Source organism: Rhopalosiphum maidis, chromosome 3, assembly GCF_003676215.2.
Source record: "Rhopalosiphum maidis isolate BTI-1 chromosome 3, ASM367621v3, whole genome shotgun sequence".
In the NCBI taxonomy this organism is placed as follows: domain Eukaryota; kingdom Metazoa; phylum Arthropoda; class Insecta; order Hemiptera; family Aphididae; genus Rhopalosiphum; species Rhopalosiphum maidis.
The window spans coordinates 64,329,623-64,401,711 of record NC_040879.1 but is presented as its reverse complement, the minus strand read 5'-3'; the positions used below and the strand labels follow the sequence as shown (position 1 = coordinate 64,401,711).

Below are 72,089 nucleotides of genomic sequence, written 5' to 3'. Positions count from 1 at the left end.
GAATCTATTTAAATCGTATATTTATCCGTTGTATTATTTTAAAATCATATTGAACATCGAATGATATATTTTCTTATATCTTCACGTACAATATTGTTATTTTTAATGATACATAAGAGCTATAATTAGGGCTCGAAAGTTAATACATTTCGCATTTTTTTTTTTTTTTTGGAACTTTTTAGATTATGCTCTTTTGGCCATAAATGTGTTTCATTAGCATGTGAATCTGAACAACTAATTTTTTTGCAGTTTTTTGTGTTTATTGCTTTTTAAATCATTTATTAACATTTTTAGGTCATTTTTCCACATTTTTAGTCATTTTTATTGATTTCACATTTGTCACTATTCTTATCATTATGCCGATAACTTACTTAGAACTGAAATGACTACGGACTAAGTTTCGGACTTATCCAATTTAAAACAAAAAAAATAGAGTACAATTTAAAAAAAAATATATTTTTATTAATTTATAACAAATATTTGTAATTTTTTTAGGTCATTTTTTAATGTTTTTAAGGTCATCAACTTCCGAGCCCTAGATATAACCAAACGATTTCACAATAGTTTATTATAATATTAACAGCAGTGATAACGTTTAATTTAAAAAAAAAAGCTTTTATGTGACAATTTTGAAACCTTCCGGTCTATTCTGAACGACGGAATGTGTGGTAAATTACATGTATGCTTGTGTGTGCCTGCTGTACATCCTATTTCACAGTTTATATACTTTATCGTATTACACACTTAAAACGCGGTTAATGACAAAAACGACGATTCAATTACGTTTCTTGTGTCTCGACAACGCATACTGTGGTGTCGTACCTGCCTACCTATATATATATATATATATATGTGTGTATATATATATTACCTATACATCTACCCGAAGGACTCATAACGCGTGTTATGATGTTATCCTGCGCATCTGAGCCGCTATAATAGTATAGTATAATAACATTATATCGTCGAGTACCGTCGTCGTCGTTGGCGGCGGCGGAGTAGAAATCTATTGAATCCGATTACAAAATAATAATAATAATAATAATAATCAATAGCCACTTCTTAGCCTAAAACAATTACCTACGCGCGCGCTATAGCTGGCGTGCGACTACGGTAGAGTTACCTACACTTATAATAATAATATAATATTGCGGCGGCGAACCGTAATGTCTTAATTTGTTTTTCTTCGCTTGGTTCTTGTGTTGTTATTATTATTATTATTATGATTGTATTACCTATATTATTATTTCCCTCGGTCCCACACATCGCCACGCACACACACGCGCGCACTCGCACGTTTGCCATCACACGGACGCTGACCGTTGCCGCGCGAGCCAGCCAATCGCCGTGTTAAAATGTCACGATGAAAAGACCGAAATTTGCCATTTCATGATTTATGTGCGTGTCATGTATTGTGTGAAGGCGCTCGCAAACACACGTTATTATTATTACTGTTGCTATTATTAATGTTATTACACGATGATGTATAATACGCGCATAACCTATAGAAAGACGGTTCCACGATGATCACTAATTGAGACATACACCATACACCCAGCTATCATTCCACATTGTTGCAAATTTATATATATATATATACGTATAATAGGTATCTACCTTTTTTTTCATATATATATATATACACACGATAAACCGATCTAATGGGGATATATATATATCTATAAATATTACTCGTAATGTAATAATAATATTTCCTAATATTGCTTATATATTAATATACCTATAATAATTCCATCGTATCACATATTACGAGTATTATATACGGACGTCGGTGTGTATTTTGTGTAAATGTTAAAATAAGAATTACCGCAATTTTTCATCCTAGCGGAACGTATACAACGTCGACCGGGGTACCACATCTTGTGAGGTCTTTATAATAACAGGTTGGTCGACACAGGAACCAGCATGAGGCGTTGTGGGACGCCCTAAGGCCCACTATTTGGTACCTCCCCTTGACACCTTGGCTAATTCTCTATCATTACCAACACGAAACCGGCAACTGGTCATAGCCTCGTGTGTGTAGTATGCGTGTATGCATGCGTGTGTGTGCGCGCGTATATCATGACCAGCCGACGTTTTATAATACTTTCCGGATCGAACACACGAAATAAAATTAACACATACGCCGCAGCCGACGACGACGACGACGACGACGATCAACCTGCAACGGAGTAGCATCCAAGACGATCTGTACAATACAGGGTGTGTATGCGCCTGTATTTTACGCGTGTGTATTGCAGTGTGTTGCAGGCGGTCGCGTTGTAGACTTCTCTTTTAGATCATTACTCAGAGAAAATAACTGCGACGCGCGTCGTGCTATTCGAATCGATATACGACCTACGCTGCTGTCGCTGTTTGAAATGTCGTAACGTTTTTCGAATGTCTGTCGCTTTTGTATTGGGCCACAGACGAAGCGAATATATAGCGAGCTCGACAGTATATCGTTTATAGACGTTTACAAATGCGACTGCGCTTATCGACTATTAAGATATCCGTAATATCAATTTGAAGATCAGTCTTATTTAAGAGGACGCAATACCTGCATGTGTTGTCTCTGTCTTATACACGCGTAACTTAGTTACAAACTGTTTTGCGCGGGACATCTTTACTCCCTCGATATTTATATCAAAATTACCAACATTTTCAATCGCATTGAAAAGAACTTTACCCGTGTTGTAGCGTTTTTTTTTTTTTTTTGATAGTGGTAACCAATGATTTTTAATAATTAAATGAAAAAAAACTTAAAGTTCTCAAACCGATAACTTTAATTGCGTTAATGTCATCAAAAAAATTAAAACGCTACGTCACAGGTAAAGCTCTTCACAGTGGGATTTTTAATTTTGGTTGTTTTGATTAAAATATCGAGAGAGTAAAGTTGTCCCGCGCAAAACAGTTTTTGACTATGTTACGCGTCTATAAGACAGAGACAACACATGCGGGTATAGCGTCCTCTTAATAGATGAGATGTCATTACGCGTTCACATATTCGTATAAGTATGATATGAGACACCCTGTACAAGTTTACAAGTGGAATTTACAACGATACGGCTACACGAAATCGTTACATAACTGTCATAATAACCACACACGCTATCACGAATATAAAATATGCGTATACATAATATTATTATGAGGTAGATCTGTTTTTTCTTCAATTTTTTTTTTTTTTTTATTAGGTATTGTAATTATATTCAACTTGATGGCTAATACGATTGATGCGGCCGACCAAATATTTTATATTTTTATCTAATGGTGAAGTTATCGTAATTGATTTATTCAATGATTCACAACACTATATAATCGACCAAAAATGTACCTTTTAATTTAGTGATCGTGAAACGATTTTTATCATTGAGTTTCACATTGAATTATTAAGTAATTTATTGTTATTGTTTTTGTCGAATCGTGTTTAGTGGGTATCTTTAATTTTGTTCCAGTTAATTTCAAAGTAAACTTAATAAGTTATAAGTTATATGTAATAATATAGTGTACAGTAAATACTAAATGGAAATTATAAAAATGTGTTTAAAATATAAAAAAATAACCACCCGGGCCACCCATATAATGTTACAAAACCAGGTTCCAAATAACCTATTTCGTTATGTGCAAGTTCTTTAACTTTTTTTTGAATCTAAATTAATAAGCAACACTATTGATTTCCCTTGTATTTATTTAAACTACATTTTAAAATGAACTCTAGAAATGCTGATTAATTTATTACAAAACACTAGATTGTAGTGTTCTTAATGGTTTTATGAATATTTGTAAATCTAAATTTTGATAAATTCTATTTTATTTGATATATCATATAATATACATATAGTCTCTGTTATTGTGTATTTGCTTTCCTAGTACATGTCCAATCACTCCAACCTATATTATTTAATATTAATGTATATTTATTTTTACTTTCTAATTTGTTCAATCGTAGATAAAAAAATATTTTACGTTATACCTAATCGATATTTTGTTTGTAAAATAAATTTATATGTACTTCATATGATAGTAATAATGTACAAAATAACAGTGGAAGTATATATTTAATTTGTAATATTATTTGTAATTTGTATATTAATTAGGGCTCACATATTACATTTTTAAGAATTGTATAAAGTTGATTGATTTTCTCCTGTTTAAAAATGTAGAGCTTTAATAATTTCAAATTGGTCAGTATTTTAAATTTATTTTTATTAAAAATTGTTCTTTACATAAACACATAAAAAAAAAATTAATTATAAAAAATTAGTTTTATTTTTTAGGTAAATTTACCATTATAAGCTAATTCAATCGATAGTAAAAAATAGTACAAAGAATTTTGAATGATTTTTATTCTATGTTTGTAGTTTATTATTAATAGTATTATTATTGTTGTTTAGAGACTATCTTGTAAATAAAACTTTGCCAGAACAATGTCAAAGAATGTAGACTTTCACTAAAATATTTATATTTTTGAATATAGTTACTTATAAACTATTTTTTATTAAATTACATTACATTATTTTTATAACAAGTTGACATCTTGTTTAAAAAAGTTCTGACCCAGATAATTTACAAAATATTACCCAATGAATTAGTGTATTTTAAGCTTTATACTCTCTAAACTAAGAAAAATCTATTTTATTGTTTTTAGAGATAATGGTTTTTTTTACTATGCGATAATGTTGTATAAACTTCTTGTATTTCTAGATGAACACTTAAAAGTTTTAATTCTGAACCTTCTATTGACTTTGATTTGATATTTTTTTTTGATTTTTTAGTACATTATTTTGGTTTATTTCAGAATTTTTAAATAATTATCCATAACTCATCTACATAATAAGAGCCATTATTAAAATATTGATTGATAAAATGTATTATTTTAACTGGCAGCAAATTTACAAGTTTTACAATATGATATAATAGAACGAAACTTACCATCTAAACTGTTCATATATAAAATCCATTAACAATTAAAAAAAAAAATATTTTTATTTGTACGTTCCTATCGCTATTTACTAATTACATTCATTGATTACAAATCGTAAGATATAATAACATAATAATATTAATGATATAGTTAAATTTATGTATACAAGCTGTTTAGAATAAACAATTATTAATTTAAATTTGCATTTTAATTACATACTTTGATACTTACTGAGTGAACACATAAATAAACTGGTACTTTTAAAATAGGTTTCTGCGCTTTTCACATTATTAGTTAATATTTTGTACAGAGACATTGACTATCTAATGAAAGTCACAAAAATTTAGGTCAACCCAAATCATATTATGCTAAACTAATAATTTATTAGACTTAACTATAAAATGGGTCATGTAATACAATTATATTATCGAAGTGTAAAATAATAAAATAAGACAATTATATTTAACTTTAACCTTAATGAGAATATGACGTAAATAGTGTTTAGCATTTTATGTATTCTGTTTTTATTTAAGTATCACTCAATAATAACGTGCAATACATCTGAATATAAAAAATAAACCGTAGGTACTTCAAATTTTAAGTAACAATAGTAATAAATCATAAAAACCTCAGATATTTATAACTTTATATTAAGTTTATTAAACACTTGTACAATCAAGAAATTATTTTTATTTATTCCAATGGGCAATAACTGTCCTTGAATAATATTTCGTTACTCGTTAAATTATATTAATTTCCTATTGTAGTTCCAAACTAAGTTATAACGTACCTAACCTAACCTATTGGTAAGTATAATACAAGTATCGTGTGCACATTTATTTGATATACTATTTAAGTTTTGATGATATAGTTATAGTGAAACATTGTTTTTTCTCGAGCATAAGCAATGTGTTTTATAGCATTTAATAAAAGTTGTTACTGATGAGTATTAGCTGCTAAAATAATAATGCACCATATATTTGAAAATTTAGTTTAAATTGAGCATATATAAAATCTCTATACTCTAAAAATATGCCTACTACACTTCAAATTATATGTTCTTAAATACCTCCTAGTGGAGACTGCATGATTTTAAATCCATTGAACGATTTCATTTTATATTTTTATCCCATCGAGAAATTACTATTATACTATTGAACAACAAATAAAAAACTAAGCGTGTACTGTAAGACCTACCCATATTGTGTTAAAACTTAAAAAAAAAAAAAAATACGTATAAAAGCATTAATTGAAGTCGAGTGAATTCGGAAATGAATCGAATAAGTATGCCCATTACACATAAATAACACCATTATGTCGTTTTGTGGGCGAATAGTTTTCTTCCGGTGTCTATATTACACGGCGAACACTCTTATAATAAGTGTTGTCGCCATATGTGTCGTGGTTCACGTATTATTATTACACTAGTCCTCTCGAGATCGTGTACAATACGACTTGTGTTACGTGTATAATATACGAACGACGCGCGTGCCGTTCCATTTGTCGTCGTCGTCATCGTCGTCGTCGTCCTGCACATTTTGTAGTAAAACTCGGGCAACTAATAATTATTGTTGCGTCCTCTATATCCGCGGCTGTCGCTGTCCCTCTCTGTCTCCTCTCCGTCTTCAATTTCGGTGTTTATCTCTCCCTCCCCCTCACACCACGTCTCTTTCTCCGCGTCGGTCGTTTTCACACCACCTATATATAGCGTATAATATATAACGCGCATTCTCTCCTTCTGTGCGCCGCTGCTGCTGGTCCATCACGTATATTATGCACTACACTCAACGCGCGCGCACACGCGTATATACATTTAAATGTACACGTATTTATATCTGTAATGGCGTTTCCGTGTAAAAGCTAACGAATGGGGCCATTATCATCGGTGGATAGGTATAATATTATCGTGTTTTGCTGCCGCAGCCGCTGGAGAAATGCGGCGCTATTTCGGACCGAATCGCGTGATCCGGAGGTAGTGCGCGCATCGTGGGGTGTAAACGCCTTTCCCCCGAGTGTGGCGGGTTTCAACGATACTGTTTTCTTTTCCATATTATTGTTTGTTATTATTTATTTATACGCACAGACACACGCACGCGTACAGACGCTCACGCATGCGATAGTATCTGTGTATAAATATTAGTAAAATATAAAAATGATTTCCGAACCAGTTTTCTCTAATAACCGTGCGATTTTTTTTTTCCGTCTTCCGTCTGTCTAGGTAACCATGCCGAAAACTCGATTTATTTTTGACATGCTCGAGGTCGAAACGCGGTTCGTGATGGTATACATTATGCAGTTAGCCAGCTTACATTATACCTAGTTTTTTTTTTCACGTATTTCAAACCACGTCGTTGTACAATGCATTCCTACACTACATAGCTTTATATGGGCTTTAATGTTTTTTTATTTTATTTTTTATTTTTTTTTGATTCATTTTGTTTTTTTATTTAATTAACCGGGTCTTTTCGCACCGACCGATATTTTTAATTCGCTCTATCATGAGTAGGTATATATCGGGGGCTTATATAATAATATAAGACGTATATTGTTCATTAGGCAACACACGTGATGGTCAACTTTTCAAATCAGTAATATAGTATAAACTTTATTTCTTATTTTTTAGTGCATATAATAAAAATTATCTGTCTACAATATATTTTCGACGGAGTTTAAAATATCATGATAAATTTAATACCGAAATTGTTAAGTTCACAATACAAATTGTATGTCATATTTATCGTACATAATATGTATACATTTATTATACTGCCTAGTTGTACAATAAAATAATAAATAGCAAATAATTGTTTCAAACATTCATTAAAACACATAGGTACAACTCAATGCTGAAATTCGAATATTTTCAAGTGACATTGTCTACGTCCATACCAAAAATAAACAACTTTCAATTTTTTTGTATGCATTATTTGGTACTTAACTGAAATCATTTGTATAATAGGTATACAAAAAAATTATCGCGAGAATAACGATTTTGACCAACAATGTTGAAGTTCAATGGTATAAGGTATATTTTAATTAAACTGTTGATTTTAGAGAGAATATGAAAACAATAAAACATTTTTAAGGAATGATATCTACTCCTATGGTTTTTAAACTTCACCTTCAATTACACATAATACTTATGTTAAACAAATAATGTTATACATGTTTATATTTTAATAAATATGATATTAACAAACCGTAATTTTATTTTAACATATGTATAATGATTGTAATGTATAGTAAAATATAATGCTATACAGTAAAAACACTAAATTAAAATTATACACCAACATCTACGTGACTTGGTGACAATACAATATTATACGTCATGATGTATGATGTTATATTGTACTGTTTATTGTTATTATGGAATTCAATTAATAATCACTTTATAAACAATATTATAAAACACACTGACATTAAACAGTTAGTCGAATGATTTTAGAGAGATTTTGAAATTGATAAATTATTTCTGAAGAATTATATCAACTTACAGTGAGAAAAAACTAATTAGAATTTATATTAATGGAATCGGGTTGGCCTTTTGTGTACCTACTGAGTAGTGATGTGTTGTATTATTATGTATTGTTACGGTTGCGGAGGACCTTAATAAATTATCGTTATAGGTACCAACTGGGACGAATATTAATTAATATTGTAATATGAAAAAAATAACTATAATAATAGCTATTAAACATAATCATATGATATTATTATTTTATACTGTATAGGATGGAAAACGTTTTGATGGCTACATGTGCCATTGTAATATTGTCCATATTATTGAAGTATATACATACGCAGTGATGGATTTAAGGGGGGCAGAAAAGTCTACCCCCCTGGCCTATTAGCCTAACGCCTATAGATTAATGAACTAGACTATTTTTTAATTGTTGTGACGTAAACCTTATGACTCATTGAATTGTATGAGCAAATATATAAAATTTATTATTATTTAATTTAACTATTATAGAATCATAGTCGTTTTGATATGTAATTTATAACTATTTTATACCTACGGTGGACGCGAAGTCTTTATACTTTGTATTTATAAGTCAACTGCGGAAATTGTACAACGTCATCTTATCTCATCACTAACTTAATAGACCCAAGTGACGCGTGTAACTGATATAATTAAATGTTTTTTTAGAAATATATATTTAGGTAATACATTGGAAAACTAACCTCTTTTCTTAAATATCTATCCCACCGCACATGTAATTTAGCGTCACATTAAAATATATTGACTCGGAGAGGGTTGGACGTTGGTCAATGCAAATTTCAACCCTCGACTATATTTTTTATGCAACACTATAATATATTATGTAGTGATTTTAATCGATCGCTAAAATTATATGCATCTAAAATGGATTTTTCAAATATTATCAATATACCTACTATCTTTAGAAAACAGAAAATATTAATTTAATTATAATAATTTCTAATTTTTTTTTTTTAAATTGTGATAATTACTCTGTTTTAGAATATATTGTGTGCAGTATTTTCATCATTGAGTAGGTCATTAACCACTATAATGGATGTGTTAAATTTTAATTCAATAATAAACAATTATGTATGATAAAATATATTTGAACGACACAGCCTGAAACTTTTTTTAAATTTCATTGCGTATGAAAAATAATAATATGATATGTCATAGAAAAAAAGTTTAAGTCATTATGAATAATATATTTTGAATTATAAAATAATAGTTAATCTCGTTAATTTGCATTTAAATATTTATATTTATATTTCGTACAAATTTAAACTTGAAATTTCCATAAATATAAATTATACATACTATGTATTTTTTAAGTTTCTTAGAGAAAAACTTTTGAGGAATTTGTTTAAAATGTAGGTTAAGCAGCTAAGGCCTCTTGGTTTCCCACGGATTTTACTGCTTTATTAACTTCCTCAGCCCTGCGTTTCATTGCGTACACATTATACCTGTTTAGTTATGATCAGTTTTATTAGAAGTAAAAATATTATCTTGCGTGGTTTTATGATATGGTTTCTTCTTACCATATGTTCTTGCTCAGCCGGGACTCTATAGGTTTTAAAAAATTGAATTATTAAGTTATTATGGTAAAATAAGTGATAAAATAAACAAGTTTTTCACTAGATTGACTCACAAAATCTACTGTAAAATTATTTTTCCGTCTTGTTGTCAACTATTATAAACGAGTACGATAATTATTTACCCGTTCCGTAACAACTATATCATTGATATCAATTTTATCGCTAATCGATTATTTTATTCAATACTCATTTCGATTTGTAAGTTCAATTAATAAAAAATAGGATTTTAAAACTGGTGGTTGAAAGTGAAGAGTGGTAACATTTTTTTCATTATAATAAACAAAACGTATTTACTAAACTATTTACGTACTTCAGTGAAATAGAATAAGGCAATAAATTATACATGTCAGCACGATTATCTTGTGGATTAGTGTTAACCCACAGTACTTACAAGTTTACAAATTCATGTATTTTGGTGCACTGATACTCGATAAGGATTGATATTAAATAAATATTTAATATAAAATAATAATAATTATATATTATTCTAATAATCTGTATGATGTGTAAGAGCAAACGATCGTCAAACATTATACCACCAACGCACTAAGATTCGACAGGCTCTCGCAGGTGAATTTTATATATTCAATTTTTTTCACAATAGCATATAAGCACCTTTATATTATAATATAACCATTAATAACAATCATTGTGATACATTAAACTTATTATTGTATAGTATTTCATTGATTCGCGATTACGCAGCTATTTTTCCCCCGTTAAATTTCAAACCGACACGGTTCTTATTATATATGTTATAATATTATATTACAAATAACATGGGTACATCGTATGTATAATAATATAATATGTAAAACTGTGTTTTCAATTTTGTTATACTTGTAATTTTATGAATTACGTTTTATCTCATCTGCGCACAGCACGATGAAATCACAAAGAATGACAACAACACATATCATACCTACCTATAGGTAATAATGTAAAATATACATTATTTTAATAAAAGTATGTATATTTAAGACGTCTCGTTGTGCAAGTTTCAATTGATAAGTTGATTCTTCTTTAATGTTTTTAAATGCCAATGATTTATACAAATTATTTTACACACAGATATACATTAAGTACCAAAATCTTTCGAATTATTATAATTTATAGTTATTATGCCATTTTCATACTATATACTTTTATAGTAGTAGGTACACGAAAAATACACGTAGTAGTACACAACTAAAATGCTGTTTTCGTCTAAACTCACAATCTAAAATAGTTGACCAAAAGAGCTAGTTTGAGACGAAAGATTTAAATTGAATTACTAATTTGTACCATATATATATTTATACACATTTATGTATTATTAGATATTATATAACTATGTAGGTTTTCAAGCTTTAAGCGGGAATCGGATAGTTCTATCATTTATACTACTTAATATAAATGTAATGAGAAAACCTGTGTAAAACAATTATTAATTAATATAAAATAAAATACATTCAGTTTTGGATTTGATTAATATGTAAGATAAAGGGTAGTAATATATATATATACTATAGGATTAACCCACTCTGCTTGGTAATTAATCACCGCAACAATTACACTTTATTTAACAACTTTTTTAGATACTTTACTATTTCAATAAAAGTTAATCAACGTAAATGCACTTTCCATTTGTTCATTAATTACGACGGTGTTTAACAAGAAAAAATATAATACAGAAACGATCAACATATTATTTTACATTATCGTAGACGCGTTTGATTCAGCAAAACTTGATAATTTAAAAATATATAATATGTTTTTGTTTTGAGAAAATATTTAACTTTTTAATCAGGAATATCACAGTGAAAAATAATATTTTGGAAACATAAATTTGGGAAAGATTTTACAGAGATGTAAAAATCCATAAACTGTTTCATAAAAACAAATATATACATACATGTATAATGTATATAACATATATATATTTATAAGAAATATAAAATCTATACAATTAAGCACATTAAGTATAATGTAATATGCGATGAAGGGAACTAAAATTAACATTTCTTGGGTTGCGTGAATAATATAATAATAATATAATATAAAGCCATCCATTAGTAGCTCTCAGTTTGAAAAAATATATTTTAAAGAAAGATTTTCTTGTTAAACACACTGATTTTTTATCTTCTTGTTTCATACACTCTCCTACCGATTGTGGCGTGATAATAGTTTGTATTTATAAACCACGCATCTCCGAGCCACAGGACTAAATATAGGATAAATATAGCGAGACCAAGTCCTGCTGAACAGTTTTATTTTCATTTATTATACCGTACTAGTAAGTCCTACCTAATATTGCGTAAAAGCATAGTAGCCCTATTTTTTTTTTTTCAAAAAACTCGTAGATTCTTCACACTTTTTATTATACATTGTTCTAAATCGGATTGATAGTGTGCGACAAGTCATAAAAAGTTTTAACAAAAAGTTGAACATTTATTAGTATACATAATATAATATTACGATTACGTATGTTTTAAGTAATTTGTGTGTGTATCTATAACACGCATTTGCATTTTCACACATATGAGGACTGGTGGCGTGTAACAACATCTTAATGTGATATTTTGTTAATGATAAATACGTAGTTAATAATGTCATGGCTCATATTTTATATATTATGGAATTATTCAATAACTGAATTTTTGGATTTTTAAATAGATGCACTTAAAGGCTGCGTACTAGTTGATTCTCGGGTACTTGTTTACCTACACTGATACCGTTGAGTTGATTCCCGAGGCATTATACATTTTTTTCAATATTTAGTCAAATATTCAGAGTACTAGCGTAATCCAAGAGACACCACGAGGAGGTTGGCTGACAAGTTTCTCAAAAATGTCGTTCCTTTTTAATTTTTTTATATTTTGAAAATCATTTAATTTTTATTTATCAATTATTTATTGTATTATATTATAATTTATTATTTATTAAGAAAATTAGTTGTTAGTTGGGTAAAAATATTAAACACATTGTTTTTAAAAACTGGTATCTAGTAATGAGATAATTAGCATACCGTGACATCACTTCTCTCAGAAAACTTTGTTTTTCTCGGTTTTTCATAGACTTCCTAATCCCATTGATCCTGTTTTCGACTGCACTTTTAACAGCTCAATCTATTAATATACAACAATAGGGAATCAACTCGTACAGTCCTATTAATGACTCGGGAATAAACTAATATATAAAGTAGGTCTTTGAAATCAACTCACTTATTGCGCACTTTAAGACCACATTTTTGAATACTTTCGATTTTTGATATCACTTATGAGCGGTCCAATGGTGATAAAAACTTCTAATTTTCAAATGGGAATTCAGTTGTTTTTTTTTTTAATTTATAGGCATACATTTAAAAAAAATTATTGTATGTTCCTTTTTAAATCGAAATTCAAACGAGTGTTTTCCGCGAGTTATGTTGAGCATAGAAGATAATGGTCTATGTCTAGAACCCACGGGCCTCAACAATATTTGCATTGTTAATATTTACGAAATAGTTTATATAAGAGCGCTCTGACTAACTCTTCGAATTTTGATTTTGAAACATCAAAATAAAAAAAAAAAATAAAAAACAAAATACGCCAAACAATTCACAGTCAAAAGTGTGGGGTTCCATTTGAAAAAAAAAAAACAGAAGTTAGTATTGCCCCGCGGCGGAATAAAACAAACTCGAGTATTCGAAAACACGGTCTTTAAGCGTATTAAAAATTCGGGAAAATTAAATATTTATTATAACTCCATTATTATTAAAGAAAAACCTAGGGGGCGGGCGTCCTCAGTGAATCGCTCTGTATTGTATATAGTATTATTTTATATACAAATACCGGCGCATACCTACACCGCGGATCGATGAATGCAGACGTATACCTATGGGTATGTCAGCTAATAAGAATACACGCGTACATGTATATGTATAAGATAAATTCGTTACATATGTATATATATATGTATATACACTACTTACACACGTGCAAGTATACTTATATGTGTATCGCTAATTTCGACACAATAACAATGGACAAAGAGCGTCGTCGAGGAGGCGGAATGGGTGGTGTCGGAGTGAAAGGTATATAATATTGGTAATGGGCGTGCGGGGTGGAGCGGCGGAGGCTGCGGCTGCTGCGGAGAGAGAGAGAGAGCGCGCGAGATGAAAAAAAAAAGTGTGGACTAATGTTGGACAAAACGCCTTGCCCGCGGGGAAACCACACAAGATGATGTTCAGCAGGAGTCTGTGTTAACACCTGTTTTTAACAGTAGGAAACCATGTAGATCTAGATTTCTTTTCTGTGCGCGGTCGTCGCTGTACATAATGTGTTTATCCGTCGTTTATCGTCACCTCTTTTTTTTTTCCCTTCTTCTTCTTCCTTTTCTTGTAATTTTATTTCTCCTCCTCTCCTCCGGACGCGCTGCACACCGCGCGCGCATTACACGGTCGTCTCCCGGGCACAATGCGACACGGTCGTTCCGATCGCTCGTCCGGCGGCGGGCGCGTTCGGTCCAAAGGCGGTCCCGCGACGGCCGTCACATTATCGTCGCGGTAAAGGCGCGCGGCGGCGGTGACCGCGGTGCGCCACCGCGAAGGGCCGGTCGTCGACGGTGGCCCGGGCGGCGGCGAGGGTGGCGTGGGCGTTGTCGGCCGCGCGACGGAATAGGGGTGGTCGCGAAAAGGAAATCGTATTTCACACCGCGTTATTATATTATTATCGTCGTCGTCGTCGTCGACATCATCACCGTCGGCCCCCGGTCGGTTGTCGACAAATATGTTTTCGATTCGACTACGACATAATATAATATCATACAGAATACACCACAATTTGTATACCGTACAACACCCTACCTACCTACCGTTTTTCCATTCGAGACGATCGCTTATCCGGTGCAGCTGCGTAGTAGGTATAGGTATGTGTGAGGTACAACCACCCGTGTCGCGGGTTGGCCGCCGTGTTCTTCTGCTGTGTTTTCTGTGTCGGCTACACGCCGCCACACGTGGTGTGAGTCACGTGACCACATCAAAAGTTCCGAAACTCTTGCATTAAGATAACCGCGCGATACGTATACCTATAATTGTACACGTCCTGTGTATACAACACAAATAAATAACACGTACGAAACGCGAAATTGATTTGATTAATATAGTAGACCGTACAGGTGCAGCATCACAACCGCCGCAATACTGCGATCGATTCCATACAATATCATTTACACGGCCTAACGTACCCGTATGCGTATATGTGTTACGATGTACGCGCACGGTGGCATCGTTTCTACACAAAACTGCATCTGAACCCGCATCTCGTGTGAGGACTGTACTATTCGACCAACACGTCGCTTACACCCACATTTTTTGTTTTTTGCAATAATTGTTTTATTAAAATTCTGAACTATTGTACTCGAAGACCGCATTTTCAATTATACATAATTTGTATTGTTTCATCAGAAAGAACCAACCTTCTTAGCTGAAAAATGTCGAGCAGATAAATGTATGTTTAAATCTTATCCTTTATTATCCTTGATACAGAAAAAGCTAAATAATTTAAAAAAAAATTAGTATGATTGAGATGTATGAGAAAAAAAGGACGACCCTCATTCCAGAAAAACAAAAATTAGTATCGCCGCAGAGCACTCTTTCAATGGCAATAGCGTAATACTTATAAACACTTGAAAATATATTTTTTTTTTTTTAGCAGACTTGAAAATTAATTATTTTAAGGAAAATGTCAGTTAGCATGGAATCATTTCTAATATTATTTTAAAATATTTTGTTTTTTCATTATCTGTTATTATCTTTAAGTAAATGTGAATTTATGATTTATCATTTTGCAAGCGAAGCGATTGGTTATGGCATTCGTTCATCTCGCATCTAAAACTACAAAGCGATTCATTGACTGACTGACATATTTCTTAACATAATTCATTTTTAGGGGCGTCATTTGGCAAAGGAAGGGAGTTTCGTCTGCCTTTTTTTTTTTAATACTTATGCTTGGCTCATATCGTGTAAAATAGTTTCGTCAGTATTTTGAAATTGTTATTAATATAATAAAAACGATTTTATAGTAATGTGTCAGAACATTTCTAATAAATTGTTTCTATAATACCTACGTAATAAAATCTCAAATCCCAATTGTATAATATGAACAACATAATATCACACCAACGTTTGGCTACATTTTGATATTGTATTTCATTTTCGTTACCGCGCAGTCTTAATACGCCTGAAATATTTAAAACTGCTACCACACTAGCGCGAAATCGAGCTATCGATCATTACACGCGATCTTATAGTTATTATTATTTATTATTTATTAATGCGGAAAACACGATTGAATTCATACTATTTACTTTAAATAAAACAGTGCAAACTTTTTCAAAAATAATAGTTAAAAGAATTCCACATCATACTGTGAGTGATTCAGCGATTGTATTTATTATTTATTTTGTTTGAATTTTTTTAGTTTAGTATACTTGATGCGTTTATCAATAGTTTTTAATTCTTATAAAAAAAAGAAAAAAGTTAACAGTTATTTTTTAGAAAACAGAAAGCAAATAACATACAATACTTGTTTTATACGTCACCTACTCGTACGTATACTAAAATTATAATTTAAGTTGACCTATGGTTGAGATGAAAGTAAAAGCTAAAATGACGCCTGTAAAAATTGCATTTCTTTTAAGTATACAATAAGTAATGGTACGTAGGTAGGTAGGTAGTTGGGTACTAAAGCATTCAAGTAAATAAAAAGAATTACACAATTTTAAGATTACTACACTAGTCCGGATAATAATTTCAAAGTACAATAATTACCAGCCTTTGAAGTCAAAAACCAATAGAAAAGTATACTAAAAATAATAATAATAATAATAATAATAATAATATAAGTATAAATTATTTTTTTTTTACTCACGCGTGAGTTAAACGCGTTTAACGTTTATGGACTGTAGACCGATTTATTCGTATTCAAAGTATATTATTATTCTATTTCATCTTGTTTAATAATATTAAACTATCATTGTTACGGGTATTATATGACTTTTGTAGTTGTTAATATATTATCTACACAATACACGGGGTTTTTTTTTTTTACTGATATACCTTATAGATACTCATCAAATTTAAATTTAATAAGTTTTCCTATTATTATATTCTTTGAGTTAATGTTAAAAATACCTATTCAAACAATATGAACCGTAATGCGGTTTAAATTTGAGCGTTCTATGTCTAAAACCAATCAGCGAATACCGAATAGTCATATCAGGTATACCGTGTATACACGTACATATTTTCACGCAGAACTTTATAGTTTATTCGTAATGCTAAGACCTTGGTTTAGATATTACAAGATTTTGAAATAGGTTTTGTAATTTTAACTACTTTCGTTATATGTTATACGCTTTACGCCATTTTGTAGTCGTTCGAATGCTCATATAACACCATGTAAGGCTGACCGTCGGTTTTGTTTTTCATTTAAATAAATCGAAAAATAACAATAAAAATACACCCACGCATAATATATTATTATTTATTATACACACCTACCGCCATTGTGCGCGAACGATGGTATACATGCCCAATATGACGGTAAAAACGGGATGTGAATATTCTTTGTCACGCCATTGCTCCGCGTGTATAGTGTATAATGTGTATCATTGATATTTTATAATACAGTGGACACCCTTTTATTTCGACTGGTTATGTTTTTCGTCCCGGGTGTCGGAAAACTCGAAAACTCACGCCCCAAACCATTGCCGCCGCGCGTTCCAAAAACACAATTTATGGCCCCGGCGGCGGTGGCGGCGGCACGACCAAAAGCCACTGGGAATCGGTCCAGAAATTTTTTCACACCATCCATAATTACGAGGCAATGGGTATTTTGGGTGGTCCTAAAAAGAAAGAAGAAAAAAATCCACCTGTAGTATATATATCGATTTTAGAGTTGATTGGAGTCAAACCGTCAGACCGTAATCGTGACCCCGGCGCACACACATCGCATGGTAATTGTTGGTTGAGGTTCCTTTTTTCCTTTCTTTCTAGTATACACGCTCACACTATATAATAATATTATACCCGTGTGTATTATATAGATATATATATATATTAGTTTTTTACCCAATTTTATTTATGTATTTATTAACACCACCGCAACAACGTGTGGCGTTCACCGGAATCAAGCTCGGCCTCTTTATAATGTACATGACGTAGTGTGCTATAATACACGAGTATATTATAGGTATGTATTATATTATTATATTCTTTTTTTTTTCCATTCTTACCTATATGATATATTCCCTCTCCCATAATATACTCGTCACATTATCATCCCTCTTTCATGTATATTATATAATATATAACATTATATAACATTATATTATATTATACGCACGTATATAAGATGTGTATATATAATATATTGTACATAATATGCCCACGTTCAAGAATAAGAAAGAAGTGCCGTTCACGGACCCTTTCAAGTTTATTGCGCGGGACCGTTTACGACCCGTATTAGGCCGCGCGCCGACGGGGTACATTTTTCCCATTTAAAAAAATGTAAAATAGAAAAATCAACCGTGCAACTATATTGTGTACCTTTATATATTATAATAATAATAATATGCGTGTGCGGAGAGAAACGTTTATAATATATATAATATATAGTAGGCATACCTACGTCGGCGTCGACGGAGCTGGAACACAAGAGACGCGAACGACAACAAAAAACGAAACGAAAAAAAGGCGTTAATATACGCGCCGGCGTTCTTTTTACACCTTTCTCGGTGTGCAGACATACATTACACGAGTGTCCGTGTCCGTCTGTGTGTGTGTGTTTTATAATTCTATTAACGTGTATGTTTTTTGTGCAGGCGTGAAAAGGAAGCCTCTTTGCCGCCGTCGCTCGCGGTATACTTCTTGCGGCAGCCGTGTATAATATTATAATATACATCGGCTCGTGCGTTCACCTCTCCATTCACAAGAGACGATCGACAACCGCGGTGACGACGATAACCACTACCACCACCACCGTCGTCGTCGTGGTAGAACCATTAAGAGACCATCAATGCGACCCGCTGAAACGACCGAACGGACCGCCGCCGTCATGATGTTGTACAAGACGTCATTCATCCGTTTTCGCCGACAAATAGGTAATAATAATAATAATAATAATAATAATAATATGATCTTCACACACGGACGACGATAGGAAATGGCGCTAAAACGCGCCGGTATTTTGGGGAAAACGCATTATGTACGATATTATTATACATAAGTACATGCGTGTGTGGGTTTTTGTTGTTGCCGCCTAACAATGGCACTTTGTACGTCGCCGAGTTATTCGTCAAACATAAAAAAAGAAACGTCTTCATTCAAGAAAAAAAAAAAAAGAATGCACCCATATATAATAATATATCATATTATATCCCTGTACATATACAGATATAGGGCGCCGTGCATTGTAAACGGGGCATTATAATAATGTGTACAACTCGCCTATTTGTATTGTACGTATTATGTGTGCGTGTGCGTGCGTACCTTACCTGTATAACGCCGTCCGTCGTTCCGATCGGTTTTTTTTTCCATCACTTATGTACCAGAATGTTCGTTATGAATTTATAATAATATACTATTACAACCACGCAATATGACGCGCGTTCGTATTTTGATATCGATTTTGCTGCAGTAATATCGCACAAATGTTTACAATTTGACGTGGCCGGGGTAGTATATAGTATATGACCATATAAGTATTATGTGAGGGTGATTTTGCCCAAAATGTACGATACTTTTTTATTTTTTTTATTTTCAATACACATTATTATTATTATTGTTATTATTGAACATCGACGAAAGACTTTTTCGTGTATGAATACAGTCAGAACATAATATTATATAGATCGGCACGGAATCGATATACTCTCCGAGGCGGTACCGCGCAGCGGTGAAACGTTTCCCATCAAAATCTTCTCATCTTTCCGTAATCGACTATTTAATATTACATTATTATTGGCATTAAAACCATCGTAATTCGGCACCGTATTGATACGCAGCGATTGAAAACCGGTATTATATCGGACTTCTGCTGCGGATTCATAGTTGTTATAATATTTTGTAAATGCATTTTGTATCTTACTGCAGTATTCTTGTGCGTTACAAATTATATACGCACAATAATGTGTGTATTATTTTAAAACCGATTAAGACGCATCGTTGTATTATGACTGATGGCTATGATTTATGGCGAAATCTCATTAAAACAAAATAACTATTATGAAACTATGCGTATGATTAAAAAACAATAAATAATAGAGAGAGGTATTACACAGGAATAGAAATAAAAATTATAAAATATTCTAAAAAGGATGTTGAGAAGATGGTGGTTTTCTTTCATTTTTAGGCGATACGCTCCAACAAAATGTTAATAGACTTGTTCCATACTATAATTCATTATTATATCTAAAAATGAGTTATTATTAAAATCCATACGACTTAATCAAAAAGTTTATTTTAATTTATGGTTTGTGATTTTTAAATTTTAATCATACAAAAATAGTTATTTATTAAGGTCAGACATAATAATTTATTAAATTGTATAACTATTAAATAGGAAAACAATGTTTAGTTTAAAAATTAAAATTTTTTTTAACAAAATCAGATATCTGTTACAATTTAGATAACAGTAAAATAGCTAAGAAATAGATTTATTAATAAGTATATATATATTTAAAGACATGATACGATTAACAATGATTGCCAAACTAAATTGAATATGGTTTATTAATACTCTTAAGTTATTATATAGCTTATTACTAATTAGTTATTATTTATTAGTTATACAACAAGGTAGCTTAAATATGATATTAATAAAGTTTGATTTCAGATAATTGAAAAAATATCCACTTTTTCGAATTCAAGTTACCATTGTAGTCCAATTCTTATTGATGACATCGTTTAAATACAATTGTATTATTCACTGGAGGTATTTTATAACAATAAATACATTTAGAGACACCATTAAAAAACATTAAAACATTTGATTTTTAAAAAATGAGCTTTTTGTATACCTATCATATCATAATCAAAAACTTTAAATATTAAGAACAATGCATTATTATTATGATCGATGTGAATATATTTTCAAGTGATTATAAAAACTCAAAGTGATAATTCTGATAAAAAAAAATAAAAAAATAATTTTATTCAGGTAAAGAAGTTTGGTTCGATGATAACATATTTTATATGTCAGCGCGTTGTTATGGCAATAATTAGACATCAACACATGGCCTGTGGTTTACATACACCTATATATTTTAATGTTATAAAATAATACAAGACTATAGTACACGATATATTATGTATAATGTATGTACTGATACAACTATTCGAGGTTTACTGATAATTGAATTACGTGCAATTCAATTATAAATACATAGTCCAATCGATTATATAATCTTTATAATTGAAATCCGTTAATAATACCATGGATTATATGTCGTATCAGAGTATATTAATTCTATTTATGATTTATACTCAATCGCAACACTATATACTTGGACTAGTCGGACTAGGTATTTGATGCTTTTGTTTATTTAGGTTTCACCTATAAATATGCAAGACAATTATAAACACCACTACTTGTGTAAAAATCAAACGTATTATTATATGTTTGAGTAAAATAGATTATTACTATAACTTACAAGAAATCAAAATATGGTTATCATCAGTTGAACTAAAAATATAATGAAATAGTTAATAAAAAATATAAAATTATTGTCAAGCCTTATGGGCTTATACTATTATTATTACTCGTTATTCATTAGTTTTGTGCTGCTCTCTTTACGTCGTTTTATTATAACACGAGGTGCAGATGGTATGATACTAATTACTAAGATATTAAGTCAATAAAACTATTAAACTCGAGGAAGTTACTCTTCTATATTATGTTTATTGATTTCTTATGATAATAACTATGAAGCAGTAATTTTAATAGTATTTCTGAAGAATGAACACTATAGTTTTCTTGATGCTTTACAACATTGATTGTTGTTAGTGTCTAATTGATCTCAACTAGCAGTCAATCATCTGCCCATAATTTAATGACTCCGTGGTACAATAATTTTTATGATTACAATATTTTCAACTATATATTATTCGTTTATTATACAAGTCTCAGTACCTATGCTAAGTGGTAACTACACATTGACTATCATGTGTTATACTGATTTGTATTTAATTGATTAATAAGTTGGTATGTAGTTTAAAATTAACATGCGCAAAAAGCGAGAAATACTCCAAATCGTTTAAAGGTTATAATGCAGCAGTAGGTACTTGAGTACATGATGGCACCAGAAAATTATAATTAATAACCTCTTGATTTTTATACATTAGTTTATTATGTACGACAAAATATCCCATACCTACTAAGATAAAACTCAAACTAAATGATCTACGAACATATAAATTACCTAATAATATTTATTAGTATCTTGGATTGGTACGATAATAATAAAAATATATAAGTGGAATATTTTACGAGCCTTATTTTATTTTATATAATAATAGTTTTGATATTTAACCATACTTGTACGAATAATATATGACTATATGAGATGATTTCAGCCAGAAACAATATACGATTATAACTCAAATAATCGAATGGCTCGTAAATATGATCTTATTTCGTTCAATCATAAAATATATCGATGTCAAGTTGTAAGCAATTATAATAATTTAGTACTTTTATTTCACTAAAACAAAAAATACGTAAAAAATTACTAAAAATTGTTGAGACTTTCGAGACCTTCTCAAATGTAGTTAATTTTAAAATACTCAATTTGAATAAACAATGTTTTTATTTTGACAAAATAATATTATCCAAGTTACATGTCTAAGCTCCAAAAGTTCCAAGTTGTTCTCAATAATTTAAAACTATCTGTTAAATTGTTTAGTTTTATAATATATTAATATCAAAACTATTGTTGTGATCTATTCAATACAAAACTCATACGTTTATTTTTACTTTTTTAATAATACAATAATTTAGTACTTATTAAATACTTCAATTAAAACACATTCATAAAAGTGGTTTGTCTCTCACGGGAATCATTATCTAATTATAACAATTCTAAAGACTGAAATTATTTTAATGTGAAATAATAAATAGGAAAGTGTACAGTAATATTATAATTGATTACTATACAGCCTTGATATCTCTAAATAGGTATATATATATGTCAATAATTTATGAATAACCCATTCAAACTCACATTATAACAACTATTTTATTATTTTTCTTTAATTTGACTTTTATTCATTCCCCTTGGACTCCAAACTACGCAGAGTAAGTTACTATACCTATACTGTATTGACTTTCAATAATTTAAAAGTGAACAATATGACTTAATAACTTAATAACTAAAAAGGTAGGTAAGTGGGTACCATCCTGCTGTACATACGGTATTGAGTAGATCAGTGTATTACTATATTATGTGTTAAATTTTAATTTAATGATGTAATATCATTGAAGACGAAAAATGATTTTGAGCGGAAACGGTCTTTCAGCTTGTATCATTAAATATATTTCATGATATATATTTTTTGTATATATATATATATATATATATATAGCTATTACATTAATTAATTTAACTTTTAGTATTACGGTAAATTAGTATAATATTTTATTGCACAATACAATTTTTAATTATTATAATAATATACATTTATATCATACATATCGATTTATAAAAGTCAAATTTTATTTTATTTTGCTGTAAATACTGTAGGACAGAAATTTGAGAAATTCATAAAATAAATAAATGTCATATTAAAATAGACATGAAAATTTTCATACATTTCTAACTATGAAAAAGTTTGCAATTTTTCGCATTACACAAAAAGAACCAAATCCGTTTTTTTTTCTTAATTTTAATTTTTGTTTTTCCCGATTGTAAAAGTAAGTCCAAGATCACGGAAATTGTATGAATTTCTCATTAATTTATCTACTTACACATGTTTTGTGTATTTGCTAAGTAACGATAATATATTGTAATATTTTTGGAGCACCTACGAGAATCAATAATTTATTCGACAATGATGGTCGTGATATTATTACTATAGTTCAGTATAGAACTATAGTTTAGTTATGCGACAGCCGACAGTATAGGCTAGCCGTAGCAGTAGCACTTTAATAATACCGGTTTGGTGACTATGGTACTTGCCGGTTGCCATTGATAAAACATTGTAATATTGTCACAATAACGTAATTAATGTATAATACTGCAGATAGCGAATTTCATGAATTGATGTCACAACTCGATGCATTCTACCGCGGGTATAGTGGCCAGACACGACCGTGTATTAGGTACCTACAACTATAGCACTGGAGTATATATTTTGTTCAGAGAATAATATATTTAACATGCGATGGGATCATGACAGATTGCGAGTTTGTATTATAATATGTTATCCATAATTTAAATTCGTTTAAAAAAAACAAACATTTTTTGTTTTAAACTTCTCTTGAAGAAGATGTCAAAAACACATTTGTTGGCTCGAATTTGTGTAATGATAATTTAGCTGCAATAAAATAATCCTTAAATAGTCATAACACCCATAAACCGCAATGATTTGGAAGCTGCCGAGGTCAAAATAAAGATTTGTCCTCTCTTATATCATATTATATAGAAAACAAGTATTATTGGCATTGGTCAATCGCGATACTTTATGTAATCGAAGAGTACTTAAACTTAAATTGTCTAATCATTTACTTTTTAACAATAAATTAAAAATGTACCTACATCATAGATTTATAAATTCGAGTAAAGTAAATTCCATACAATTTAAGAAATCTGGTGTTTCTATACATTGCATTTTTGGAAAATATTTATAATCGTTTAAAATTTAAAATATTTATTATAATTAAATATTCATATTCGTTTTTATACAATTACATTATTAATAAAAATAATAAAATACGTAGTATAGTAATAACTACTATAATTTGTGTTATATATTTTTTGATAAAATAAAAATTGTACTTAGATAGTCACAAAATACACTTTATGAGATCCACGTACTAATAAAACTAAACTTCTAGTTTAAAACTTCAAATTGAACACGTAACATATACCGTTAGCTTATACAATTCACTTCTTTTATCGTCGCTTTTTCACTATATATTATAATTATTATTATCCTGTACATCGTTTGACTTTTCTCACTAATGAAGATCCCAGCTTTAAATTTGGTAATAGTTACGTTAAATATACTAAATGTGTTACTTATTAAGATGTTTAATTGTATTTTTTTTTTTTAATGATTTGTGTAACGAATACGTGTTATATACATATTATATTAAATTACTAGAGTATAAAATGACGTAAAATGATTTAATGTAAATCATATTATAACCATAGTTGAATTTTATTATAGTTATTGTTTTAATAATATTCTGTTATTAGTCCAATGAGGAGACATTTAGAGTAAACAAAAAATACAGGTATCGTTAATAATCTCTTAGACAATATAAATATATCGTGTGTATAAGAATATTATAATTATTTATAGTAAATATTTTAAAATCAAAACTATTGTACCTAACAATAATCTACGTAATAGACATTTTTCGTATTGTGTAACATTGGCTTATGCAATCTTAAATTACACATATGAAATAAATGTCATAGGAAGTAATTTATTATTATTGTATTGCACTCATTACATAAAAAATATTGTCCCGTACACGTTTCACGATTCACTTCGTACACAGTTAGTTTTGATTTTATTACTGAGCGGCGAGTGCACTTGTACACCTGTTTGTATTAAATCAGTAGATATCAAATGCTTAATTCTAAATAAATGAAGGTCGATTAAATACCACGGTCGATCGTGTATTGTGAACGGTAGATCACGATGAATATAAACAGTATAATGTGTACAGTAGATATAGCAATGTTATTAAGACAGCCACGGCAACGCTCATTCTCGGCGACGTTACCCACGACCAAAAGTTCCAAACGTTCAGTGCAATTTAACCGTTCCCGAATATTGAAATTTCTATGAGCGATGATAGGACTACTCGTAAATCATGAAAAATACAATACGTCGTGCGCGCTCATCGGCTTCTATTACGTCAAGCGCAACCGTATAAATAAACAATAAATAATTATCGTGGGCAATATAAAATGAGAGAATAATCGAATTCGCGTAATCGTCGTCGGGCTCGACAACGATAAAAAGACGACCCGGCGGTAAAAAAAAAAAAAAAAAATAACAAAATATAATACGCCGTGGATAGGATACGCTGCAGGTACCAATCTGCACCGACGACGACGTCTCCAACCCGCCGCAAAAGTTATGAAATTTATTTACCAATTGTGTTCGGAACGCGAACGCGCTGCAGTTCACCAACAACTATTTGTTTAATATATTATATATGATATTCTACACACAATTAATAGGAAATCGACAACAACAATGAATGCCCCGTCCGCGCACACACAGCGTATGTGCGCGCGCGTTTGTGTATATGAGGTAATATACGTACCTACGCACACACTCGATATAAAATATGTACGGCGACTTTTATACACACATATATATATATATATATATATAATATATTATAATGCGTACACATGTTGGCAAATCGCACGAGGACTTACGATTATAATATACAATCAAGTGTTAATACATTTGCTCATTGCTCGTGTTTTTATTTTGTTTTATTTATTTCTGTTTTTCATGCACACATTACGCATATTACTATACAGTTTTATACCGACGTAGTAACGTGTATAGGTATTATACTGCATAACGTGCGCACGTACATTATTTTCAATTTAATTGATCCGGTGTACGGGCACGTCAATTATTCAGTCTCCGGTCCGGTTTCGAACAATCACGAGCAGCGGCAGCGAGCACGACAGACGCGGATATACGGACGTCACAGAAAACGCATATTATGCGTTCGTAATACATAACAAACACCGGACCGTCGTGCGCGCGGGTATAGTATGTTGCGGGCGGGGGCACGTGTTATTATATTATTATATTATATCGGACGCGGCGGCTCCCGTTCTACCGCAGTGTGCGCGCCACTCGTATACTATTTTTCTTTGTCGCCGCGCGTTTCCGAGTCGTCCGCCGCGGTCGTTTATTATTATTATTATTATTGTTATTTTCAAACAAACGTTTCGTTTCGCTATCGCGTATGACACTCGTGTGCATAACAGTATACGCGGTGACGCGTACGGCGACGACGGGGCTGTGTGTCGCGGCGGCCGATCGTGTAATACCGCCCACGCGAGCCCGACCGGGTTCCCGAAAGAAGCGTTCGCGGCGACCGTGTCGAAGAGCAGATCGCCGCGGTCGCTTTCGAATATCGAGAGATGTGCGACGGCAAGAACAAAACGCGCACGTCTTGTGTACAGTGCGCGGAGGTTATGGCCCCGCAACCGCCTCGGTTTGCGGTAACCGGGCGAGCGCTTTACATACTATGAGACGTGTATTATTATCAGTTTGACAATGGTTGTCGTGTTCGGACGCACGGGACGGTTAGGTTAGGTTAGGTTAGGTTAGGATTAAGGACACGCGAATTGAGAGCGCCCCGGGCCCGGAGTCGGATATAATGTATGCTGCAGATACAGAATTATGTTAATGTGCGTGTGTATTACACGTCTTACTCGGGAGGCGCGAAATAATGATCTGCGGCGTAATTGATATTGGAAATGTCCGAGAAAGTTTCATTGCGAGAACGTCGATTCGTCCGGGCGCGTTTATTAAGTGGTGGTCCACGCGGCGGTACGCGTTGATAAAATAAATGATTATTGTTTTCAACCGCGGAATTTAAAAAACAGTTTCTTCCAAAAAAAAAAAAAAAAAAAATCCTCCATCAAAAATTCAAATAATAATAATAATAATAATAATATTCAATAATAGTCGTAGCGTGTACTAATAATATAATGCGTCTACCTATAGTTTAGGTTTTCTTTTTTACAAATATATTACATGAAAGGTCACACGAAACAATACGAATAAAATGTTACGAAATAGTAATAATTATCGACGACACAACGAATTTATTGCTTAACAGTTAATATATTAAAACCATTCAGGGTCTTCTCGTTAATTTAGAAGTTACTTAAAAAAAAAGAAACTCGTTAAGTTAGAAGTCACTCATGAAAATAAAAGTAACTCGTTAAGTAACTTAGTTAAAAATAACTTGACTTTTTAACTTTTAACTCGTTAATGTCTCGCCTATAATAGTCATTTATGGTCCGATTACGATTTGTATTTAATTGTGCTAAACATATTATTATAGTTGTCTATTTTATATCGGCAATCCGATACGAATTATGTATCTTATATAAATAAAATAATACAATTATGAAAAAAATAAAAACTGATACCTTTACAAATATCTCGGCAGACTCATGATGTGTCCGTAGAAATGTATATGTACATAATAAGATCATTAGAATAAAATGTCTGATTAACGATACATAATCTTCTCTAGTGTTACAATATTTTAAAAATATTATTCTTCTACTCATTTTTACCATGTCGGTTAAGACTTGCACGTATATTAAGTTAACTTTAAAGTAAATCATATTTTTTTTCTTTTACACTGCAAATAGTGCAAAATATAGTTTAAGCTCTTATAGTCACGACATTTAATTGAACAAGCTGATTTTCTTTGATCAAATAAACTTAAGCTGGTCAGGGTAATAAGTAGGTCTGTCAGCCTTGAATTGTATTTTGCACCGCCCATGAGAAAATAGAAGATAAATAAAATATAATAATATGCCTTTTTATCTGCGGCGATCTGATCTAACAGCATTCTTATACGTGTCTTTGTCTGGCGAATGTATCAAGAACGAGATCAACGACTATATATCATATGCATACACATTAAACGACATACGTGTACATAATACGACGTTACTCATTATACGAATATTCAGAATAGCTATATAAAACCATTCAATCTCTTGTCTGTCATTGTGAAGCACGCGTGCAATTTCGTAAGCAACTTGCCAGGTACACCAATAAAATCGTTTCGATACATGTCGAATCGTCCAAATAACTCAATCGATCTTTCCGCGAAATGAAAATGCAGTTCATAAAAACTACCGTAGACGTGTACTTGCTAGGTTTATAAGCACACAAAACGGATGCAATTTTTATCCGCTATTGTACTTGTAATGGATACGAATTGTTTACACACCTATAGAAAAATTACACTTTAAAAATATATATTAAATGTATCTGTATGGACTACTTTTCGCGCGAACTGTAATAACACATAGTATGAGTATAATGTATTACGTTTAACATAATTGTTTGCGTTGTTTTTATAATAATTAAGCAATGCATTAAACAATTATTGATAATTAATTTATAACTATTTAATGATGAAATATATTTTTATTTAATAGGTCTATTTTATTTTGACAGTAGAATTGTTTAATGACAATTTAATTTATCAATAGACTTAAATAAATTTACATAAATATAAATATAATATATATTTGATATAATCTGTATGGACCATTTTATATTGTGTATTAATGCCTAACCAAATTTATACAAGTCGATAACTTCATTCTAATAAAAAATTAAAAAATAAATATTAATCACAAATGAAATTAACAGAATAAAGTAAACTTCAAAACAATTTCTTGGATAACGTCTAAAAGCATATCGTAGATAATTAAAAGAATAATTTTCCGAAAATGTTCATCATTAAATGATTTAAATTAATATGACACCGACATGCCCAATAAACAAGCAATAAAAAAACTAAGTAAATAGGTTTGTAATAATATTACATTCTAATGAAATATATTTTTTTTTCGCTTAATAAGTTCAAAAACAAAAACTGCTTATAAAATTCATTACTTGTTATAAGGTATTTGTTTTTTCTATTATACGTGCACTATCGTCGTAAAATAATTTGACTGGCAGTCAACTAACCTGACAATAATTAATAAATGACCGGCTTGATTAATATCTAAGTCCTTTATTTCTTTGTAATATTTATAGTTATACTAAAATATAATAAATATTATATCATAAGTATATCACATAAGACCAATTATAAAGTGGTTTTAAGTATCTCAATGTACTGAAACCATTGTCATCACGTCATATCATCGTCCGATATCCCATCTTTGGCGCTACAACAACTCTCGGTGTTCGTCCATCACGATGTATCTCCAAAACGATTTGATTATAGGTAAAACCTTTACAGTATTGTGAAATCACGAAGAATGCCGGTGGAAATAGGCAAACATATACTAGAAGGGAGGAAATTCAATATTTTATAAATATAGATAAATCTGAATTGAAAAAAAAATGACATTCATAGAACAAAATTGCATTTTAATATAGGTCCATAAAAATAAAAAAAACCATTGCATTTTTTTTTTTTTTTTTGTCACCTCATCACCTCATCCGGCGATTGCTGGTGACGAATGCAGCAAATGAATTGTTTTATACATTCGAAAGGGGAACAATAAATTCAATCGTCCCCCACAAAATGCGTTTTGTACACAGAAAATGTCAATCGGACGCAGCGTGCGAGCGGCAGAACGAAATCGCCACGAGCTACGACGCGGTACCGCTGACCAGGCGGAACGGGACTTTACATAGTAATATTATACTGAGCAGTCGCCACTGCGGCCTCCGTAAGTTAATGTTAAAATATAGAGTTGTCCGCGCGAAAGCCGACTTCGGCACAAACGTCGCGAATGATATGGAATCTCTAAAATCAAACCTATTTATAGCTAGTCCTGCCGGCAGAATATATTAATTGCAATACGTTTCGGCGGTATCGAGATTCGCAGACGTCGTGGGGAGGCCGCGCGTTCGCGTATTGGTCGGAGCTATTTTATGATGTGGTCAAACGAGATACAAAGTATATATTATACGAGAACAGTGGACGGTCGTAAACGGCGCCGGCGGGCGACACTTGAAAATGTTTGAATATATGAAGGGATGGTGGTATATATATATATATATAAGTATATATCATACACGTATACAATGATTCTCCGGACGGCTACACGTTATATGTATATATTATGCGCAACGGGTCGCCATTATAAACGTTTTCGAAAAACAGAACCTAACCGTCACCGATATTTAAATGCCCTGCACTTTTTATTATCTATACAATCGCTGTAATGACAACGCGCGCGCGTATTACCGTTCAACGAAACGTATCGGCGATTGTCCGTCTCTCGAACGAAACTATTTCATTCAAATATGTTCCGATTGTACGGAAAATCGTTCTTTGTGCGTGCCTACTGTTTAGATTATAATACGCGTATAATATATATATATATAGTGTTATGTACATGTGTTTGGGTTTGCGAGGTATGTCGGGCATGCGCATTTTACACACAAGTCTACCTCAATATCGTCTTAACACCTACAGAGCTGAATTCACAGGCTTATCGTTATTATTTTGCAAGTAACATCGATGATAGAATATTATACTGCATTTGTGTAATAATACATCAAATTATAAATATTACATCCGTTTAAAGAGCAACGGCCAATGGAACACTACGGTATAAGGTTGAACAAACGAAAGAAACGCATAAAAAAGTATCTCGTTTAATAGATAAAAAATAACAACGATAGATATTATAATAATATTGCGTTAGATGGTCTAAAAATTCGCATGTTATTGAAATATTGTTAAACGAACTAAACATTTTTCATATATTGTTTAGAATACTAATACGTTTTAACACAATTTCTTAAAACTTTGATACTCCAAGATAATAATATAATAGCATCTAATAATGTTGCTACTGTATATAATAGTCGTGATACATTTGTTTCAAAAATGATATACTAACGTTCAGGTTTACAATGAATTTTAAAATTTTTTGTAAAGTGACTTAGCTACATAATTTTTATGATTATTTGCCAAACATGCTATCACCCAAACTATCCTTAAATAATGAATTTATTCAAATTATGATTTACGAGTTAAGTAGTTTTTGTGTTATTAAATTGTATAATAGAAATCTAAAATTGTGGGTTTGGTAGATATGAGGTTTGATGAATTAAAATGATTCTAATTAACAATAATGAGTTAAAAATTATGAGTTCAATAAATACTAAAAATGATATTTATTTTAATCTATTTTACATTTTTGTAAAACCGTTTTAACAAATTATTTTCCTCAGTAAATAATACCTATACATATATTAATACTCAAAAATCAATTGTTTGAATTTTAATAATAATAAAAAATAAAATGGATGTTTCTCATTTGCAGGTATACGTTTGTATTTTTACTGAGTACCGTTATATATATATATATATATATATATACTTAAATGGCATACAAAAATCAAACAATTTAAGATATAGTTCTTAGGTATACACTTAAAAATACTAAAAGTTAAAATTTAAGTAAATTTAAGTTATTAAAGAAAAAAATTAGCGGGAATATGCTAGGTGAATAACCTACATTATATTTATTATTATGCACATGTCATGTTTTTTCGGTATTACTTAAATGCCTCGTCTTAACGTTAAAATATTTTGTAGTTCACATGTAGCTATATATAGGCAATACCTGTTTTGAAATAAGGGATTATTCAGAAATATAGTCTTGTCCTTCAGAAATATACAAATACGTATATATATATATATACTATATAGAGAATTTAGTATATATATAGTGCATATAACGTATATAATATTATGTATACTGTGTATTTTACAAAACGATTTATTATGTTTAGGTAACGGGAAAACGGTCAAGTATCATAAACCCATTGATCATAATAAAAAGAATCACATGCAATGTCATCGTGTGTCGTAAAATATGATCATGGGTGTTATGTTATTAGTTATAGAATGAGTCAATACGCATACCTAACAGGATTTAAGAACAACGTTTTTCCGTGAAATAAACTGAAAATGTCTTTAGTGCATAATGTACACAGTGTGATATATTGTGTACATAATATTTAATATTTTGTATATTTAATCAACGACAATATAATAATATACATAATATCGTATTTATGTTATTTTCGGAGGAGAACCCTATGTAAACAAATAAAAGATACAGACATCATTCGTTATACACATAAAACTACCTACGCGTGTTGGTTCTAGTGGAAACCATAATGTAAATGGTTTTAAAATTAAAACTATACCGCATTATGATACCTAATGATACGCTCTGTAGTAGACTTCTTTCGTGTTGTGTAACACTAAATGATTTAATGAAGTTACGCATTTAATGTCATATTAGATTATACTCATATTACATCGTCTCATTATCCATTTAACAATTTTTTATTTTATTATTCTATTATTGGGCGTACGCAAACCTACTTTCATTAAATCAGAAACATCTTTTCAGCAATATTTTCTACAAAAGTCACAACAGTATATTTTAAAACAATTGGTGAAATGTTAATGTTCGTCTGTTGCGATTCCCAAGAGTTATGATTTATAAGCGATTATCATAACCGCGATAGTCATAAGACACGAATGATACAATAATAATAATATGACGTGTGATATTTTTCGAATTTTTCGAGTATATTTCAATTTCTACGTTGTTTTTTTATTCATTATTAATTCATGGTTGAATAGTTGTGAATCGCAACCCGTCACGGACGCTATATCCGAAAACGGAGTTTGTCGCACTTAAATCATAATATTATTGTGAGTTCTATAAGATTGGTTTTATCACAGCCTTTAGGGCACTAGGGAACAACGTTTTGAATTGAACTTGATGCTCAGATACTAAAACTTAACGGTATAAGCGCGTTTTTCATATACGAATAAAAACACTTATTGTTAAAGTCGAAAATCACAACATTTTATTGACAAAACATCGTTGCATCCTATGAATGCACTCACTACATTATTAAATAAGAAGAAACGCGAAATAACTCAACACGTCTTGTCCGCCGTCGTGCCATGGGTTTGAGTAAAGATCGTCAGTACTTACTATGTTTCGTAGTGTGCGTGGAATGGATTTTGTTTTATTTCTTTTGTTGACACATAACTCGGTCGAGAGAAGAAGGAAAAAAACCGAAAATCTGGTTGTGGTAGGCGCGGACGAGTGTGGTAAAGTGGTCAAGAAGGTTAGCCGTAGTCTCGAAGACATGTGAAATAGCATGCCAAACAAAATGAAAGCCAAAGACCGCCTAAGTCAACTACTAGTCATTCTGTGTTTACTTAAAAGATCAGTCTGGATTCAACGACAACAATATGAAGACAGAGAACACAGCCGTAGTCGGATAATGTTACCCGTGTTGGACCTATACTGTTGACAAATACCTTTCCAATATACAATGACAATAAGCTCACCGAATCGTTTTTGTTTCATCCGCTTGTAAAATGCATATACGTTAAAAATTATTATGATATCGATGAATACTTTACTATAAAACTTTTTAAAGCGCTATAAATACATCGCTTGCCAAAAAAAAAAAGTTCTACTTATTATTTTTTAGTATAAAATGTTATATATCTTATTATAAAATGGATTTATTAGACCATAATACTGATTTCGGCTGGGTAAAGCCTTTTTGTAGGAATTAGTCTTAAATTTAATATTTCAAAGGTGAACTAAAAACGATTTAGTAAAACAAATACATACAAGTTCAGAAAGCTTATGTGGTTTATTGAAATTGCTTAAAACAACACATTTTTGTTGTAATATATTATGTATATATACTTTATAAACAGTTTTTTCATTGTTTATAATCATTTTTAAGTAATAACAGAAGAAAATATCAAGTTTTCCGAATATACCAATAGTAACTAAATTACCAGTTGTATACTATGGTAAAATGAATTAAAAATTAATGTTTTGTACATCATAAGAATACAATAAAGTATTAATAATAATTCTACTCAGAATAAAAATGATACTGCGAATACGATTTTATGATTTATTTAGTAAATTATTGCGTTGATGATAATATAGACCTTACTATATGGCCAGTCGGTACTAACACTGTGATCTTTGTATATATAGTTACAAATAAATTATAATTTTTGTGGACTTGACGTAGTTTCGTGTGCAGATGTATTCTAATAAAAAACATTAAAAAAAAAAAAAATTATAATAATAATAAGATAATTATGGAATCGTTTTTAACATAATATCTTTTCATTATTGATTCTATAATACCTAACTGCTATACAGGGTGTCCCGCGAGCATTTACCCATTGCAACGTCTCCTGAAATAATGAAGATATCACAATTCTGGTTTTTTAATAAGATTCACAGGGACAAGAACTATAAATGTTTCATGTTTTCATTTATTTTTATGTTTTGTTAAAAAAGTTAAAAAATGTATTTTTTTATTTAATTATTTAAAAAAAAATTGAAGATAGCCATTTTGTAGAGTTTTTTCTTTCTGAAAATATTGACGTTTTAACATTTTAATTTCATCAATTTCCTGATTTTTAATATTTTTTCTAGTTTCGAAAAAACTACGAATTATTTAATACGATAATGCCATAGTGGTATCATTGTATCAAACATGTGGCCCGCATAAACGTCATATTTTATTTCTTCAACATTGTTAAATTTTTAAATAAAGTTAATAACTATTGTACAAACTATCAATATGTACATATTTGTTATACCTAGTTTTATTAAATACGGTTATATTATAATAATTATAATAAATAGATTAAACAAATGTATTTTGTTTACTTTGAAGTTAGTAAAAAAAGGTGTTTTGTCCGCCAACGTATAAATGCGTAATAGTTAATATTTTATGGCTTGTTGGTAATTTGAGTATGGCATAGTCCGCAATTTAAATACTTAATTTAATGTTTCGATATTATTATTTTGTCTCTTTTTTTGGCAAGACGTAAACACAATAAAAATTTCGCAGTTTTTTCGAAGCTAGAAAAAATATTGAAAACCAGGAAATTGATGAAATTAAAATGTTAAAGCGTTAATATTTTCAGAAAAAAAAACTCTACAAAAAGGCTATCTTAAATTTTTTTTTTTTAAATAATTAAATAAAAAATACATTTTTTTTACGTTTTTTACCAAAACATAAAAATAAATTTAAACATGAAATATCTGTAGTTCTCGTCCCTGCGAATGTCATTAAAAGACCAGAATTATGATATACCCGTTATTTCAGGAGATATCGCAATGGGTAAATCCTCGCGGCACACCCTAAATGTATTTAATACACGATAATCATATCATTTCAACGAAACGTACGTGTCCATCCACTCTGTACGTATGATATTGCGAAATTTCGTATTGCGTTTTTCTTTTGATCGGAGTTCTAATTTGCCCATACAATATAATAATTATTGTATTATACTTCGGCTGTTGTTAAAAATATTGTACTAAATTTTATGTCTAGAACTACAGTACTATGACGGTGGACGGCGGCGGTGTACAGTACACGGCGGCAATAATAGCTGTCCACATCAATATGACGTAGTATTACTGGGCGCGTCGGACTCGGTACGCGCGTTATTGGTCGTCGGCACACACCGGAACGGACGACGTTAAAATATTATAAATACCGCGGAGAGCTCTGCAAAGAAACGGATAGCACCTATGCTATGTATATATTGTAGCCCGTACCTATTACCCATAATGTATAGGCGCACCGCAAACGCACACGGTCTTACCGTGTAGCTATGCCATACATCCACACCGTAATATACCTGTACGTATAATATAATATATTGTATGGATAGGTGCACGGAGGGCGAGGAAAAGAGGAAAAAATAAAAGAAAACGAGAATAAAAAAAAACCACCGCGCGGTGCGGCGTTGTTATTCGGAACGCATATGCGCAGTGCTACACCCGTCGGACGTAATCGAATTATGTCAACGTCGGTGGAAACACTCGTACGGTTTCCGTGTATGTAATCCCTGTTTTTAAACCGTATAGCCGTGACACCGACGGACTCGGGCACCGTTCAGTCCGGCACGACCAGACGACGGCACATCTAACGCAATACCATCGTATCGTCGTCAGATACAATAACATAGTATTGTAATACAACTAAACATCGTGACAGTAGTCCGTCTGCCGCACACGGAACACACCGGGTCAGCTCCGAACGCGGTGTGGTCGTGTCTCGTGCGGTCCGCGCGCATAACATCATCTCATACATGATAATATTTATATTGTTATTGTAATTCGTCGGATTTCCGGTCGTGTCGCGCAGGCGATCGCCGCGGTCTTCGTAAAGGTTTTCGTCGAGTGACCGACGGAGGATATACGAGGCGACGGACCTGCTCAGAACCTATCACGCAGGATCTACGCAGAACCTCTCGCGCCATGGGACTCAGTACCGACCGACTTGACGTGAACAGCTTGCCGGAGGCCGGTAACCGTTTTGAGCTCGGCCAAGTCCTCGGCTCGGGAATATTCAGTAACGTTTACGCGGCCATCGACTGTGAATCGGGTTAGACGATTCGATCGGTTTTTTAATTCTTATCATTTATAGTTATTGATGTTATATTAATGGTCCGAATTATTCGGGAACGGCGAATCTATACATTTGCTGGTAACGTTATGAATTTGTCCTATAGCGGCACCGCAGAGTATCGTTTATATCATATTATTTTATTCCTGCAACGAGTCCTTATTATTATATGCTCACTCGATGAGAACAAACATCAAGTATCCTGCAATATGACTTTTAACTGTCCGTGGTCTAGATCTCGTTCGTTTTTTTTTCATTTTTATTTTTGATTATGACTTGTGATTTAATATGGCAACCGATCGATAAGTCGGTGTGACGCGGCTAGCATCCCTGTGCACTAACCGTGTCGCTCATCCACGCCAAGTGGTAGAAGGGTTTGGTTTTGGGTAGTTAAGTATGAATTCCGTGACAACTTAAGGGTGAAACGGTGGCTCAGAGTGTTGAATTCAACGTAGCGGCCCATTTTGAGCCCCGCGAGCCAACAACTATTGTAATCCAACCCACACACTCACACAATTCCCTCCAACGGTTCTATCGTCCACCGGTCACACGGGAAAATAAGCTGTATGAAATATCATTAATATTATAGCCGACAAATGTCGAAATATTCATCTTTCATGCAGTTTTGCTCGAAGCGTTATAAAAAGAAGAAAATGTAATTAATATAATTTAATATAATTATTAACATTATTACGTTAATAGTATAGCGTATAATGTACATTCTCTAAGCTATATTTTTATATTTAATAGACCTTAAAAGTCGAATTGTATTTATTTAATTTAATTTTTTTATTTATTTAGAATTTTCCAAAAAAAAAAGTTTAAAAATAAGACTGATATAAATGATTTAAGAGAAAAATACTAAATTAACCTAAGTATTTGTTATCTCACTCTAACCCACGCGCAACATAGACAATTTTACGTTCACAAAAATGACTATAACCATATTAATTTCTCAAATTTGAGCGTTATGAGTTTTTTAAATGTATAAACAGTTTACAATTTTAAAATACTCATAGCTCGCTTTAAAATAAAAATAAAATAAAATGCTTATGAGATTCCCTAGGTAATGTTCTTAACTTTAAATTTTATAAGAGGTCATTTCGCTCAGATTTGAGAAATTAATATGGTTATAGTCATTTTTGTGAACGTAAAATGTTCTATGTTACGCGTGGTTAGAGAGAGATAACAAATACTACGCTGGCATCCTCTTAACGATACGGAAGAAAAATCCTAAATTTTCACATTTTAATTTTATTGTCAACGAGTTTTTGATTTTATACTGTCCAACAATGCAATTCTCAATCGAACAATTATCATTCGTTACTCATTTCACATAGCTTCTAATGTCCTTGAATTATTGTTTAAGTTGTATATCATTATTAGCTGATGACACGGTGACTAATAAAAAGTTGTAGGTATTTTTTTTTAAATTATTAAACAATGAACCCTCATACAACGATAAACAAATTGACAATTGCACTGTTGTAGAGTACATAATATATTATATTATATTATATTATGTGTACTTACATTTCTAATTTAATATTTTCTTCTGTACCTCCATAATTATTTGAATCTGTTAATATTGTGCTGTGTTCTTTCTATAAAGTACAAACAACAATGTAATATATTTTAAAATATTTAGTTGAGAAAGATTTTTTCGTAAATATAAGTTATGTCACTTTTCGTCTATCACAATTGGTATGATATTGAAATGTCTTACGATTTAATTTAATAATTTAAAAATAGTTTAATATATTATGTATATTAGAATTATTAACATGCATTGTGTATTGAAAAGTATAACAAATACATTTCCTTAATAGACTCATAAAAACTTAATTAGTAATATTAGTGTTAAATAGTAAATAAAATTTCATACTTTTATTACATCATTGATGATATAAAATTTCAATACATTATTTGTTTGTATTTATATTGGCTCCATACATCATATACATCGTCATAATACATTAAACATATTATACTAATATAGGTAATTTCTTCTAGCTTTTAAAGTAATTATACGATGTATATATGATGATTAAAACGTGTTATTTTATAACAAACAATGAAATAGAAGATAAAAGAAAGTCAAAAAGATAATATTAAAAAAGTTAAGATCGTTTTGTTTAGGTAATCAATATTATAGAACTTGGTAATATTGTAACACTTTATTAATATTTAATACATTACACTAATTATAAAAATTAAATTATTCTAATTTAAGATTAACACGTAAGTCGCAGTCAATATTAGGAATTTGAACTTAAAAAATGCATTCCTACACGAGTTGTTCAAATTATTACAATGATGTTAATATTATTACGATCATTATGAATCGTCAGTAAACGTGTGTGTTGTATTTGTATTGCGGTTTGCCGGATCCATCATACCTGCAAATATGAATAAATCGATTTTATCGAAGAGCGTTTTTCACGTAGAGGTACTTCGTCGAAACCCTGTCCGTGCTATTTAATTTTATGGTCGCCACAAGCAATAATTCCGATTTGAATGGATACTAAAAGATCTACTAATGCGTATAAAATACAAATGAAAACACATGTATATCGATTGGGTTTATCGTGCTTTATATTTATACAATACATTTTTTTTTTATATATATATACAACCGTTTTATACACTTAGTGCTTATTTATTCCGTCATATTCGAAAGCGATAATATGATAAATTGCTCGGCTTAGCAGAATATATTGCGATTACTTGTGTTACAAACTTAATCGGTAAAATATAACGCGTGACGACTGTGTAATTATGTATGACATCAAAACTGGGGGATTGGTGAGAATATGAACTGGAGATGATTTTTTTTTTATATACATATAATTTGTGTAATAATATTGAGAACGATTGCGAGATTATGAAATTGCTTTAGTTTCCGGCAATTTATAGTAGTTGTTCGGTAATAATATTTTAACTTTTAAAGTTAACGAAAACCAGAAGTATACACTAGTCATACTAACATATAGTTAACACGTTAACATAAAAATGGTGACTAATTGAAAAAAAATTAACAAGTCGTTCTATTAAATTGGTAAAGTAAAGATTTTTTTTATTACGTATTTTTTTTTCCAGTATAATTTATTATACACATTGAAATTTCAGAACATGTGTTTTAATGATTTATGTTATGGAATAGGTTGAACTATAAACAGAGTGTAGTAATTAAATAATAAAATGTTTACTACTTAAAGTTATCTATTATGTCTATATGTTCCCTATTTTCTTGTTAAAAATAGAATTTTTTTTTTTTTTTGAAGGTACACACCAATGTAATAGTTTAAATAAAAACAACTTTACTGTCTTTACTTCTCTTTACCGTATACTATATTAACGTGTTAATTTTGTATTTTTACAAAGTTCTATGAGTCGTTTATGAGTGACATATTTAAACTTGATTATTATAGACTATAGTTAATATTATTACAGCAGGTAGGTCTTAGTCAAATTGTGTTTGAAAATAGATCACTATTTAAAAGTACACGCCATTATGATATTATAATGTTAATAATATATATTATGTGTACTGTTAAACAAAATATGTATCTTAATAAATTATTTTATTTCTTACAATATTGTACGACGTGTTTCTAACAGAACAATAATATCATAAATATTTAACCCTTATAATTCAGGAAAAAATGTCGCAATCAAAATTCAAAACCTCAACGAATGTTCGGACAACGAAATAGATATTAATGAAGAATATCGGATATTGAAAGATCTGTCGTCGCACCCGAACATGCCAGACTTTTACGGTGCTTACACCAATAATAGTGCTGCCGAATTGTGGTTTGTCATGGAGGTATAATATTCATAATTTGTATTATTAATATTCATAACAATACTTATAATTAGATAATAATATGTCCGTTTTATTATTTAAAATTTTTTTTATTCATGTCCATATTGGGAACATTCATATTCGCATTCATATACATCACATACATAGTTTTCGATTTTTTTAAAATTGAGAAATAATACCTACTAAAACTCTTATACTATATTATTATGAATAATATTTAAATACATTTTATAGTTTTGTTTTCTTTCACTTGAATTGTTTTATACATAATAACTAGAGCGCGGATTTATATGCGTTAAAAACCAACCAAATGTGCGCTAAAAATCTTAAATATGTAGAATTATATGCATTAAAATATGAAAGTATGCATATAAAATTAACAAAAAAAAAAAAATTGTTTTTTGAACATTTAATTAATACAATATATTTTAAAAAATTACGGAACCCTACTATGGATAGTCATCTACTTTTCTTCATATTTTTCGTCACTTTCATATCATTTTGGTATAGGTACGTATTTTGTTTCCCCGATTATTGATCTAAGGGTATATTGGTAAAAACTTTTATACCTACAAGTAAAACCATTAATTTGTTTTGATATTAATCGAAACTAAAAAAATATAATACTTTTTTCTTATATTATAATAGACATGCAGTAGTATATATTTCAAAAATGTCTAGAAAACAAAAAAAAACATCGAAATATGCAACTAAAACTGTAAAATAAACCCCCTTAAAATAGAAAAATGTAAAAATATGCACCAAAAAAGTTTCAATTACCTAATAAAAGTTTCGTCACTATATTGTTTACTTATAATTTATACGTTATATGCGTTTTATATTCAAGCATACCTACATTGTATTCGTTTTTCAATCGGTATTATTAAAACCCCGAGGTCTTCGAATAAAATAATGCGCTAGTAGATAATAATATATTATATCGCATATATGAGACTGTAGACTATAAATTTCGTTCCACCGCTGATGTTATTTACAGATGTGTGAAGGAGGAACTGTCGTGGACTTGGTCAATGGTCTTTTGTTACAGAACAAAAAAATGAAAGAAGAACACATCGGATATGTACTCAGAGAACTGGTCAAGGTATGTGTTCAATAACAATACACAAAACTAAGTACAAAAACCATGAACCGTTTATTTTTCAAAAAATCAATACAATTAACTATTATTTAATTATTGTCAATCCGTCTCGTATTTAATAACAATAAAATGCCGATATGGTAAAAAAAAAATGTTTCACTGTCTAAAAAAAATAACACACCACAAAAATGTTTCGTCCATTGCTTTGATTCAAATAAATTCAAATGTTCGGCGTTGATAGTTTCATAATATTATACGAAAATAACAAACATACACATTTATTACGATTATTTCACCGCTGAATGTACCGTTTTGTAATTTTTTTTATATCCGTAACGACGTCGCGTTTGTGGCGATAACAATTTACAATTGAGTATGATATTTTATTTAAAAAAATATGCAAACCTAGTTATTTTTATCGTTTACAATTTTTCAGTCCTTGTGTTTCTTACACGAAAATCACGTGATTCATAGAGACATCCGCGGCTCAAACGTGCTGTTAACGAAGAACGGGGAAGTGAAGTTGGTAGACTTCGGTCAGTCCAGGTAACGTTGCTACAAAATAATTAACTTATGTATATTTACTAAAATATTGTTTCCAAACGTCAAATATAACGCGATTGTTAAACGCTAAATCTAAAAAATTACGGCTTTGGCGGGAAGCGAATGTATAATATCTCCGCGGCCACGCAGACCCGGATTAAAACAATCGTAGGCTCTAGGCAAAGTCGCAACTGAAAGAGGGTCCAGGGATCCGGATCCCCAACAATTTGTTTAAAAATAGATACATTTTATAGTGGTGAATAAAGTTAATTGACTATAAATTTTCAGTATTTATATTTAAAAAAATGTGCTGGACTCCCCCTCTGAATTTTTTTTTCAGTTGCAGTATTTGTATTTTGTTTTACCCGGTTTTATTTTAATATTTTAAGTTCCATAATCTCGCCGATACGAATACAATATAACGATCGGCCTTAAATTTCTACTTTTTTTTACGTATATTTGTTATGTAAGTGAACGAAATACTCATATCCTACTATATTGCGTCATATCTTAGTCCAATTAAACCTACTTAGATAACTTTCATTTTGGATCCTGCTAGTCATACAAATATTGGTTAAGGTATGAAATTCAAATTATTGACATAAATATTGTATAAAATTAAATGTTTTAACTATCATTAACATGTATGTAAGTATTTTAGTCATTTATATAAAAATAAAATTGCTAAAAAGAAGTTTTAACATGATTTTTTAACAAAATGTCAAGATATCGTTAAAAAAATATATGTTTTAATTAATTTTAATTGACACAAGACAACCACGGCAACCACAATTTATTTTTCACTCAAATTCAACGTAAAATATAAGAAGACGTGTGTCTTGAGATAATATTACATTTTTACATTTAATTATAGTTAGGTAAGTAACGATTGTTAGGGATGAAATCATATTTATGTCGATAGAGTAGATGCACTGTGGTAGTGATGCAAATCACGATACTATATACGTATGGTATTACTCATATTTAAATACTGTGCTACAAGTGTCTAGTGCAGTGATGCGCTTGTACATTTGTCATAAACTTCGTATATTGTACGTCTATACTTTTTTCACAACGATTTTGATTGGTCGATATCCGTGTAAGTTCTCTAAAATTATAAAAAAAACGACGGAATAACACAACGGCGACGTCTTTTCCGGATCACTTCTACCACGCTATCGCTTATCATACTTAAACGGTATAAATAATAATTTCCACCGCGACTATAGCCATTAACGAGTACGTACGTATAACATTGGACACGACTCCGCGGTGTGAATGTGTATACATCGTTATTCGGTTATTATTACATTACATTTGTATTAACGCGAATACGCGTGTGGGAGTTGTGTGTGTTGTACCTACACGACGGCTACACGTACACACTAAATATTATACTGTTACTATAGTAATATTATATTATAACTTCCTCACGCGAGACACGCACTTAAAATCATTTCTACCATTGTGACGCGTCCAGTGTTTATTTATCATACATTCCGAAATATCGTATGTATACCAAGCCGGTGTACACGCGCGTCTTCGGTGTACCACTCACGTCACATACGTACAATATAATAATAATAATAATAATAATAATAATAATAATAATAATACAAACTATTCTGATATAAAATGATTTTATCACGTGTCCCAAATTTTCCTTCCTCGACCAAAAAGTACCCAATTAAAGAATGAAGATTATTTATTTATGCATACTTGCGTGTTAAAGTCGAATTTTAGACATTTTGAGCGGAGAGATGATCGTATATGATGATAAATTTTACAATAATTATTTGTTTGTATCTCTCATTGCTTTTTATAGCATTAATAATTATTCGATCATCAACTTATTTAAATGTGGCTTATCTTAAAGTTATCTACTATATGTATAATAATTATAAAATGTGATATTAAAGTATATAAACAATAGGTTTAATGTGAAACACGGCATTAAGTAAAATAATAAAGTTTTTTGAAGTTTTGAAAACATTATAAATATTTATTTTTGAATATATGATAATATTAGTATTATTTTAATAATAATTCATAAAATTATGATCACAATAGTATTGACTTTTTATACATCACTTGTTGTAAAGGGAGCTTAAGAGTCCGGAGTATAAGGCTAACACGGGAGTAGGATCTCCAGCATGGATGGCACCAGAAGTAATTTTGGTTGAAAACAAAGACAATTCCGGTGAAATACAATATTACGATCAGAAAATCGACGTTTGGGCAGTCGGTAAGTTCGTTGCCAGATTATGAATCTGTTTCGTAATACAATCACTAAATACTAAAATAGCAAATAGATATTTCAATTATATTTAATTAATTGCATTAGTTTTTTCTTTGGTTCATTGAAACATATTAGGATTTTATCAAATTGACAATGTTTATAACGGCGTGACAGTTAACGCATAGTGATAACACATTTCTTTTTTGTTTCATAGGTATTACTGCGATTGAAATGGGTGACGGCAAACCACCGTACCTGGACATCCACCCGACGAGGGCGTTGTTCCAAATTGTTAGGAATCCGCCCCCAGGATTATCCAAACCATCAAACTGGACCCAATTGTTCAATGACTTCATTGCCGAGTAAGCAATAATTACACTTAATGCGTAGAAAGAGTAAGGGAAAGTAGCGCATTGTGATTTGTGCATAATTTCGCAGCTGTGCAGTGCATAATTCACTATATTAATCTTAAACACGAAAATTATCGATTATTTGTGTATATAAATGTATATTATCTTTATACGTTTATAAAAATTAAATGTTGTTCGTTGGTAATTATATTACTTGATAACGGATTGACCGATTGGTCTCATTTTCTTTTTCTTTTCAATGTTCGTAATAGCCTGTATACAATTTTAACGAAAAGAAAACTTTGAAAAGTTGTCTAAAAATTGAATAATTTGTGAAAAACTGAAAGTACTTTTTTCGATAGGATTTTTATACGAAATCACGACTATAAGCGTGTATAGCGTTTGCCGGGTCAGCCATAGTATAGTAAAATTAATTGCTTATAATGCAAATTGTATATATTGTATACATTGGTGATCAGCGGGTGACCCTTCAAAAATAATTTTGACAATTCAATCTTGTATTGTCTTTGATGTGTGTGATACGCATTGTATTATTAAGACATAACTAATATATTGATCATAATATTATAATTAAAATAATATAATTCGTAGTTATTAATAGTAGACTATGCTATACATAACTATTTATCAATAATAGTTGTCTTATTATCTATATAACATAATGTAATACTTAGTACTTAACTCACGCGATCATTGGTTTTGAAAATGAAACATTATGTTGTTTAAGTTAATATTAGATTTTGATTTTTCTACATTTCATTGCAAAATAATTATTTTATGTTTTAAGCTGCATATACGTCACTGACTTAATCATTATCGTTGACAGTCGATAATCTGTGCAGGTCTATCGACCTTTTTATGATCAAAATCAAAATTGTGCGGTTTTGGGATGCAACCATCATTATTAAGTATAGATATATCCAAATTACTGAAAAATTATTGTTCTTTCATAACTGTTTAAAATCGTAATTTTTGTGTATATTTCAAATCCACGGATAAATTTCTTTAAAATTAATTGCATAATTAATACATACCAATCACGTTTTTATCTGTTAATTGAAGTATCTATATTAACGAGCGAGGAGCAACTATATCTACTAAAAACTCAAAAACACCATCAGATCCGTTGAATAACATTTATCGTATTCGATGATTTAATATACGATTTGTTTTGCTTCCAAAAATAACAATGCAACAGTGGCTACATTATGTCAACGATGCTCTGGCAGCAAAGCGTGACACGTGTGTGTTCACCTCCCATTATAATATGCCATTGTTTGTATCGTTCAAACTGTACACATTTAACCTAAATTTGTTAATTCTTTAATACTTACAATTTTTACAATTTTTTTTTTCGATACATTAAAAATATTAAAATCCAAACGTGTTTTTGAATAATCTACTATATATAGAGACCAAAAACAACAGGTACTATGCCGTAACGTCGTAACTAACGATTCGACCCGCTCGTATCGTACAGTTTTTTTTTTTTTTTTATATATATAGGTCATGTACTTATAATACGTACCCCGGGTGTACTGTAAACAAAATATCGAACAACAAGTAGGCGCCTAATAATCCCGACATATTGACTAAAGTGATACAAAAGAAAAACTAGGGATGGGGATACCCCCGGTAATAAGTGCGGTTATGCTCTTTAACAAAGATAGGATATTATGAATGTATCGGAGATCAAGGGAACGCCGTTGTAATTAGCTTAAACGGGGTTCGAGTACTTTCGTTAAACACGAACAAAAGAATATTTGTATATTATAATCGATGTTTTAAAACATCGAATGTGTATTCACGAGTACATACTCATTTTTTTTCGCCGAGCGCACAGTAACATTTTGTCATTAAGTGTTATATTTTATAAAAATTGCCGCTTTCATCGTGTATTTTGTCATATTATATTATACATAATGTATACATATTTTTTTTTTATTTTTTTTATGAAAAATCAAATATTCAGATAGCGATTAATTCAACGCCTACGAAAATCGAATACTATAAAATAAATCGTTGAACCCAATCGGTAATAGTTATCTCGCCTCCGTAGTCACAGAGTCTATACTTTATACTCTATTTATAATATACCTAGTCTCATTGCATTATAATTAAAATATAAACTAACGATACAGATTGGTTTTCAATAACACAATGTGTTTCAAGCTTCAGTTTAATTTAATAAATTAAAACGTACCTTGCTTGAAGTCAATACCAATAACGTTTGATATCAAATAAGAAATTTTACTATAGGTACTATAATATTTTATCACATTTCTCACAAAATAATCAGATATGCTGTGCTATAATACCGTGGCGAAAAATAATAGACGGACTATTTATGTCGTTCTAACAATTTTTTTTTTCAAATTATATCAGGTGTTTGGAAAAAAATCCAGATCATCGCCCATGTATGGAAGAACTTTTAGAACATCCATTTTTAACGCAAGTTCCAGATAACGTAAGCTTATATTGAAAATATTATTTATCAAAAAATAGTAGATATAATATTATTATAATATACAAGCCATATCATATAACTGAGTTAAGTCGATTATTTAAAAAAATAAAATACGTATATTAGTGATATGAATTATATAATACGCAACTCTTACGAGTACAAACCATATCGTTATTGAATTTATTTTATGTAAACGACTTATTATAACGTTTTAGGTACAACAAGAAGTCAGGTCAGTGATGTCATCTATTGTTGACGACGTAACATCTATTCGAAAACCAGAAGTCAGGATTATAAAAAATGGATATCTAAAAGCAAGTATAAATGTTTAATATTTAAAATCAGTTACACGAACATACGCATCAGTTATAATATTATAACTTAATATTTACAACATTATAATTTATAGTTTTTCTATTTTTAGAGGTATAGAGTTATAGTATAGTATCTTTTTGTGTATTTAAATAAAAAAATATTTTGTAAGGCATAGATGTGTGATAAAGATACGGGTTGTGTGGTTACACCAAGCAGAATGATAGTACTAAATATATTGGCCACATTACAAAAAATGTCCGGCTTGGTGTATGCTTCAATGACATACAATAATAATTACGATAGTAATGAATCGCGTCATACTTATCTTCATTATCACATATAGTGATTGCCCATCCATTATCAATTTATTTAATGAATATGTATGTATTATTTCTTTACTATAATACTTAAATAGGTATAATTATAATTATTATAATATTAATTCATTTTACGAAACGGTGATCTTATGGTATTTATATTTAATTTGTTTGATTTATTTTTAATAATTATTCATTCGAAAAAAAATTTAAATATTTTCAGCAACTTTTATCAATTAAATATATGATAGCTAAAAAAATTCAAAACGCATTGATTGATTTCGATTGTTAAAATTATGTGCCTAATACGAATTTATTTAAGTATTATACAAATGTATAAACTTAATATCATGTAATCATCGGGTAGATATTATATTATACTATCATTACGGTCACTAACATTAATATGCAAACTGCACATGTGTATTTCCGTAAATTTTATATATCAATATAAAAAGTGAAAAAAAAATGCGTTCTTAAACGATTAAACGTATATTACTTTGAAAACCCGACGAGTAGTATACGATCAACTGTCATTTCAATGACGTCCGTAGATGAACGTTTCTGACCGATTCGTCTCGAGAAAATACAAACTTCAATGTTTGCCTTATAACCTTAACGAACAATGAACAAATCACACTTGAACGTAGGAGTACGCGTTTTTTAATTTATTGCATTTCGGCGTATTTAAATACCAATTAGGATGTATACGTTGAAAAATGAAAAAAGTAAATGACTACTATAAAGAATTGAAAATATGTGTGGTTCTATCATCCGTCAAACATAAGGGAAGCGAATCTAGCGATGAGAGCCAAACAAACCGCACGTCCCCCCGCGAACCATGCCGCGTCCATTGTCTTGTAAAGTTATTATAATTGTTATTGGGCGTGTGCGGTACAAAATGTGAATTGTGTTCCAAACAACGGCTAGAGATTCGACGTATATAACACATCACAAATGATGGGAATGATTTATGTTGCAGGTGAATCAAAAGGAAGCTGCCAAACCCATGCACCTAGAAGATTTAGCTGCGTTGAAAGAGGTATCCGAAGATACGGTTCTCGACGAATTGCAAAATCGCCATTTAGACGGTCTGAGTTATACGTTTGTCGGTGACGTGCTGTTGTACGTGAACCCGAATCGAGATGAACCTCTCTACGAGAAAAAGGTAACGTTGTCACGCACTAGTTGAAAATTATTTTCTATTATTATATGATTTTAAACATTCATATCTACGTACTCTGCTCGTATTAATCATAAAAAGGTACCGATAAAATAGTAAAATAGTAAAATAGTGTTTTAATAAATTAGAACAGGTAGTTATATTTTAAGTTATAATTTATTATCGAATGTGATTTTGGAAAACTAGGTTTTTAAATCAAATACAATAATAATACTTAAAACGATGGTATAATAAGTATAGGTATATTTATAAAAATTAAAGAACCAATTTGGAAAAAAAACGAGCACCGATAAATCGTTTCAACATATAGATCAAATTAAAATATACAAAAAACTAAATATAAACTAAAACATATTTCTCACATTATTAAATAATTAATAAAATTATAATTGTCAAAATATAACATAGCTAAATCAACATCAACCGTTGTAAATACTTTGGTTAATCCTCATAATTTTAATTCGAATAGTATTTATTTTATAAAACATAGTTCATAAAAATAAACTGTTGACAAATTAAAAATATAATACAGCGCAAGGTAATTTATAACTGTGCAGTAGCGGTGCATCATAGGAGACAATGAGATAACTCTACTCGCTTAAAATACTGGGAAATAATTTTGATTCATTTTTTTGTCATAATACTCTAATAATTAAAAATTACCTCGCCAAGCGTAACGTACAGGGGAAAATAGAAAACGAGTGACGGTTTTCGTTGCGCTAACCTTACATGGCTCGTCATTCATAGTTTTATTTTTAAGTAATTTTCTCACAAACTCGGTAGTCGACGTTGAATACTCGTGTGATCAATCCCCACAAACTCGTTGTCGTGGTTGATTTTTAATTTACGGTTTGTTATTTGCGCAGGTGTGATATTATTTAAAATATATAAATATGATGATTTATTTATTTTTTCAACGTCTTCTCGATTTAAAAACTCACGCTAAGCCACCTCGATAACTTTGAATGGGTACCTTCCTGATTCGATTAGTATTATATTGTCTCTCAAACAAGTCTATTTTATTATTTATTACAAACGTTTTTAAACCAACAAGCGGTGGCGTAACTAAGGGCCCGCAGACCCCGCGTTGCGGGGGGCTCACGGTAATTTGGGGCCTTTGATTAAAGTAAATTTAATTCCCGTGAAAAAAAATTGAATAATTGCTTTTTTCAAATTAAATTAGTGTCAATCTATGCGCAGTTTAGATATAAACATGTTAGTTGACAAATTTGCCCAAAAAAATTATAGAAGATCGTAGATATTTAAATAAAATAATTCAGTAAAATTCAGTTATTTATACATTAAGTAATGATTTTGTAATATTAAATAAATATTGTTATTTTTTATCATATCATAAAAAAATGTAATTAAAATAAGTGATTTACCTATATCAGATTAATGTTTTTAAACTAATATACCTACCTAAATAAACCTATTTTAAGGGCCCGTTTTTTATTTTTGCGGGGGCCCAATTTTTTTTTTTACGCCGCTGCCAACACGCACAGTAATCTAACAATTATTTACTGGTGCTAGTTTTACCTATTGATATTGTTGTTGCATTATGTTTTAGCATCATTATCGTTATCAATTCAAATGTCGATCTGACAACGCGCCTCATATATTTAGCGTGGCCGATGCAGCTTATCAGGACATGCTACACCATGAACAGCCACAACACATACTGATGGCGGGTGAAACGAAATCGGGAAAATCATTGAACTACGGGAAATTGATCGAACACCTGGTGTTCTTGGGGGAGGTTTGTATTTCGTTATCGTCCGTTATAGAATAAAATATCGGTTGATAAACGCGTGCTTCGTCGGAGGTAGCAAACCGTTTCAATATTATAGAACAAAATGTGCTCATGGCCCGCGCGATGATATCGTGTTGTATGCACGTTTATAATACCTACCCCGAAATGGAATATTCCCGAATTTCATACGTCTTATGACAATGCTAGGGCACTATCATGGTAATATAATAAGATATTCCGATAAAGTCGATCAACACGAACATGTTAAATTCTACTGCCTAAGTGCACAACAATAATAAACGGATTATAAACTTATGAATAACGAAAAGCTTGTACACGACGATTATTAATCTATTTATTTTTTTAGCAAAACCACGTGAAAGTGAATGACATCGGTTTGAAAATCAAATGCGCCATAGACGTGATTCAAGCATTCGGAAACGCGGCCAACAAATATCACATAAACTCCACTCGACACGTGAACCAGACACAAATCACATATTCGTCCACTGGCAAGATCAGCGGTGCCATATTTTTCATCTACCAGCTAGAGAAATGGAGAATAACAAACCCCAAGTGAGCGGTTACAATTTATTTCACCACTAGTATTTGTATAGATACCTATATAGTTAATTATAATGTTACCGCGTTAGTGTTTTTGACGGTTACGGTCTACGAATATTTCTTAGCCACCAGAAACACTATATTATAATGCTATTCTAATAAATATTTTTCGACAGGTTTCCTATCTGCATTGTAGTATATATATTTTTAAATAATCATGCTTCAGGACGAATAAAAGTCTAAGTTTAGATAATAGATTAGGTAAGATTACTTTTAAATTCACTACAAAACGAGAAATGTAATGTATATTGTATAACGAATGCCTACTTTTAAATTTTTAATACATAGATAACAAAAAAAAAAAATAAGAAACCAATATCCACTTAAAAATTATATACTTCTAACAAAATCGTCATGATTACACAGAATTATATTAATTAATACATATTAAATTTATATTTTTTTTTACTCTGGAGAAATTTGAGTGCTTATCGAGTGTTAGGCGCCTAATAATATTTTAATATTTAAAAAATTATTAAAGGGCTTAATAAATGCATGAAAATAATTCTGTGTAATTTAATTCATTTTTAAAGTTTTCAAAAGCTAAATACTATCTTTAACAGTGTAACTTAATGGGCAGTATGTATGTTTTCTTTTAAATACACTTTAAATGTTTAATATTGTGATCGTATATCTAGTATATTACTATTATTTATTGATATCTTGAAAAATAAAAAAAAAGTTGGTTATTGAGCCATTGGTATTAAAATTGTTTAGTTGAGATTTTATTTTACATTTTTATATAAATACATTATGAAATCTGACCATTGTATGTATATATCATACTCACATATATATAATGCATTTAATTTTTTTAGGATTAATGGACAGAAAAATTTCCACATCTTCTACGATTTTTTGGAAGCGGCCAAAGCCGATCATGTTATCAAGCAATACCACTTGGAGGAGGATCATCGGTATAGATACTTAGTGGGTGACGGTTCGGACGAACGATTTCGATTCCAGCCAATGTCAAACGTGAAAAACTTTAACAAACTGTTGACTTGTATGAGGGACACGTTAGAGTTTTCGGATGAACAGTTGAACACGACGTGGCACATTTTGGCGGCCATACTCAACCTTGGCGAGCTGAGTGTTTCTGACGATGAAGATGGCGAGATAAAGATCGAAAGCGTTGAACTCATAACGAAGAGTAAGTAATATAAGTCTATACAAGTATGCATTTGCCTGCCCCCACGCGCTTCCCATAAGAATTTATACCACCTAACCGAAACCAAATGAATATTTAAGAATATTAAGAAATTGAATAGAAAACGAATTGTGTTTAATTTCGCTTAGAATGCAATGCTTACTTTCTCAGTGCAGACACATGCGCATTTTTAGTAATTAGATATCATATTTTATTCGCAAATTATTATTATTATATGTCATAGAGACTTACCGAATCATTTCAATCCAACAGAACAACATTATATCGTAGCCGGTTCCGCCGAGTTTTATTAAATAATAGTAATAAAAATATTAATTATCTTGACGCCCACGTTCCTACTGCTCAGACACGACACCGTCGCGCACACTAAACGTGTTTATCATGAATGCGTTATACACAATAATTATACAAACGTACGGATGAGATAGCGATCAAATCACAAACAATTTGTCCGCACGAATAATTATTTCTAAAACGCGTGTACATCGCTCCGGGCGAATGACGCCTACTACGTGTGTTCTCTAGAAGAAATTTGTGTTTAACTCCGAATATCGTAACGATATAATATTATACACGATATGTCTATAAACGTATGTAGGTAGACAGACACTCTGGGCAGATAAGTACTTTACGGTCTATACGAAGTCGTAGACGGAATAATATCAAAACATTTGTGGATATACCGACCATTTTCCCGGCGTTTTGCTTATTATAATAATGCACATATATCTATCTATACCTACCGATCGTTCAAAAATAAAAATCTTGTGATTTTATCAATACAAATTGTATGCTCGCGCGGAATACATGTAAACTGAACAGCGTCAGTATAATGAATATACATAATATTATAAATTAATAATATTAAGTCCCGCGTTTTACGACAAACGACAAAATATATGATCTGCAATACCTACGATTAATTCAAATTGTTGTAATTTAAATAGTTTTCGAGATGATACACTGTTTTAAAGTGTTCCATGTTTGTTCCAAAACTGCACAGCTCATGTATTTTCACAGTGAACTTTGCTTGGTTTACGACGAAAAAATCCCGTTTTGTTTTTTACACGTGCACTTTTATCATCGACCATACTAACTGCAGCCCGTGCAGATATAATAATTATTACAGCCATACAATGCCTTTGACCGCGAGATATTCGACGAAATCGTGTTTATTTATTTATTTTTTTCTTTTGGTTTTTCAGTCGCGGAATTGTTGAAAGTGGACTCGAAGAAACTGAGCTGGTCGTTTTTGAACTACTGTGTTGTGGTCAACGGCACTGCGGTTCGTCGCAAGCAGACGATCTCGGGCGTGTACGAGAGTATGCGAGTGTTCGCCCAGACGTTGTACGCCAGACTGTTCGATTGGATAGTAAACATCATCAACCTTAAGCTTTCGTTTACCAGGGCAATATTGTGAGTTGAAACGACCGAGTAAAACGATCGGTTTCGTATCGATCCCAAAAACAAAATAACCATACCTACCTGTAATCGTATACTATACACAAAACTACACGCGTGCATCTGACATTATGATATTATAACATTATTGTACTGTGCCGTGATATTATCATCGTAAAAATCCGACTTTTCGCAGCGGAGACACGCACGTGGTGTATTTGATGGACACTTTCGGTTTCGAATGTTTCCACCAGAACAATTTGGATCAACTGTACGTCAACTGTCTAAACGAACAACTCCAGTACCACTACAATCAACGGATGTTCGCGTGGGAAATGGTGAGTGAGGATCGCTGGGGTGGGGGGGAATAAAACGACAGAAATGGTATTATATTAACATATCATAATATGTATACGCGCGGAAATGTAATATTAAATATTGTTTATCTGTGTTCGTCGCGTTGAAAACACAGTACACAGTATTATAATACGTAGTAGACTTTCATAAAACGAATTATTTTTTATTAATTTGGGTGTCGTTAACGTATTATAATGTTATACTTAAATATTCTGTGGCATGACAGCTATAGAACCTATTGGGCGGCAGATCGAGTAGCACTTAAGAAATTTAAAGCATTCGCGACAATAATGCAGATTATGATAGATTATTTAGTATTTTATTATCATTACGCGACGGTCCATAAAATATACAAAAGAATCTTCGCATTGTTTTATGTTCTTTTGTAAACGATCGTTCTTATGGTTCGATATGCCAGTTGCGTAAATCATGGCATCTTTATATCTTATTTTTCTATGGTTTGTCGGCTCTGCGTCGACAAACAGACTAATCAAAGTGTCTGTGCAGCAAGACTTGGAGGAAGAGGGCATGGACCAGTACAGCATGCAGTACCGAAACAATAAACCGATAATAGATGCACTTATGAATAACCCAGATGGACTTTTTTACATGTTTGACGATGCTACTAAAAACAATGAAGAAAACTGTGAATATATCACAAGTAATAAACATACCATCAGGTCGTATAGTAATAACTATCGTAATGATATAATGCTATAATATTTCATAAATTCCCGACAAATAAATAAACAGTATAATATTTGAACATTTTAAACTTTATTTTTTTAATAATAAAAAACAATGCTTATTATTTTTATTCAATTAAAATTAATTGTTGTGTTAATAATTTGTTTAACTCTTTAATTTAATATCCCTGAACGGTAGTAATCAATCGTATTAATCGTACCATGTATTTACCTAATTATTTAAAGTTTGGATAATATGAGAATTTTAAAGATACCAAATTATTTTTTAATATAATGCAATAAAAAATAAATAATCATAAAAAATAGTTACTATAATTAGTTACTCGACAATTTACTTTACTATATTTTATGATGTAACAATAAACCCTAATAAACCGCAAGTGTGAAAAAATAAAATATTTTCATTCGTGTAATAGATGCACTGGAGATGAATCCCAAAGAACCATACATCCACGTGGCCAGTTCAAAAAGCTTTAGTGTCGCACACTATAGTGGCACCGTCTCGTATCAACTAAAAGACGTCCTTGAAAAAAACCGTGACTTCTTGGCACCCGAAGTTGTCGAGACAATGCGTATGTCCAAAGACAACGTGATAAAGGACTTGTTTGCCAACCGGTTGACAAAATCTGGAAACCTAACTATTTGCAGAGATAAAACTTTATTGGTAAAAACTAAAAACACCAAAATCAGTCGATGGGGCGCTGCGCTGATGTCGGAAAAAACACCGATTCGAGTATGTAAACAGTTATAGTAATGATATATCAGCAATATTATAAATACATTTTTTTATTTGGTAGTTATATACAGTTACTTATATTTATTTGTTTTTGAAAAAACGATGTTGAAACATTTCTAAAGTAGTAAATTCGTTAAGTATACTGGAATACGCTTTATACCGTGTGAATCCAAAAATAAGTCGAGTGATACATTTAAAGTTAGACTAAATAATCGAAAACTCTATTAACAAAAAAAAAAAAAACCTATTTCTATGATAGACACTATAAGGTCTAAGGTAATATGTTTCTGTAACGCACGAAATTAAGTCCAATTTATAAAAAAAATCATAAAATACATAAAAACGGTCTGAAAACTTGTACCTATATAGTACATGTTACAGACATTAAAACAAATACCGTAAACGGCAACGGTACAATGCGTACGACCAGTTATACCTGCCGATGAATAATAACACTTATGACGACTATACCGGTAATGACAAAAATAACAATAATTACTATCGATACCGTGTTGCCGGAACTATTTAGTTATTATTGTTAAAAATTAGTAATAACGCATATTATTTTATCATTGTGCGTTCCCCGCAGAAGTACAACACGGAATCGCGCGGGGAGTATTCGCAAACGCGACGCATGCGCACCGCATCAGCGGTGTATCGGTCGAGCAGCATGGAAATCCTGCGGTCGCTGGCCGACACGGCCGAGCACAAGAACGGAGTGCACTTCGTCCGGTGCATGCGAGCGACGCTTACCGACGAGCCACTTGGCTTCCAACCGGAAGTGGTCAGACAGCAGCTCAAGGCGCTGTCCGTCGTCGAGACAGTGTCCGCCCGGCAGGACGGTTACTCGTGCCGGATATCGTTCCACGAGTTTATACAGAGGTAATGTATACGCGATGTACCGCGGAAGTGCAGTCGACACTGGCGCGGTGCTTTGATTTAAAACCATCTGCAAGGTTCAACCTCGCGTCTACAGAACTGTGATTCACACTATCGTCAAACCATTTACATAGCAACACTATGATCTTATTGTTTCGTACTGTTAGTCTGCGGTGTGGTATAATACAATAATTTGTCTATGAAATATTCAATAACGATCGGACGATAGTAATATCTTGTTTCCTCTTACCGAATCACGATCGTTGATAACACAGTATCGTGATGCCCGTCCGATTTGTCTACGGGTAAGAATGAAATACGTATTTTAATTCGATATTCCGCCGGAAAGAAAAACCATCTCATTTCGAAACTCTGCTGAACACAGGATGACACACGCAAGCTTCCGTTGTCGTTACTGGCAGCCGGACGCCAAGACACTCGAGCTCCCCGTGCCAGTGCTTTGAACATCCGTGATATCATTTTAATAATAATGTCGTCGTGTTCTATACTAATAAAGTACACTGAAAAACTACTCTGGGCCCTATTTTGCAATTTTTCTCGCGTATAATTTACTAGAGCTTCGACTGCCTCTGAGTACTATTTAAAATATACATTAATTTGTACATAAGGGAAAGAAAATAAAAACACTTAAAAAAATAATAAAAATAACAAAGAAAACTAATTAAAATAAACTTGGAATAATTTAACATTGTATTAATTTTGAACATGCAGCGCTTGATCATTATTCGCTGTACACCATAAAAAAGGTTTATATGTTACATATATACCAATAATACACCTTCTTTATCTGTATTTGTCCATCGGTGATATGACTACAGGTCGATGCTGCGATTGTAGACTATTATCGTATAATAAAGGACTCGTTATACTCGACCTGCAAAAATCCTCTCGTTTGTGGTTCTCGATTCAAAACATAATACAATTTAATAAAAAAAAGTCGTCACACATTGTATCATTATAATATATCAATTATGTTGTATATTAAATACGCACACATATTATCATACGTGTGTTATACAAACTATATACGGTCAAATACATAATAATGAAGCGGTTGTCACACAGGTATAAGTTTTTGGCATTCGATTTTTATGAAAACGTTGAAGTCACCAAGGAAAACTGTCGACTATTGCTGATTCGTTTGAAAATGGAAGGATGGCTAATTGGAAAGAGCAAAGTGTTTCTACGATACTACAACGAAGAATATTTGTCCAGGTACGTAAGACAGCTGAAATAGTATGTCGAACATCGACACCATTGTCGGTTGCCAATAATGGTTGGAATCTTTATGATTTTTTTGGTTTAGGTTCCGATTCAGCTTTTAGAATAACGAAAATTTTGATTTATGTTTTCTTTATGGTTCTTTGATAAAACAAAAACTATTCGATAGCGGTTTCTCAAAATATTTCAGTTTCCTTTAATGTCGATTTTTATGAACTCAGTACAATTTATTCACGATTAAATAAGAAAAAAACAGATCAGTATGACCAGAACATGGAAAAATGATTTGAGTACTTTCGAAATATCTATAAAAGCTTTAGTCTCTAAAATATCTCAATAAGGGCCCGAACTCTGATATTTTTAAAGAGCTACGGTCTCAAAATCGATTGTTTCCGGTATAAGTCTAACCTTTGAAAATATCTTTGATCAGCTTGTTGGGATATAAGCTAGGTGCATTGATATTAAAATTAAGACAAATAAAAATGATTGCTGTATTGATTTTATTGTTTTTTATTGATTGGGTAGACTCAATATTTCTTATGTTGTAAAATGTGTATTTTGTATATATATATATATATACGAGGTGATTCATTTACCATGAACCACTCATTATTTCAAAAAGTATTCATGTTTTTGAAAACATTTTTTTCCATTGTTTCAAATTGTTAAAAAATCAACGTTTTTTTAAAAAAACTATATTTTTAAATATTTTTAATCCTTATATTTTTTTTATTTTTTTTACTTTTTTGTATGACAACATAGTTTTAATTTCATATTCTAAAGCAGAATAATTTTTTGAGTATTTTCATACATAAAAATCGAATTTAGGGCGAGTAGTTTATGAAAGAGTTATACGTATTTAAAGTTTAGATAAACGGAGTAGTGAACAAACATTTTGCGGGGTAATTCCGTACCACTTCACTCCGCACATCTAAACTTTAAATACATATAACTCATAAACTACTCGCCTTAAATTCGATTTTTATGTATCAAAATACTCAAAAATTAATATTTAACAAAAATATGTAAAATAAGTAAATTATGTAAAAATATTTAATATATATATATAGCTTAAAATAATCAGATAGTCCTGTAACATATTTCTATAAAGAAATCATTCGACAAATATGTAAATACATACAAATCCGCACCCTAGTAATTAGTTTCCTATAGTTACCCATACATATATATCATCAATGGTCGATGAATAGATACGATGTTTTTTTACACGGAAAACGTGAGATAGGTAATAGAGATCCAAAGCAATGCATGTTTAAATTATAATATTTTATCATATTGTGATTATACACAGTGTAGTTTGTCGTAATTTTCGCTAGAAAATCCGCGTTCGAAAAATTTTTTGCAATAATATTGTATAGGTTACTAATTTATATTTTTATATTTTTTTTTTGTTTTCATGTTTTAACTGTCTATAATAATTCTCATGATAATCAATAACTGTAAGAAAAATAAAACTTTCAGGCTTTACGAGACACAAGTGAAAAAAGTCATTAAAGTACAGTCGATGCTCCGAGCGTTCATTACGAAGAGGAAAATTGCACCACAATTGATAAAACAACAATCTGGTAATGACGATGCGTTAATGCAGTCTTAATTTTTTTTTAACTAGTTTGTTGAAGTAACATACAATTGTATCACTTTTTTTTTTTGTATTGTTATATTATTAATATTAAACTATTATAATCCATAGTTATTAAATTATTATAGTAGAATCGCGTCATGTAGTGTTGTTTAGTTGAAAAAATAATACAAAAATAAAATAAAAATATATTCTCAAATAATTAACTTATTTTTTTTTTATATTATAGTGTAGATATTTTAAGTGTTGAAAAATTCTTATATTAAAATAATTGTATGTTTCTCATATCCAATTATCGTAATATAATAAATTATATTATAACGTTACTATCCACATGCTATTTAGTAATAAATCATATTATTATAAAGCATTACTGTTTAAGGTAAATTTTTTTCAAGCTAATTTTATTTTTATTTTTTAATCTCCCGAAATGTAAGTAATGCGAACTGCAAAAAAAAAATCAATTCTCACTAATTATTTCAAAGTATTTTATCATAATACATATATATGTAGTAAAATAATTGAATACTTTTATATCGTCTAATTTCCGAAGAGGGTTGTGAACAATAGATCATTAAAAAAAAATACTGTAATATTATTAAGAAACATTTAATTTGACAACTAATCTTATTACTTGAAATCCGTTTTAAAATAAAAATATTTTTATAATCTATTAAACTCAGTAATTATCGAATTATAAACATTTACTTGAAATGTTATTGTAGGCACATAATATAATAGTGATTGTGATGATAAAAACGTTAAATCATTTCATTCGATAAAATAATATTATAACACTTTTTGGAAAACTTAACTTATTTAAGACTATACTAGACTATACTATGCTCGATTAGTTAAAAATATACAACTGTTAATGCACCTCGAATGCGGTGATCGAATTGGAATAACACATACCTACAAATTGTGGTATAGTAACTAAACACCTTTAGAAACACGTCATAGAAATAACACATTATACAATACGCCTATGCACAAGAATAGTGACACAACTCGAAAATTAGGTATTTCTAGTTAGCATCAAAAATCAACTATATGGAATGTATACTTTTATACAGAATAAAGATGCAAGTCAAATGATTTATAGTTTCACCAGAACGCAGTAGTGTCACTTTTGAATTTTTCCACTATTAATTAATTGGTATACTGTTCTGTAGAACAATGACAGTTTATGAGTTATGACCCCGTTGCTATCGCTATCACATAGCGTTTATGAAGAAAAGTGACGTTTTTTGAATTATTACATGCCATTACCAATGCTATGTTATGTTTAATTTCATGAAAAGTGGCATGTCAAAATATTTTTTTATTTTGTTTATTTTTAAATATAAAAATTATGAATAAAAGAGAACAAAACCAAATTGTAATTGTATGTACAACATTGAAACAATTTCTTAAAAATCCATTTATTATTGTCTAAAAATAAGACAAATAAGTTAAAACAAAATTTATTTAAATTTTCAATCGACTCTACTGAAAAATTCATGATTTTGAGTTGTATCACTATTATTTTTGTCCATAGACGAATTATAGTATCAAAAAGTAAAATAAAGCACTGGTTACTATACTATTATAAACATAATATATTGACACCGAATTTCATTTCAATAATTTTTTTGAGATAAAATGAAAAAACGTAACAATACATACTTAATATTAATGATTTACAAATACATTATATTTTATACATACGAGTAATAAAGCAATAATTAAAATATTTATATATTATAGTTTTCCTAGTCAACTAGAATATTTTATATTTTTTCAGAACCATTTTAAGGTCTTTATTTACTATCCTCAGTAATACACTAATTCCTGTATAATAATTCAGAAACTATTAGTTTCAATATTTTCAAAAAAATCAACTTCTCTACAGTAAAATAGATTGGTGCTCACATTTTAAAAAGTAATGCTATTGCCGCAATACGATAAATCATATAAAAAATCTAACTTTTTGAAATTATTATGATGCTTGGCATACTAAAAATCGGAATTTGAAAAATATCATTAGGTATTAAACAAAAAACTGTAGGTGAAGTTTGTTTAATGAATCAGCTATATGGACGTAAAGAGATAGACAAAATATAGGAATAACCTCCTCTCACCATTAAGCTTTTTGTATTATAAAATATAAACATTTAGCTCAGATTTAATATTGTTAAACCACATATTAAGTAAATCTGATCTGTGGTCACACCGACATACAATTAAATTCTTCTCTTTACCACATCAGAAAAAAAAATAATAATAATAATAATAATTGCTCTTGACACACCCACGGAAATGTAGAGTATAAATTAATCTACACAAATCGCAATCGTTTTTGGTATTCACATAAACGAATAATTGTGAGTTGGAAAAAATATTATAATTTATAATCGTAATGACAATAATAATCCGCACATAATAATTACACGGCGTACGTGTACATAGTATACACAATATGTACACACACACACACACACACACACATATGTTTAATATAATATTATGTGTTGTACACCAAGGCCGCTACTTGTGCACGACCAAAGGGGTACACGTGATGACGTTGATGACGACTGCGACAAGCGCTCGCGTTCGGAGGATTTGGTGCGGGACCCTCGTGTCCGGGAGATTCCTGACGAGGAGGCTGGCGGTCGGGGTAGTTCCCTGCTACTCTGGACGAGTGGGCAGAGATTATTTCGCTTGCCCGCGGGGCACAGGGGGTGGCTTTTTAATTGCGCTTATCCTTTGAAGTCGGCCCATCGGATCAAAGGTCTGGTCGTCACCGCCGAGGGGCCGCTAACGCACAAAGAGACTCTACTCTCCCCACTGGCTGACACACACACACACACACACACACACACACACAATCGCACATATTATACGCGTGCGCGCGTTAGCAAACATTGTACGTCGTACGATCGCGAGGACGGAGATTTAAACGTGCGCGATCGGGTGAAAGGCGGAGCGCAAAAAAACTAACGAAACGCGACAAAAAAAAAATCTCTTCTCCGCCGCTTTCGAGTGTACACTATAGCGTTTTTGATACACACACACACACACACACACACACACACACACACTGAGTCGCGCGTAAAACAATGAAAACACGCAAAAGTGGTTTTTAGTGTTGAGCTCGTTTATCATGTTATGCGTATAGGTGGGCACATTATATCATATTGTATTATTTCACCCCGCTGCCTCTCTATCGGCGGTTTTTATTTTTAAATATTATATTAAATGTACCGCAACCACTGAAATTAATGTCATGTACGCGCTCGGCATTGGCTCAGATAGATATCGGCTAAATACACAACGCGTCAGTTTTCCAATCACGATTCGCGGCGATATGTACACACACGGTAATGTTGGTGATCTGTCGGTGAGAAAAAAACCATTCGTCCCGACGGCAAAAAAAATTACCCGCGTTACGCGACGACGGGCGATATTCAATAATAATTATTTATTTTTTTATTTTTTTCCAATAAAATGCTCTGTCAGCAGTATCGCCGTGATTTTTAGTCATATAATATTAACGATCTTACGGTTTTCGCGTTAGATTTATGGTGTGTGGAAAAATAATTGACAGTGTTCTCTTCTTTGACGACTAGATGCGCAATGACGGAGGGTTCTTGAGGATTTTACCGTTTTCGGTTTATTTTAAAACAACTGAATTATACAGCATAATATATAATTATTGAGTTTTCGGAGAAAAATCTCTGAGAAACAATTCAATTGTACATATACTGCACACAATAATAACATTAATCAAGTTGTAATTCAAATAACAGTTTTTCCTTTTTACTATCAAATTATATTAACGCACATAAACATTGTCTTGAAATAACTGATTCGACGTGATTGTACGTATTTTATATTTCATAATAATAAATATTAATTGTCGTGCTTCAGCAATACTAAGCACTATAATTGGTCGTAAAACGACTCGAGACTTTTTTATTTCTATAATCGAAATCTGAGAACCGACGACACGGTTTAGATCGATAGTCTGCAGTTAAACCTACTAAAATATTACTGTACACTTACACGAAATCCGATTTCACAAGTTTTGGAGTACAAACGGCACCACCTTATCTGCTGTCTGTGGTCGACGCCGCCAACTCCCATATGGGTCAGTATAAATGCTTTTAATTGTGTAATAATTCGATACTATTGAATAGTTGTATGCATTTAAATCTTAGTCGCAGTTTTGTTGCTGGTTTTTTTTTTTTTTTTTGTTTTTTTAGTTTGCTTTCTCGATCTTCACAAGTTCAAACGTAGAGATACATCGATACTGTGCTCGGCTCGGGTATCGAGGCGATGGGTTCAACGATACTTAATTTAGATCCGTTCCGTCGTACCTATTATATTACTTTGTTGATACGTATTTGATGTGTTTGAGTGTTTGAGTGTGTAGAACGTTTCATTTATTTAATTTTGATTAATCAAACTTGCATAATGTGAATTCAATTGTTTTGGTATATTCGATTATCGTTTTTTCGCACAAATTGGTTCGATATTTTATGGTAATTTGTATTTAAAATGTCTTGTTCGTAGATATTTCACGAGGTAAAATTTGAATGGCTACGCAGATTACAATTTTTTTTTTTTTTTTACTAATTAACCTGGAACAAATTATGAGGGTTTCAAACTTCCCCGTCGCTCTTTTTTGAATTTAGTTCATTGACTAGTATTGATTTTATCAAATCACAATAAGTTTACTTCTACAACATCCCTGAAATATAATATATGATCAAAAAACTATAGTTAATCAACACTTTTCATATATTTGAATAATTAATATAAATGTAAGGATTTATTTTATGATACTAATTTTTTTTTAAACCCATCTCCACGATTAAATCCTGCACACGGGCCTGCATTTAACAAGTATTAATTAATATTGTGCATAAGTGAATGATTTCTCAATTTCCGCTTAGAGTGTTTTTTATTTTCATTTTTAAATGTAATTAGTTTAAAAAGTTTACCAATTAACGTTGAACGTACTCGTTATTATGCAATAATATTATTTATTAGTTTTGTTTTACTATTTTTTTTTTACCCATAAATTATATAACTGGATAGACATTCAAATATTTACGTGTCCGGTTTCTCAGATTTTGATGTGATTTGTGTGAATTAGGTATCGGTTTAACATAAAAATTAATATTGAGCTCATTTCAATGGGTTATTATTTATTTATTTTTTTTTTTTTTCATTATTTGTAAATGTATTGTTATTCATTAAATATTATTATTATTATTGTTGTTTTTTTATTGATCTTGATCGAGAAAGCGTAGTTTTCAAAAACTTCCTGTGTTATTGAATTATCAATGCGTACCGTTTGCTGAAAATAGTGTAATGTATAGTTTCGAAACTAAATTATAAATATAATGAAAATATAAAACCTTTTAATCGTGTAATATATTACATGTAAAACATAATTTATAATATAATATAGATGTTTTTAGATTTTTATAAAAATTCTGATTAACATTGACCCAGTACATTTACAATATGCATTGTATTACGCTGTATAAATGTATTATGTTTTAAAAAGTAACATTTGAATAAAATGATTATATTGATATGATATTAAGAATTCAAAATTCATACTTTTTTTAAAATATTAATATTTTAAATATTAATATTTTAAATAACTATACATATTAATATTATATTTACACTTATAGAACATGTGTATAACAATCATATTTATTTCGTAGTTATCATATTATTATATTTTAATGAGGTAACTATACAAAGCATAGCTACCTACTCATTAGTCACCTATAATAGTAATAGGTACATCGTATTTTTTACATTATTTTAAAGTTTTACTTTTAATGTTTTAATACAATCTATGCTCACGTGTTGTTAGTATTGAAATAAATATTTAAGTTGTATTTTAATGATAAAATAATATTTGTGTAAACTATGGTTTTCAGCGAATAAACGAAAATATTCAACGACTCACGAGGAAGCCGCCCTAGTCATACAAAAACGTGAGTATACATTGTTTAATATTATATTAGTAATTTTTTAACTGTATAGGTATTGTACGTATTTTACACAGTCATCACCGTTGTGCTACTTTTTATAGATTAAATAGTTCACACCAAGAGGTAAATGGTTGTGTATAAATCTATTATAGAGGATAATACAGGGGGGGGGGGGGCTGTTATCGAGATTTGTTTTCGGTAAAATTGATTTAATCTTGCATTGTGTTGGGTTATTCTGTATACCTAGTTTATTTTTCATTTTTAGGAATAAGTTACAAATATTAGAGGATCTTTGATATTTTTCTCTAAATAAGTACAAATACAAAAAGAATAACTCGTAATACGGTGATGACCGATGAGGCTAACTGTCTAATTGACACACAGCAATAACACGTATAATATTATATGTTAATTTTTAAGATCTTCATATTATTATTATATAGTATATATATACCGACCACTTATCGAAAATTATTTTTATTCATCGATAAATCATAATCAATAACAGAGATCAGCTATACGTTTTAAAGTATAAATATAAAATAATATAATTTATTGGGTAAAATTGTTTTTATTTCCGTTTAGATTATAAGGGATATCAAGTACGAAATAAAAACAGTTCATTACAAATCGGTAAGTACTTAATTAGCTTATAATATTACAGTTTTATTTTTATGATTTTGTTATATATTTCTTAAGATAATATCATCTTCTGATATCATAAAATATTAAACTTTAAAAACCGGGATGTTTCATGATGACATCTTATTTGAACTGTATTTTAATTTTTTAAACAAAATATAACGCTAAGCAAATTTTTGGGTAGAAAATCTTGATGCCAAGGGACGTAAAAGAATGAAAATGGTTTTCAACAGATGGAAAGGAAAATCAATTTATCAAATCGTACTGTTGGATCGTGCCAACAAACTTCAAGACGTTGTATACTTTTCGTTACAAGTAAGTCTTAGCACGGATGTTTACCAACGTAATATGATTTTTATTATTATTTATTATTACCTACCGGCTAACATATAAACTTAAATAAATGTGATTATTAATAAATAATTATTTATGATTAGCACCAAAAAAATAATAATACAAACATTATAATCAGTAAAAAGTTTTTTTTTAAAACTTATATCCGCTCCGTTATTCAGTTATAAAATGATAAGATTCAAACCATTCTCATAAAACATAATATGTATATATTATCACTGCAGGTGTGGTAATAAATAATAATAAAATAAAACCACTGTGATCTATACCAATTTTATTGATATTATTCGTTAAAAACCCTAGCCCTTATTACGCATCAATATTCGTTATATATTATTCCGGCATTCGTTACATTCGTACCACGGTTAACACACCAGAATATTTACCATCTTCGACCTGGTTATATTTTAGTGGTAAGCTATGTGGTACCTTGTAATATTCACTGTTCTGAGAGAGAGTACTTACCTATTTTTTTTTTTTTTTTTGTAAGTTCTCGAGAGTTCCTGTAACTTAGAATTTATTATCTGAAATTTTTCGAAATTTAAACATCGGATTGACGTAATCGTGTCGATAAATCCGTAAATACCTTTGTTTCTCCAGCGGAACTCGGAAGTACACGACCTAATGTTGTGATCAAATAACCGAACGTTTATCTGACATCAGTATTCAGTATCTACACGTCGATAAAAGTGTTGTCTCTTCTCGGAAGCTATGCACGGTCGGATTCCGATTGCCCTAGGTCGCTGTAGCTGATCGATGTCTATCCTTATTGTACATTATATGTATAATACGCGGTTTAATATAGACCCGTCCACAGGTGCATTTGTACAACCAACACGCGATTAGTAGCTTGAACAACATGAACCACCGACCGGTTATGCTGAGAAATGTGATGAGCACGACCAGCGTTAACGAATTCTTGGGCAGCAAGAGGTGTTATTTGTACAAGATACCGTTCCAATTGAATAAAATAGACACGGAAACCGATCAAAATATCTTGATGGATGAAAAGTAAGAAAGTCTAATAAAATAGTAATAATAATATAATATTGTATATGATTCAATGCCGTGTTATCGTGGTGTATCGTTAACAAATCACGTGATGCGTTCAATATTCCCTACGCAATCGAAACGTTTTGAACCACTTTTATTTAACTATCTAGATCGAAGGATATGATTGACAAACGGTTTATAATCTAGAAATTCTAGATACTATAGAAATTATGATGTACAGCTTTGATTTCTAAGAGCAAAATATTTTCAACAACCTCTTGTTCAAAATAAACTTTTTTTTCTGTTTTCAATACGAGAACTTGTTTTTGTCTTGGAGTTTTAATTTACGGTATTTTTTGTTGGTAAAATGTTTTTTAAAAAGTTTCGTAACATTAAAATATTTAATTTTGTTTTTGTTTAAATTCCGCTAAAAGAGAATAGTTTATGTTGATTAAAATGTTTTTACTTTGTTAAACCATAATATTGTACGACTTCTTCATTTTTTTTAATGGAAATATTATAGAACAATACATTTCATTATTATAAATGTATTTGTTTATTTTTAATTATAAATTAGTCGTTGTTACTGTGTTTGTATATGTTAACATAGTGCATCATAGTACTTGTTTTGTGGCATGTACATTATAATCAACATATTCCTTTAATATAATAATTATTAACATTTTTTTTTATGGTTTCAGTTTGACGAACAGTATGGATGACTGCAATTGGGATTCTCCTTTGAATCGTTTACCAGAATCTTCTACTGCATTTAAAATTTTGAAACACTCGTTTGCTGTCCGAGGTAATATTATTTAGTCTACGCTTAATATAGTCGATTATGCCGTGTATTGCAGTGTAGAATATATGTGAATTGGAAAACAGACAGTTCGTCGGTCATAATAGATTATATTATAATAAGCTTTAGGTTCTACAAAAAATGAAAAAAACCATCTAATATTTTGTATATTTATTTAGTAAATATGTGTTAATTTTAATACTTTTGGTATCTACATATTGTACATGTATTTATAAGTAGTTTTATTATGATTGAGATATTAAGTTTATAATTTTATAAGTGAAATTGCAAATTAATTTTGTATTTAAAAACAACAATATTTTTTAAAGAATTATATCTTTATTTTGATTTTCGTATATGCCATAATATTATATGTTATTTAATAAAATACGAATTTCACATCGGTTAATAATAACATCAAGTCTATAAATATAATATATAGAAATTATTTTAATCAGATTTAATCTATAGGTACTCCTCAATTTGGATATTTTGCTTACAATATTAGTACCTATTTCTATAAGTATTTTTTTGATTGGGCATTTAATAAATAAATAAGTATAAAATAAAATTAAAAAAAGTTTTCGGTGATGCTTACTATACAATTACAACATTATAAATAATTTCATCTTCAAAATATATGAAACATAAAACATTTATATTTCGGTTATATATATTTTTGGATGAAATTTTTTTTTATTAAGTTATTTTTAATAGACCAAGGCGTACAAGTGGATATCATTCAAGGAGTACGATTTACCGATACCGAATACAGCAATAAATCACAATTTGTAAGTACAACAAAGTATTTTGTGTTCAATGAAAATGTGTGTATGTATTTTAAATGCAGTATTTGTATTAGGACACCAACCGAATGTACCAAAAAAAGGAAGAAAAACCAATAAATCGATCTGTGAGTGACAACAAATATAGTACGAAAGAAAAAAATAATTCGAAAATGACCACTACGGCGAATAAAACAAACATAAACAAGTTCGTAGCTCGATCTTTTTATTTATAATCTACTTTCAGTACTAGTCATAACAACATAAATTTATTTAATTTATATTGGATTTACCGATATTCCATATTAATCAATATATTAATGGTATATTTATTCTTGAGAGTATATTATAGCCTTTATGAAATTTAAATGTTGAAAAAACGAAATTTCAATTATTTTTTCAAGACTAAACTAATTTTAGCTCTGATTCTAAATTTGCTTCAATTTAGCATAATGTATTGAGAATTTGAGTACCTAATGAGTAATGAGTATAATTTTATGTGACAATGATTGATTTAAGATTTTATAATTGTGTATGCTTTTGTATTTATAGTTAATTGTACCCGAATGATTAGGTATCTAATGATTATTTTCCGGCTTAAACAGTGCCCTAAAAGTGTTAAGGATTACTTATTATTAATTTAAAAGTAAATTCAACGTTTTATTGAAATTTGTATACGATTTCCTTGAAAATTTATAAATAACATTATAGTACATTGTATTACATAAAATTACATTGGTACATAAAAAACACAACAACTTTGTATATTATATATTTATATAGAACTCGAAGTACATAGATTACGATTAATTATATTTGATTTTTTAGACCACAAGATAAATCAAATCCTGTACTTGAACTTCAATCTAGAGGTAAACAATACCAGTCGGATTACGCTGACGAGGATGATCCTCCTTACAATTTCCAGGTTAGTTGTTTCATTAAAAATCAAAAATATTTTTATAGTAGATTGAATTATCCTTATAACAATCACTATGTGTTTTACAGGCGATTTTGAAAAAGACCAATTACAAACGTCCGTCAGTAGAAGGTCGGACTATACAGTTCTCGTCGGATAATTCCAACGACGGTAAGACGACGGACAGGGCGTACGGCGGCAGACGATCGGACTCGGTGGCACGAAATGAAGATTACGGTTATGGGCCGGTCGCAGACAACGTGAAACGGTCAAAGGACTTCAAGAACGAACTGAACCATCAACTGTCCAAAGCAACGAGGACTGAGATCATACCGGGAGTGATGCTTGAGGGCTCTTCTTACGACCTTTAGACCACACCGTTGATGTCGCATAAAAAAAAAATTCTTGTAAACGGGATAAACGGGAATCAAGGATTTGTTTTCACGTCGCTTTTTAGTTGCTAAATAGTTAGCTATAGATAAAGTCATGAAATAATTTTAACGCTATCTCTATGACGAATGGGTTAAATTAAATCAGAATGATGTTCGCGATGAGTGTTACTCGCTTTACAGTCTAAGTTTTAACCATATTAATATATACTACATTTACGTATAATATCCGTAGATTTTTAGAACTATATCATAAAACAAGTAACCATGAAAATTTATCATTGTGATTATTAGCCACTTTAGTTAAAAACTTACACGTTTTGACGTGACCCTGTGAAATGTTAACATCGTTTATTTTTTTGTTTAACTATAGTAATGAGAAATAATAAAATACATTATAGAACATTATTTTACAATTATTATGATTTACCAATACTTTTTTTTTACCGACGCTGAGAGTATTTTATTTTTGATTTCTTAAAGAATTAATTAGATACTTTTTTTACACACACACAAAAAACACGCTTCATTCTTAAATCAATACATTCATTACTTCGCTCAGAATATGAAATAATAATTACATAAAAACAAAACGTGTTGTAAGTACGAATTCATTTCTTTAGCTGGCTCGGTTTCATATTACGCCGATAGACAAAAAACCATATGCATAAAAAATCTGATATCCATAGACTATTAATGACACGAATTTATGATATTATAGGCACCTAAGCGATATTCGATCGTTGTGTGATCTGTACTTCTCTGTACAGACAAATAATTGTATCGAAATGGCAAGTAGAGATAAAAATTGGGACAAAGTGACCGTTTACCATTTCTAGCCTTCTAAGGCATACAAAATTGAGATTTTCTCATTCTGTTTAGGCATATAATTTATGTATGACCATTTGTGAATATA

At 30.6% G+C, this 72,089-nt stretch overlaps 1 protein-coding gene across 1 annotated transcript; it reads left to right on the top strand.

Moving 5' to 3' along the window:
• The first annotated feature begins 36,934 nt into the window (after positions 1-36,934).
• Positions 36,935-71,544, top strand: LOC113557099 (neither inactivation nor afterpotential protein C). The gene is made up of 28 exons (XM_026962410.2): positions 36,935-37,436; positions 41,117-41,286; positions 42,284-42,388; positions 42,822-42,931; positions 45,031-45,173; positions 45,382-45,529; positions 47,924-48,005; positions 48,221-48,319; positions 49,620-49,805; positions 51,391-51,579; positions 51,941-52,149; positions 53,016-53,350; positions 54,574-54,784; positions 54,966-55,107; positions 55,634-55,787; positions 56,250-56,566; positions 57,159-57,451; positions 58,535-58,684; positions 60,173-60,276; positions 66,239-66,295; positions 66,878-66,925; positions 67,119-67,249; positions 68,106-68,299; positions 68,983-69,086; positions 69,798-69,871; positions 69,943-70,073; positions 70,694-70,793; positions 70,874-71,544. Exons 1-28 carry the CDS (start codon positions 37,310-37,312, stop codon positions 71,153-71,155), a joined length of 4,395 nt encoding a protein of 1,464 aa, XP_026818211.1. The 5' UTR covers positions 36,935-37,309; the 3' UTR covers positions 71,156-71,544.
• Positions 71,545-72,089: the final 545 nt, after the last annotated feature.

Excerpts from the sequence above, each read along its gene's own strand:
- LOC113557099 (XM_026962410.2), top strand. The coding sequence starts at position 37,310 with ATGGGACTCAGTACCGACCGACTTGACGTGAACAGCTTGCCGGAGGCC. Across the intron at positions 49,806-51,390 it reads AACCTCTCTACGAGAAAAAG|CATCATTATCGTTATCAATT; the intron begins GTAACGTTGTCA and ends ATTATGTTTTAG. Across the intron at positions 53,351-54,573 it reads CGTTGAACTCATAACGAAGA|TCGCGGAATTGTTGAAAGTG; the intron begins GTAAGTAATATA and ends TTGGTTTTTCAG.